The sequence below is a fragment of the Chenopodium album genome, chromosome 12 (genome assembly GCF_948465745.1).
Source record: "Chenopodium album chromosome 12, dcCheAlbu1.1, whole genome shotgun sequence".
Classification (NCBI taxonomy): Eukaryota; Viridiplantae; Streptophyta; class Magnoliopsida; order Caryophyllales; family Amaranthaceae; genus Chenopodium; species Chenopodium album.
The window spans coordinates 41,744,270-41,816,358 of record NC_137845.1 but is presented as its reverse complement, the minus strand read 5'-3'; the positions used below and the strand labels follow the sequence as shown (position 1 = coordinate 41,816,358).

Sequence of the window (72,089 nt, the reverse complement as noted above, 5' to 3'; positions counted from 1 at the left end):
GATATAGCCGGTTTATCTCTTGACGCTGTCAATCAAGAAGATAGCGAAGATGTTTGGGGGGACTTTGAGGTCAAGGTTCTCACCAGGAATGGAAGGTTACAGCAACCTAGTCCACCTCCACCGCAAGCACAACCGATAGTAATCCCATCGACCCTGTAAGCAACGATGTGATTGAGCAACTACAAAAGACTAAGGTGGAAATGAATGTTTGGAAGCTTTTGGCTACCTCCTACGAGCATCGAAAGGCTGTAATGAATGCCCTTGTCAAGATAGGAGTTGATAGTGACATGACTCCTCCAAGGCTAGTCGGCTTTCTCACTACTGAATTGCCGAGCACCAATAATCTGATTTCTTTCTCCGTTAAGGATTTGCCCCCGGAAGGGGATCAACATAACAAGGCCTTACACCTTACTGTGGTGTGTAGGCAGATAAATGTTCCCATGAGCCTAGATGATAATGGCTCAGCAATCAATGTATACCCACTGTGCACTGCAAAGAAGTTGGGCATAAAAAATGAAGAATTGATCCCCTCTACTCAAGGGATTCGTGCTTATGATAATACTCGCCGTCAAGCCGTGGGTACTATCATGTTAAACATAACTACTGGAGCCATTGAACGTCGCACCAAGTTTCAAGTGGTGGACATTAAGGCTTCTTTTAATCTGTTGTTAGGTCGTCTTTGGCTTCATGAGCTAAAGGCGATCCCGTCATCGCTGCACCAAAAATTCAAAGCCATAGTTGGAGGGATTCCAATCACCATTGATGCCTCTCCCATGCGTATTCAAGTTATCGACACTCCCATTGTCCATGTCGAACATGATGAGGAAGATGAGGATCTATGGGGGTTTTTGCTAGACGATGTTCTTATGATTGAAGAACAGGAGAAGTGTCACCTCGATTTTGATCCCTATTCAAATACCAACATCAATGCAATCATGAAGAAGCAAGGGCATTTTCCTGGAATGACCCTTGGACTTATGAAAAAGATGGATGAACTTTGGGGTCACCCTGGTGCACCCAAGGAAGACACCTTTGGCTTGGGATTCAAACCAACAAAGGAAGATATGAAACAAGCTCTCTCGAAGATGAAAGCTCGTAATAATGCTCGAACCATGAAGACGGAAATGGCCATGGATCCTTATCCCTTCACTCTCAATGGCCAATACATCAAAGAGGAGGAAGACTTCCTATGTTATGGATTCCCCGAGCCTTTCTTCCACAATGCGAAGCGTGAGCCAGGTTTCGAGGTGTTCCTGGATTGTGATTTCATCGACGAAGGCGATGAGTTCTCAACAACTGAGAAACTAGTTAGTCCGAACTCTGATGATATGAATATTAATCTTCTTTTCGGGCTGGAAAAGAATGAACCCAAGCCTATTGACAATGACGATTCTGAGCTCATTCAAGCTGTTATGTCGAGCAAAGATTTTGACCCCTCTGAGTTAATTGTCCCAGCCGACAGTGTTCTAAAGGGATAGCGCAAGACGGTGAAGATCACTACGCCGAGCGGAGAAAAGCTGGAAGTGACCACTGGCGAAGGTCGTATGTTTGATGAATCTGAATCGTTTGGGTCCGAGTCCGAGTCTGAGTCTGTTCATAAGTCTTTAGGATATGAGGCCGACCTCCTTTCTTCTTCTGTAGTTACTCCTAGTGTTGAGCCTCTTGTCGAGTCTCCTTCCTCTATCCCAAGTAATTCCGGCAAGGTCGCAGCTGACCTTGCCCTCTTTGATGTAATGACCAATGAATTCAATAAAATGAGTACCTTTGCTTACGATGCGTGTCATTCCCCTAACCCCAATCAGTATTGCTTTGCTAATGATAAAAATGACAAAGAAATAATAAAAGCAATGGAATAACATGAAAATAAAACTGCAATTATTGAAGATACAGAAACAGTTAATATTTCCAATGATACGACTCTTAATGAAGTTAAAATTAGATTAACACTAAGTCAAGACGAACGCAAAGAGCTAATTAACTTGCTTAGTGAATTTGTTGATGTATTTACTTAGTCATACCAAGATATGCCAGGGATTGACAGGGATATAGCTCAGCATACAATACCACTCATTCCAGGTAAGAAGCCTATCAAACAAAAGCTACGCCTTATGAAACCGGATGTGGCTCTTAAAATCAAGGAAGAGATTAGAAAACAATTGGCTGCAGGTTTCATCAAAGTGTCTAAGTATCCAGAGTGGATAGCTAATGTGGTTCCAGTTCCAACGATAGATGGAAGGGTCAGAATGTGTGTTGATTACAGGGATCTCAACAAGGAAAGCCCAAAGGATGGGTTCCCTCTACCTCACATTGACATTCGGGTCGACAACACAGCAAACCATGCACTCCTATCATTCATGGATGGCTACCCTGGATATAATCAAGTACTGATGGCCGAGGAATACATGGAGAAAACCACATTCATCACACAATGGGGTACATATTGCTATACGGTAATGCCATTCGGGTTGAAAAACACGGGTGCCACCTACAAAGAGCAGCCACAGCATTATTACATGATATGATGCACAAAGAGGTGGAGGTCTATGTTGATGATATGATCGTCAAGTCAAAAGATCGACCAGGCCACATCATTGCACTTCGCAAATTCTTTGAAAGACTCCGCAAGTATAACATGAGATTGAATCAAGCAAAGTGTACATTCAGAGTTACATAAGGTAAACTACTTTTCTATGTGATCAGTTCTCGAGGGATTGAGATAGATCCCATAAAAGTCAAGGCAATCATGGCCATGCCACCATCCAAGACTGAGTAGGAGATTCGAGGCTTTATCGGAAGGTTGCAATATATAAGTAGGTTCATATCCAAACTCACTGCAATATGTGAACCTATATTCAAGAAGCTAAAGAAGAACGTTCCAGTTACATGGGATGACGACTGCCAAAAAGCTTTCGACAAAATAAAAGAATACCTGGCAAACCCACCTGTGCTAGCACCATCAATACCTGACTTTCCTCTTCGACCCTACCTTACGGTCACAAGAGAAATGATGGGAGCAATGCTAGCATAAGAGATCGAAAGCAAAGAAAATGCAATCTATTATTTGAGTAAGAAGCTTCAAGGTTATGAGACCAGGTACACACCACTTGAAAAGTTATGTCTCGCACTCGTGTGGGCCGCATAGAAATTGAGACATTATATGCTCACTCATACAATTCATGTTGTGTCAAAGATGGATCCTCTCAAGTACCTGTTTGAAAAGGCAACACTCAATGGCAGATTATCAAGATGGATAGTCAATAATGCTCAATTTGACTTGAAATTCGTACCACAAAAGGCCATCAAAGGTTCTGCAATTTCTGACTTCTTAGCAGATTTTCCACTGTAAGAAGCTGAGAAAGAAGAAGAAGAGTACGATTTCCCTGATGAGGATCTACTAATGACTGAGGATGACAGTTGGACGCTCTATTTCGATGGATCTTCGAACCAAAAGGGTTGTGGTGTAAAAGTCTTGCTCGTATCGCCCGACGAAGAACACATCCCAATTTCCATGAAGCTCGACTTTGATGTCACCAACAACGCTGCAGAATATGAAGCATGCATCCTGGGATTAGAAAGTGAAGCTAATAATCTACGGTGATTCATCACTAATCATCAATCAAATCTCCAAGAGATGGAAAGTGAAAAGTGAAGGTCTCGCTACATATCAAGCTCATCTGGAAACTTTCACGGAGCAACTAGATGAAGTGGAATACACATATTTGCCTAGAGAAGAGAATCAGTTTGCCGACGCACTAGCTAAATTGGCATCAACGGTGCAAATTCCAAGAGATACAATTCGAATGCCATTGACCATAGAACGAAGATATGAGTCGACTTATGTTTATGCACTTGATGATGAACTAGGATCGCAAGAAGAAGATGAAGAGCCATGGTATACAGATATCCTTAACTATGTAACGAAGGGAGAATACCCTCCTAACACTGACAAAAGGGCAGGCCATGCTTTGAGGCTCCTAGCCTCACAGTATGTGCTCATTAGGGGAGAACTCCACAAAAGGACCGCACTAGGGAGAAATCTCTTATGCATAGCTAAGAAAGAAGCATATAGAACCATGGAAAACCTTCACGCCGGAATATGTGGAATGCATATGAACATCAAAATGTTAGTCCAAAAGATTCAACGACAAGGATATTATTGGACTACAATGGAGAGAGACTGTCACGAATATGTAAAGAAATGTATGAAAAGTCTACGCAAATCTGCAACACGTTCCACTTCGCTTCTCTACACATATACTTCTCTGTGGCCTTTCTCTACTTGGGGAATCGACATCATTGGGAAGATAACACCACCAGGACAAGGGGGACACAAGTTCATCCTTGTAGCAATCGGCTACTTCACCAAATGGGTCGAGGTTGCTTCATATGCTAAACTCACAGCAAAACATGTAGCTCAATTCATCGAGAAAAATATCATATGCTGCTATGGTGTACCGCACGAAATGATCAGTGATAATGGGATGCATTTCCAAGCCGAGTGCGCAAAATTGTTACAAAAATATCATATCAAACATCACAGATCGTCACCCGATAGACCACAAACAAATGGTGCGGTTGAATTGGCCAATAAGAATGTGAAAACTATCATCGAAAAGATGACGGAAAATTACAAAGATTGGCCGAGCAAGCTACATTTCGCTCTTCGGGGCTATCGAACTTCTGTTCGTACATCAACAGGGGCTACCCCTTTATATTTGGTCTATGGAGTTGAAGCTGTACAACCAATAGAGCTCGAAATCCCTTTTTTACGAATCGCGTTGGAAAGTCAACTAGATGAAGTCGACTGGATTAGAGCGAGATATGATGAACTAGTTTTACTTAACGAAAAACGCTTGGCAGCTTTGCATCATGTCCAAATCTACTAACAGTGTATGGCACGACATTTCAACAAAAAAGTCAAGACTAGGAATATCAAAGAAGGTGACTTAGTACTTTAGACACTTCGCAAAAATGTGTTAGATCCAAGAGGAAAATTTAAACCAAATTAGTTAGGTCCATACATTGTCAAGCCCATTTTGTCTGGCGGAGCGGCACCATTAGTAGACATGGATGGCAATGGTTTCCACAATTTAACCAATTTGGATCAACTCAAGAAATTTTATGCCTAGTTGCAAGGGTTCAAGACCCGATAGAGCTACATTGGGCCTGATTCCTTTTAAGGATATGTAGGCAACCCCTTAAGGGGTTCCGGCCACTTTAAAAATAAGAATCCTTTCTTCATCAACATACCTACAGCCACCGTGTCACGTAAAGAAAACACCGCGACACGGAAGAAAATGATTTTAAACAGCAGAACTTTAGCTAACATATGCAGCAGCAAAGGCACCGTGCCACGGCATTGTACGCCGCGACACGGCAACAGCCACCGCACAACGGCACATATTACCGCGACACAGTGGCATTTTGGCATAAAAATACCACGCAGCAACACCGTGTCACGGCAAAATGTACCACGACGTGGAAAAAATTGCCGTGACGCGACAATATTCACTGTGACACACTACAACAAAAGGGTTAATTAGTAGCACCAAATTAATTACACTAATGATAAAATGCTATTATTGTTATCAAATGATAGCACATTATTTTTAAGTGCTGTTAGAAAGATGCTATTAAAATCACCTTAGTTTTCATCATAGTTTTATATAGCGTTTATTCCTAAACGCTGTTAATTAAGTGCTATCAATTAAAGTGGTTATATATAATAAATAAATAATAATAAAAAAAGTATTCCTATTTCTTAGCCTAATTTCCCACCAAACTACTAGTATTAGAATACTAGCCTACTACTCACAATTACCCACGACTTCACTGCTCCCTCCACTTCACAAATTTTTTTATTTTTTTTTTGTTTTGCCGCTAGAAACTACAGCCCTCAATCCCAATTTCCCCAAATTGAGTTCCCTTCAATCCAAATCCAAATCCCAGTTTCCCTAAATTAATTAAAGAGTTCCCTTCAATCCAATAAATTGTTGAGCAATTCCTCTTCTCTGGTAAATTGTGGGCAGTTGAGCAATTCTTCTATTTCTGCAAATTGAGCACTTCATTGTCCTCTCTACTGGTGTTTGCGGGCTTCGTTGATTGAAATTATCAATTGTGAGTATTTTTTTTCTTATGTAATTGCATTTTTTAAGTTTGAATTTGCTGTTCTTCATGGGTCAATATTCAATGTTTTTGGGTTATGCTGTTTATAGGACTTTTAGTTATGAAAATTGCAATTTTGATAAGGGTTTTTTGAGGTTTAATCTGAATTTGCTAATTTGCATGTTAATAAATTGTGTTTTGTTCCATTTTATTCTAGTTGTTTGATATTTCATTAGGCTTATATGACCCCCATTGCCTATTTAATTGAGGTAGAAGGCTAACATGTGTTTTAGTGTTATATTTTGTTCTTAAAATGGAGAGGATCCGAATCACACAAGGTTCCGTCCGTTTGAGCAGAGTAGATTTGCTGCAGTAACTGAAAAAATTAGGTAGGATTAAAAATTCAAACTTTCACATAATCATAAGTGAATACAACAGAATCTTAGTTTAGATGTTTTAAAAAAAAATCTTAGTTTAGATGTTTAGGGTGCGTGTCTCTGTTGTATATTATGATACATAGTCATTCAATTGATAAGTTTAGTCATTTGGGTCGTTCAACAATCATTAACTGTGGATCATACATATCTATGTAAGTAGAAAGTATGCATGTAGGTAGATATGGTTAATAATCAAATTAATTGCAATAAATGGAGAAAAATACAACAGCCAACATGCATAATTATTGAGTCAAAAATCATGAGTCTGTTAACTTATACAATTTTTTTCATGAATTTATCTGGTCATGTCTATACCACGGATTCACTAAAAGAGTACTAAGTGTTGGATTGGACCAAAGTATCTATGATCATTTGCAATAACTAATTTAATTGGGCACCAAAAATACTTGCACAACTACTAAAACAATAACAAGATACATCATAAACATGAAGTTTCTACTTTGTACACTTTCTAATTTTCTAGCTTGCTCTGAAAAACTGAGTAAAATAAGGGGAAGAGAAACCCGGACCCAAAGATGTTGTAATCAATCATCAAGATATCAAATTCACTATTTGCTTAGTAGAGGAGTATTTTTGTTAAATAGTTTCCTAATAAACACTAAAGATAGGCATGGTCCACAATTACTTGTGAAATTAACAAACGATTTAGTCAATGTAAGCAAAGAAGAACATTTGGATACTCTCTAGCATAGTTAGTCTTAAAGTACACGTCTAAGTGTCAGGAACAATCACTTATTAATGATTTAACTCATGGAAATACCAACCTTTAATGAACATCTATGGTTCTTGTATCATAGTATCTTTAATGACCTGATAAAAATCACTTGTATTATAGTCACTTTGCTACAACTGATGGAAATTATCTTCAATCTAGAAGAAATGATGCGTATTTTAGAGGAAAACATTGAAGATAGTTCTGAAATGTTTGACACATTATGTAGTGGTGCAAAGACCCCTTTGTACCCTGGTTGTTCTACATTTAGCAAATTATCTGCTGTGCTGAAATTATACCATCTCAAAGCTCGTAGTGGATGGACTGATACAATTTTTTCGAGCTTACTTGAATTAGTGAAAGAGATGCTTACTGTTGATAATGTGCTTCCGGGTCGTATTTACGAGGCAAAGAAGATGTTGTGCTCTATGGGCATGGGGTATGAAAAAATTCATGCCTGCCCTAATGATTGCATTTTATATCGAAAAGGATATGCCTCTTTAAAAAGCTGCCCTGAATGTGAGGCTCCACGATACAAGGAAAATAATGTGCCAGCTAAGGTTATGTATTATTTTCCAATAGTGCCAAGATTTAAACGCTTATTTAGTATTGTTGAAGAATCAAAGAATTTGACATGGCATGAAGACGGGAGAAAAAAAGACGGTTTACTTAGACACCCGGCCGACTCTCCACAATGGATCAAAATTAACCGCGACTTCCCTGAATTTGGGGCGGAGCATAGAAATTTGCGTCTCGCCCTTGCTGCTGATGGAATGAATCCTTTTAGTAATCAAAGTTCTCGTCATAGTACATGGCCAGTCATTTTGATGATATATAATCTTCCTCCAGAACTGATAATGAAAAGGAAGTATATGATGTTGACCATGCTAATTTCGGGCCCAAAACAACCTGGGAACGACATAGATGTATATTTGGAACCCTTAATTGAAGATTTGAAGATGATGTGGGAGCATGGTGTAGAGGTGTATAATGCTTATCGCAATGAAGAATTTAATTTGAAAGCATTGCTTTTTGGTACAATAAATGATTTTCCAGCGTATGGAAATTTGGCAGGTAATGCTACAAAAGGCTATGAAGCATGCCCTGTATGCCAGAATAACACATTCTCCTTCTACTTAAATCATTCACGCAAAGTTGTCTACCCTGGAAATTGCGAATTTCTGCCAGTTAACCATCAATATAGAAGGTGGAGAAAAGCTTTTGAATGGACTTCTGAAGAAGGGACTCCTCCAGTGCCGCCAACAGGAGAACAAATACTTGAGAAAATGGAGAAGTTGAATGTCAAGTTTGGGATGTTGAATGCAAAAGATGTTCCGAGCACTGGTTACAAAAAGAGGTCAAGATTCTTTGACCTTCCTTATTGGAAGACCTTACATATTAGACACTTCCTAGATGTGATGCATATTGAAAAAAATGTGTGTGACAGTCTTATAAGTACTTTACTTAATGTGAAGGATAAGAGTAAAGATGGTGAGGCTGCTAGGCTAGACTTAGTTGACATGAAAATCAGACCCGAATTAGCACCAGCACCAGTTAAGGGCACGAATCGTACATATCTCCCACCTGCCTGCCACACTCTATCAAGGAAGGAGAAAGTTTCTTTTTGTGAGTTTCTTTCTGGAGTTAAGGTTCCTGAAGGTTATTCTTCAAACATTAAAAGGCTTGTGTCAATGAAAGACTTGAAGCTAATTGGATTGAAGTCACATGATTGTCATATTCTAATGGAGCATCTTCTTCCAGTGGCTATTCGCTCTATTTTGCCAAAAGCTTTTCGAAATGCTATCACAAGACTTTGTATATTTTTCAGTGAGATTTTTAGCAAAGAGATTGACCCCTTTAAATTGAGTGACTTGCAAAAGGACCTTGTTGTTACATTGTGTAAGTTGGAGATGTATTTTCCGCCATCATTTTTTGACATTATGATTCATTTAATTGTTCACTTGGTTAGAGAAGTTCGATTATGTGGACCTACATATCTGAGATATATGTATGCAATTGAGAGGTTCATGAAAATATTAAAGGGGTATGTTATGAGTGGGAGTCACCCAGAAGGTTGCATTGTCGAGCGTGCCTTAATTGAAGAAGCTCTTGAGTTTTGTAGTCAGTACCTTTCCAAAGTCGATGCAATAGGAATCCCAAAGACAAGGCATACAAAAGGGTATGAAGGAAGAGGAATAGTGGGGAAAAAAGTGGTCTCTCTATCATACAATGAAAGGCATCGAGCACACTTGTATGTACTTCACAATAGTGAAGATGTTGATCCGTATGTAGAGGAACACTTGGCGTTTTTAAGGGATTTAAATCCACGTAAGAGTGAAATATGGATAGCTGAAGAACATAATCGCTCTTTCGTTGAGTGGTTTCGACTTCGAATTGCTGATGAATTAGCTAAGTCACCTTAGCATGTTTTTGACAGACTAAAATGGCTATCTCGGGGTCCTTGTTTTGAGGTTTTATCATATTCTGGTTACCAAATCAACGGGTATACTTTTTACACAAAGGACAGGGACAAAGAAACCACTGTGCAGAACAGTGGGGTGTCGGTGTTGGCCCAAGCTATGCATATCTCTAGTGGAAAAGATAAAAACCCAATATATGCGGATATGACTTATTATGGAGTCATCCACGACATATGGGAATTGGATTATAGGACATTTCAAGTTCCGATTTTCAGTTGTAATTGGGTTGATCACAATAATGGTGTGCATTTTGAGAACCCAGGGTTCACTATTATTGATCTTACAAAAGTGGGTTATAAGGAGGAGCCATTCATATTTGCTTCACAAGCAAAGAAAGTTTTTTATGTGACTGACCCGGCAAATAAAAGGAGACATGTTGTTTTGTCATCAAATAAAAGATATAGATGACATGGAAGACCCTTCATTCTCATTACAATCTCATTCATTTAGCAACAATGTAGTGGAGAATGAGGCATACACAAGAGTTGATCATGGAGAGGGTATATGGGTCGAAAATACATCAAAATCAAGTACTAAAAAGGGAAAAAAGAGGAAAAGGCATTAATTTGGTAATCATACAACCATCTGTTTCTCCCTCTTAGCCCCCAATCTTTTACTGTTATATTACAAATATTTACATATGCTTAATATGATTTTAATATGAATAATCTGCCCATGTGATTCTTTTTTTAGTGGCTTCTTTACATGTATCTGTTATTTTATCTTTGTATGAGCAGGAATTACATTAATTAACATGTTTAAACTTACTAATATATATCTCATGTCCCAGGTTAATGGCTTCTTTACATATCAATCATGAGCATGGTGATGATGAAAATAATGATGCAAATGGTCATCCTACTTATAAAGGTAAAAAGGACACAGGTCGAGGTGCAACTAGAATGGCATCATTGGTTCGAGCTAGAAATAGGGGTGTGAGATTCAATGTTCAGTGGAATGCCAATGGTCAACCTATTGGGGATTATAGTGATAAACTGATGAGTTATTGGGGAGCTAGTATCCACAAAAATGTTCCAATCATTTACCCACACTGGCACAAAGTTCCTCAAAATCTGAAAGATGCACTTTTTAAGGATCTGGAGGTAAAATTGTTTAATTAATGAGTGTATATATATGTTTACATGGAGTTGTACATTGATTACTATTTACATTTTGTTACTTGTTCACTGTAGATAACTTTTAAGGTTACTGAAAGAGATAAAGATTGGTTTTTACGCAAAGGAGGGCGATGTTGTAGCAACTTTAAATCATATCTTTCAAGAAATTGGTTGTTTGATCAACAAGGAAATTTGCGAGAGAAGACACCTTCAAAATATGATTTTATTGATGTCTCTCATTGGAAAACGTTCGTTAAAAGTCGTCTTTGTAAAAAGTTTCAGGTTTCTTTTCTCTTTTCTATAATACATGATTTATAAAGCAATTAGTCCAAACTTCAATAAACAAACTGAAATGTTAGTGATATTTTGCCATTATTTAATGCTTGAATAGGAGAAAAGTGCAGTTAATCGAGAGCGTGCATCGAAGAATGAGTATCCCCAAAAAAAAGGACGAAGAGGTTGTGCTAGATATGAACAAGATATGGTTAGTATTGAGGTATTATAGTGACATTATATAATTACTTCCAGCAAACTAAAATAAATTTTACTTTTGGTCTTAAATCCAGATTAAAAAGCTGAAGAACGATGAAGGTAAAATTGTTTCATCTTTAGGTCGTGGTGAACTATGGAAACTTATGAGAACCAACCAAGATAATATAGTTATACCTTCAGCTAAAGCCAAAGAAGTGGCTGCTCGAATTGTATGAACTTCTAATCATTTTTAATTGTTTTGGAATGTGGAATGATTCAATCTCAAGATCTATTGTATGTTTTAAATATGTTACAGGATGATCTAATGCATCAATCATCTAATGGTGAGTTTGTTGATCATGGCCGTGATAACGTACTTAGTAGGTCTTTGCAGAAAAAAGAAGGAACTGGACGAGTTAGGGCAGTTGGTACTGGAGTGACACCTAAAAGATACTTTGGAGCATGTGACTCAAAGAAAGAAAAGATAACAGAAATGGAATCACGTATCAAATTCTTAGAACAAGAGCTACAAGAATTGAAAAAATCGAGGTTGGAGGAGAAAATGAAACATCTTGATGAGGAGATTGTTGAAAATTATAGCACCGATCAAGTAGCTTTGGAACATAATAAAACCATTCAAATTCCTGAGGTAAAAATTTCTTTATTTTTCTCATTAAATTTTGATTAGATTGTTAAAGACACGTGTGAAGATGCCTTATATGTAGTATAATTAAATATGTTAAAGTGATGCTGGTTGTGAAACTTTGAAGTTAAAATACATTGATATTGGTGTTTCCTTTGGAATATAAGCTTTACATTAATTTATATTGTTCTCACACTGTAACTCTTTTTTTCCCTATCATATTCTCTGGGTATTCAATACTACAACTCTGGGAATGTCATGTTGCTAGAGGTATATTGAACCTGATGGAGGTTCTATCTTCCCACTGGAACTCTTTCTAGCACTCTTATTATGATGAGTCTTATAAATTATATCATACATATCTAGTTGTCTAACAACAGGATTTAGCAAAATTACTAATTGAAGTGGTTAGATAACTATAAAGACAATTATTTGAACAAAATAGGGGCAAGGTATAATGTTTCAAACTCCATCCCAAAGTTCCGTTGAAAATTTTATATTGCTATATTGTCAGGTCTTAGTTGAGGCGAATTATGCTAAATCAGTATTTACTATTTATTATATAGGGAATAATTGCATGCCAGTTAGCTTTATCAGATCCGAGTTATAGAGTGGTAGCTACTGGAAAGGTGCACAATGTTAACAACGGTTCTGTGGTACATAATAAATCATTACCATCGGGTTACATGCGAGTTGCAATAGATTATACAACTGAGGAGCATACACCTTTGCCCGTCCCTCTCGATGATGGTGAAGCATTCGTCCTTAAAGATGCCATAAACACAATTGTATTGTGGCCCACACATCTCATTATTACAGATGTTCCGGTATAAATCCAGTTTTTTTAATATTATTTCTTGATGATTGCCACTTTCCGTTTTTTTGTTATAAAATAAAAAAAAATTTCGATTACTAGTGTTCACAGGGTCATAAAACTTCTTCAGATCCCAAAGCTAAGAAGACCAAAGCTTCTCCATTGAATACCATAATAAGAAATGATGAACCTTCTCATGCATCATCTGAATATCAACCACAAAAGTTGGATGATAATATTGAAACAATCCCATTCCCGGACACCCTTCCGGCTGATCTTCAAATAATGCACAAGTACACTTTGAAGATGGCTCAGAAAGAACAAATTCACATCCTTATTGACATGGGAATTCCTGGTCAAAATAATGAGATCTTCATAGGCCGTGAAGAGATTTTTCAATTTCTTGCCCAAGCAAAAATTGGTGTCTGTCATATCGTAATTTACATGTCGTGAGTGTTTATTAGCTATTTGTTTATACTGTTTTTTTTTTTGTTTTTTTTAAGGAAATATGTTTATGTTGGTTACATGATATATTTAGTTTTAAAGATCTATTTAGTCATATATCTTTCATGATGAATTCGTAGGTTATTGCATCGTCGTTGCCAAATGCTTGGTAAAGTGGGTTTATTTGGCTTTTTATGTCCAAGTGGGATATCTCTCGTAGCACAATTTAAGAAGGGAGAGATAAAGAAAGTTGAAGAGGATCAAAGAGCTCGTTCTGAATACATCAAGAATACATTATTAAAAGTTGAGGCAACTAAAGGAAGGGTCTTCCTAGCACCGTATAATGTTGGGTATGTATATTATTTTTTTATATTATATTTGTCCATGGTAAATAATTTAAGCTACTAAGAGTTGGTTTTTACCCCTTACTACATAGGATTCATTGGGTGTTGTGTGTTATTGATCCGTATAATGACATCGTATATTTTCTGGATCCTCTACACAATGAAAATAACAAAGGCACAGGAAATGGAATTGGAGATGATTTGCGTTCAATTGTCGACAGGTTAGAGACTTTTTTCAATTTCTTTTAATGAATATTGGTGCAAAATTCCTCTAAAAAGTGCCAGATTTTCATATTTTTAGGTTGAATGTATAATTCTAAGCTCACTGTCATTTTCTTGTTTTAATTTCTTATATGCTGCTTCTTAAGATTTGGCATGTGAGTTTACTCCTAGATTTCTAATGGTTTTCTAACGAACAATTTGGTAAGAAGATGCCTTGTTGAGTTGTGCAATTATATACCATAGGAGTGCAGACAATACAATATTACCTTAAGTTGTGCAACTGATGTAGTGTCAACTCTGGCAGAAATGGTACGGAGTTGGAGAATTATGTAGGAAATGTATAAATAAGGACATAAGTGTAGTGTAGCATCTTTTATTTCATCTACAATGGTCATCTCATCATCGATCTATTACTTGAAATCAAGTGTAAAATGCAAAGGTTAATTAATGCAATTTTTAAGGTGACATAATCAAGTGTGAAATGCAATGGTTAATTATTGCAATTTTGTTGTTATGCAGAGCACTCTTTGGTTTTCGAAGTGAAAAAGGATTGTTAAAGAAGATTAAAATGAGCACCAAGTGGGTGCAGATACAAGTATGTTGTATGACTGTAATTTTTGTTATATTTTACAATTTTTGAAATTATTTATGATTATTTTTTTGTCATGATTATGCAGTGCCCACGACAAAATAATGGCGTTGATTGTGGATATTACGTTATAAGATTTATGAAAGAGATCATTGAGCATAAGCAAACCCAAATTTTTGAAGATGTATGACCTTTTCTTTGTTTTAAACTTAATATGCCTACATTTGATGCTTATTATGTTAATCAAAATTCTTATTTTATTTATTCTTTTTTGTCCGGTCTTATTTTATATTTTGCAGTACTTTCATGATTGCAATGTCTCAAGGTATGATCAAGACCAAATTGATGAAATCCGAACTCAATGGGCACGTCATGTTCTTCTCATGTGAATATGTGGTTGATTCACCATGTATTTTAATTTGTAATAGGCCACAAATTTTTAATTTAAGAATTTTGTAGTGACTTAATTAGGGTATGTATATATTTGAATTGACATATATTGTACTGTAATTTTTTTCCTTTCTTGGAGAGTGTTACCAAAAATGACTATTAATATTATTTGTATTTTATGAGACCTTAAGACATTTATTTCATTTGGAAAACTAAATTTAGTTCTGTTCTAGATCTTGGTTAGTTTGTACTGATTTGTTTAGCTACATATTTATTAATAATTATAATTAATGCATTATATAGATTTTGAATTTAAAATATTTAACAGCGCTTTCTAATATATGCTATTGATTAATTCAAAATAAATAAATTATGAACGTCATCAACCTTCCCACCATTTTAATTGATTTTACAGCGTTTTATATTCACTGCTGCTAAATTGAACACTATTAATGGCGCTTAACTTAAGCGCTATAATTGTTTTAGCAGCGCATATATTCAATAGCGCTTTACAAACGCTGTGTTTTATAGAAAAAAAGCGCTGTTAATTAATCCTTTTGTTGTAGTGACACGGCAGTATTTCCAGGATTCTTATTAATTGTTTTGTTTGATTCTTCCATTGCATCCAACTTCTTGACTCGGATTAAAAAAAAAAAAATCATTGTAAGTTTTAATTAAGGCGAAAATAAATATGCTATTATAAATGTCACTACAACTATTGGCATCATACGCCTTATTTAAAAATTAAAACTTAAATTATAAAAGCAAAGAAATATTGGCCTAATCCTTCTTCACTTTAGAAGCTTCCTTCTTCTTTTCAACTAGGTCGGCCTTCACCATTAGTGTATCTTTTGTAGCTCGAACCGTCACACCTCTAATTGAACTTTCACCTCTTTCATAGTTCTTAGGTTGTTTTTCCCTATAAACCATCTTTTCTTTACCCTTTCCTTTCACATAACTCTTCTTCTTAGGCATTATAGGAGTCTTAAATTCAATCCCTTGTGTTCTCGGACCTAAACGATCTTTAGGAGGCGCCTTCTTACATCCAAGTCGACCCTTCACATCAAACTTACGTGATCCAACTCGCTCCCTCCTACTTCGAGGATTCAACCACGCCTTCTATGCACTAAACAAGGGGGAAGGAGCTTGGTCACTCACAGAAACAGTCCACATAAGCCTTCCAATCCAATAGGTCTCATACTTGTGAACATTACTTTCATGCAATAATACTTCACGATGACTATCATTATAGCGTGGAACTACTTGTTCAAGTCCATATTGTCGCATTAATCAGGAAGGGCAATAAAAGGTCAACTTTGAAATACTATGAATACGAAAATACGGCGTATAATTCGTCCCAACCATCCTAGTGAGCCTCCACCAAGGCACCACCCATCAAATGGAAAATTCTCTCTTTACAAAGAACACTTTCCAATCCTCATATGACATGTTTGCAGAGTAATTTTTCTTCCTACGAACTAGATCATTGGGACCATATTTTTCTGTATTGTTGGGGGCTTCAAAGAGTTCCAAACGCTCCATCAACCAAATCTGCAAAATAAATAAAAAAATAAAAAAAAGCAGAGGAGCACATGACACGACAGAGAGCACCGTGTCGTGGCAAACAGTAACATGACACGGTGCCTGCCACGTGTCACAGTGGTTATGCAAAACGTGTTTTTACCTGCAACAGTGCTAGAGAGCCCATCCTGATGGCTTTCCCGTCAGATTTTGCTTCATCGAGACCACGCAGGGTTTCTCTAAGGTAAGTAGGCAAAGGGGATCTTCCATATTCAACATGTTCAAGCACAGATGCTAAACTACCATGTCCTACTCTACCGTTTGCAAATAAAAGCTTGCTAAAAATGCAAAAAATATAACCCCTTTTACGGTATACATGTTATGACTCAGAGATAGGACGATTAAAATATAAATTTGCAAGCTTTTCTAGATCTACTTCATTACCACACACAATTCTATTTAAATCTGGATCTGTCAGATTTAGATGACGTTCAAAATTTTGGTAATAATATTCACGTGGAGTAGGCATTGCAACGAGATTCCTAGCAAGGAATCCAAAGATAGCACCAAATTCCTCCGACAGAGGACATATTTCATCATAATGAAACTTGAAACAATGGGTTTCTGGACTCCTATAATCTAAGGCTGCTCTCAAAAAGTCATGTTCAATCACTACATGCCTTAATGCTAATAAACCTCTGACATGAAACAATTCCAGTTCTCTTTTGTCTCCATTAGTCAAAGAATATGACCAATCACGCAATGTATTATCAAAATTCTAAGACATTATTATTAAAATATGAAATTCTAGCTATTTTATGTTTCATAATTATGCATATATCACGAATTAACTGGTTGTAATTTATAGCCAAAAGAGTTCAGAAACACGAAAAATCTATCCAGTTACACGCGTAAAAAGCATCACTACACTGTTTGTGCGCCGCGACACGGTAGGACATACCGTGACACGGCAATATTTATCGTGGCGCGGCAGTAAATACCGTGACGCGGCATAGTTCCACGTGTCACGATGGTCACGCACTTTTAATTTTTATCCTTGACCTATTTTTCCCGGATTTTTGTTCTATTTTCCTTCCCTGTTTATCCTTCAATCTCGTGTTTTGAGAGTTTTATTCCTAATAAAATTCTCCCTTTATTTTATCTTTATTTTTATTTTTATTTTTTACTTTTATTTTATTTTTATTTTGGGGAAGTTGTAAAACTTGTCCCATTCTTATTTTTATTTTTATTTTCTTTTTATTTTTGGGGAAGTCATAAAACTTATCACATTTTTACTTTTATTTTGGTAAAGTTGTAAAACTTGTCCCATTTTTATTTTTATTTTCTTTTTTTTTTGGGAAGTTGTAAAACTTGTCCCATTTTTATTTTTATTTTCTTTTGGGGAAGGTCGGTACCCTCCACTTACCAAAAATAACGGCCTTTTCGCGTTATTAATAAATACACAATCACACACAGTCAGTCTCGAGCACACACTAACATGCACACTAATTGAGTAAATAATGTCAAATACATGAAGTATGAATAAAATGTACAAGAATGAGTCATGATACGAGTAGTGTCAATGTACATAATAAAATACTCAGTCAAAACTCTTCAGATCCAGAAGAACTAGGATTAGTGTCATCGCAAGACCGCGAGTAAGGGAATGGCGGACCAAAAATACCCTCCATCATCCGAGTATGAGGAGTAGTGTCCCTACTAGTACCCATAGCTCCAGCAGAAGACATACTCAAAGTAGGTCATGTCCAGCTGGTAAACTGCGTAGGCTGACTCCAAGATGTAGGAAGCGTCAGTGGAGGTATCGTCCCAGACAATGGAACTGAAAATAAGCCTGGTCCGCAGGAGTAATGACCGGCCTAGACTCAGGCTGTGAAGGCCAGAATGGCTGGGAAGACAAAGGATGTTGCCACTGAGTCTCCTGAAAAGGCTAAGAAGACTGAGACTGTTGCCACTGAGTCTGAAAGCCCTGAAATGGCTGAGAAGTCTGAGGCGGCTGCCACTGTGTCTAAGAATGCCGACGAACCTCAGGGGATCGTCTGCGGCAACTAGGCTCCCCCTCGTCCGAGCCTCTATGCCTCGAGCATGAGCGAGACCTCCGTTGCCTCCGTCACTCCTGAAAGACACAAAATGAAAGGATATCAGTGATGTAACAAAAAGTAAACATGGCAAAACAGGTGAATATACCTCGTGAACGTCACTGAACCACTCTGACAACTCGGACCGCGTCGTAGCTTGATGACACAATGCTTTAGAGCTTCAATCAACTTCATAAAGCTTATCATATCCGAGTGAGTGACCTGAAAGCAAAAAGTCAGTAACAAGCAATATTAAGAAGAATGAAAGATGTGTCAGAAAGCTTACCGGCTCGAACTCATCGGGCAGGGACTCATACGCCTGTCTAAAACCCTCGGGTGCATCAGCAATATGATCCTCAACCATGCCAATCGGCCCCGGGTAACGGACGGACTGAGATGGGATCTCGACCTTCCCTCTACGACGAACAGTCGACTAAAACATAATCGAATAATCAGGTTATTCGACGGTTTAAATAGGGACTAGAAAAATAAAAATTCTCAAAGAGATTCAAACCTCGGGAAGACGGGGCGAAGGAGCTAAGTAAGGAAGCAAGTCTTGAGAATAGTCGTCGCCCATGCGCACGAACTCCTGCCAAGGAAACTGATAGCGCTCTTTCCTATTCAACAACTCCTCCAACAAGCGTAAGTGCAACATCGACTCAGGTGGAGGCAATGGCACCACAAAACGATCAACGCTGTGCTGACGAACAACACGCTCTCCAAGGTACCAAACAAAATGTCATGTACCAAAGAAGACAGTACGACACGCCGAAAGCTCTAAAGCCTTGGGAAGGTTGGTCATGCCAGCCTAGGGCCGATATTGGATCTCGACAGGGACTTGAAAACCATAAGAGAATGTAGTGAATGCCGAAAAATAACACCAAAGTGAAAAAAACACACTGTGAAATCAACTCTTACGCCAACTATAGAGGTACCCCGACGCAGGAGCCCTCGTAGACTCGATACTAACTCCACTCCTGACTCGCCTCGGTCAGGCTAGCTGGCTCCGACAGGAAAATCATGGATCGCTCCGCGACGCCGTCGAGGGGCTAATCCCGGAAAGTGGGTTATAAGGAGGAGCCATTCATATTTGCTTCACAAGCAAAGAAAGTTTTTTATGTGACTGACCCGGCAAATAAAAGGAGACATGTTCTTTTGTCATCAAATAAAAGAAATGTGTTAGGAGACCAAGATATAGATGACATGGAAGACCCTTCATTCTCATTACAATCTCATTCATTTAGCGACAATGTAGTGGAGAATGAGGCATACACAAGAGTTGATCATGGAGAGGGTATATGGGTCGAAAATACATCAAACTCAAGTACTAAAAAGGGAAAAAAGAGGAAAAGGCATTAATTTTGTAATCATACAACCATCTGTTTTTCCCTCTTAGCCCCCAATTTTTTACTGTTATATTACAAATATTTACATATGCTTAATATGATTTTAATATGAATAATCTGCCCATGTGATTCTTTTTTTAGTGGCTTCTTTACATGTATTTGTTATTTTATCTTTGTATGAGCAGGAATTACATTAATTAACATGTTTAAACTTACTAATATATATCTCATGTCCCAGGTTAATGGCTTCTGTACATATCAATCATGAGCATGGTGATGATGAAAATAATGATGCAAATGGTCATCCTACTTATAAAGGTAAAAAGGACACAGGTCGAGGTGCAACTAGAATGGCATCATTGGTTCGAGCTAGAAATAGGGGTGTGAGATTCAATGTTCAGTGGAATGCCAATGGTCAACCTACTGGGGAATATAGTGATAAACTGATGAGTTATTGGGGAGCTAGTATCCACAAAAATGTTCCAATCATTTACCCACACTGGCACAAAGTTCCTCAAAATCTAAAAGATGCACTTTTTGAGGATCTGGAGGTAAAATTGTTTAATTAATGAGTATATATATATGTTTACATGGAGTTGTACATTGATTACTATTTACATTTTGTTACTTGTTCACTGTAGATAACTTTTAAGGTTACTGAAAGGGATAAAGATTGGTTTTTACGCAAAGGAGGGCGATGTTGTAGCAACTTTAAATCATATCTTTCAAGAAATTGGTTGTTTGATCAACAAGGAAATTTGCGAGAGAAGCCACCTTCAAAATATGATTTTATTGATGTCTCTCATTGGAAAACGTTCGTTAAAAGTCGTCTTTGTAAAAAGTTTCAGGTTTCTTTTCTCTTTTCTATAATACATATTTATAAAGCAATTAGTCCAAACTTCAATAAACAAACTGAAATGTTAGTGATATTTTGCCACTATTTAATGCTTGAATAGGAGAAAAGTGCAGTTAATCGAGAGCGTGCATCGAAGAATGAGTATCCCCAAAAAAAAGGACGAAGAGGTTGTGCTAGATATGAACAAGATATGGTTAGTATTGAGGTATTATAGTGACATTATATAATTACTTCCAGCAAACTAAACTAAATTTTACTTTTGGTCTTAAATCCAGATTAAAAAGCTGAAGAACGATGAAGGTAAAATTGTTTCATCTTTAGGTCGTGGTGAACTATGGAAACTTATGAGAACCAACCAAGATAATATAGTTATACCTTCAGTTAAAGCCAAAGAAGTGGCTGCTCGAATTGTATGAACTTCTAATCATTTTTAATTGTTTTGGAATGTGGAATGATTCAATCTCAAGATCTATTGTATGTTTTAAATATGTTACAGGATGATCTAATGCATCAATCATCTAATGGTGAGTTTGTTGATCATGGCCGTGATAACGTACTTAGTAGGGCTTTGCAGAAGAAAGAAGGAACTGGACGAGTTAGGGCAGTTGGTACTGGAGTGACACCTAAAAGATACTTTGGAGCATGTGACTCAAAGAAAGAAAAGATAACAGAAATGGAATCACGTATCAAATTCTTAGAACAAGAGCTACAAGAATTGAAAAAATCGAGGTTGGAGGAGAAAATGAAACATCTTGATGAGGAGATTGTTGAAAATTATAGCACCGATCAAGTAGCTTTGGAACATAATAAAACCATTCAAATTCCTGAGGTAAAAATTTCTTTATTTTTCTCATTAAATTTTGATTAGATTGTTAAAGACACGTGTGAAGATGCCTTATATGTAGTATAATTAAATATGTTAAAGTGATGCTGGTTGTGAAACTTTGAAGTTAAAATACATTGATATTGGTGTTTCCTTTGGAATATAAGCTTTACATTAATTTATATTGTTCTCACACTGTAACTCTTTTTTTCCCTATCATATTCTCTGGGTATTCAATACTACAACTCTGGGAATGTCATGTTGCTAGAGGTATATTGAACCTGATGGAGGTTCTATCTTCCCACTGGAACTCTTTCTAGCACTCTTATTATGATGAGTCTTATAAATTATATCATACATATCTAGTTGTCTAACAACAGGATTTAGCAAAATTACTAATTGAAGTGGTTAGATAACTATAAAGACAATTATTTGAACAAAATAGGGGCAAGGTATAATGTTTCAAACTCCATCCCAAAGTTCCGTTGAAAATTTTATATTGCTATATTGTCAGGTCTTAGTTGAGGCGAATTATGCTAAATCAGTATTTACTATTTATTATATAGGGAATAATTGCATGCCAGTTAGCTTTATCAGATCCGAGTTATAGAGTGGTAGCTACTGGAAAGGTGCACAATGTTAACAACGGTTCTGTGGTACATAATAAATCATTACCATCGGGTTACATGCGAGTTGCAATAAATTATACAACTGAGGAGCATACACCTTTGCCCGTCCCTCTCGATGATGGTGAAGCATTCGTCCTTAAAGATGCCATAAACACAATTGTATTGTGGCCCACACATCTCATTATTACAGATGTTCCGGTATAAATCCAGTTTTTTTAATATTATTTCTTGATGATTGCCACTTTCCGTTTTTTTGTTATAAAATAAAAAAAAATTTCGATTACTAGTGTTCACAGGGTCATAAAACTTCTTCAGATCCCAAAGCTAAGAAGACCAAAGCTTCTCCATTGAATACCATAATAAGAAATGATGAACCTTCTCATGCATCATCTGAATATCAACCACAAAAGTTGGATGATAATATTGAAACAATCCCATTCCCGGACACCCTTCCGGCTGATCTTCAAATAATGCACAAGTACACTTTGAAGATGGCTCAGAAAGAACAAATTCACATCCTTATTGACATGGGAATTCCTGGTCAAAATAATGAGATCTTCATAGGCCGTGAAGAGATTTTTCAATTTCTTGCCCAAGCAAAAATTGGTGTCTGTCATATCGTAATTTACATGTCGTGAGTGTTTATTAGCTATTTGTTTATACTGTTTTTTTTTTTGTTTTTTTTAAGGAAATATGTTTATGTTGGTTACATGATATATTTAGTTTTAAAGATCTATTTAGTCATATATCTTTCATGATGAATTCGTAGGTTATTGCATCGTCGTTGCCAAATGCTTGGTAAAGTGGGTTTATTTGGCTTTTTATGTCCAAGTGGGATATCTCTCGTAGCACAATTTAAGAAGGGAGAGATAAAGAAAGTTGAAGAGGATCAAAGAGCTCGTTCTGAATACATCAAGAATACATTATTAAAAGTTGAGGCAACTAAAGGAAGGGTCTTCCTAGCACCGTATAATGTTGGGTATGTATATTATTTTTTTATATTATATTTGTCCATGGTAAATAATTTAAGCTACTAAGAGTTGGTTTTTACCCCTTACTACATAGGATTCATTGGGTGTTGTGTGTTATTGATCCGTATAATGACATCGTATATTTTCTGGATCCTCTACACAATGAAAATAACAAAGGCACAGGAAATGGAATTGGAGATGATTTGCGTTCAATTGTCGACAGGTTAGAGACTTTTTTCAATTTCTTTTAATGAATATTGGTGCAAAATTCCTCTAAAAAGTGCCAGATTTTCATATTTTTAGGTTGAATGTATAATTCTAAGCTCACTGTCATTTTCTTGTTTTAATTTCTTATATGCTGCTTCTTAAGATTTGGCATGTGAGTTTACTCCTAGATTTCTAATGGTTTTCTAACGAACAATTTGGTAAGAAGATGCCTTGTTGAGTTGTGCAATTATATACCATAGGAGTGCAGACAATACAATATTACCTTAAGTTGTGCAACTGATGTAGTGTCAACTCTGGCAGAAATGGTACGGAGTTGGAGAATTATGTAGGAAATGTATAAATAAGGACATAAGTGTAGTGTAGCATCTTTTATTTCATCTACAATGGTCATCTCATCATCGATCTATTACTTGAAATCAAGTGTAAAATGCAAAGGTTAATTAATGCAATTTTTAAGGTGACATAATCAAGTGTGAAATGCAATGGTTAATTATTGCAATTTTGTTGTTATGCAGAGCACTCTTTGGTTTTCGAAGTGAAAAAGGATTGTTAAAGAAGATTAAAATGAGCACCAAGTGGGTGCAGATACAAGTATGTTGTATGACTGTAATTTTTGTTATATTTTACAATTTTTGAAATTATTTATGATTATTTTTTTGTCATGATTATGCAGTGCCCACGACAAAATAATGGCGTTGATTGTGGATATTACGTTATAAGATTTATGAAAGAGATCATTGAGCATAAGCAAACCCAAATTTTTGAAGATGTATGACCTTTTCTTTGTTTTAAACTTAATATGCCTACATTTGATGCTTATTATGTTAATCAAAATTCTTATTTTATTTATTCTTTTTTGTCCGGTCTTATTTTATATTTTGCAGTACTTTCATGATTGCAATGTCTCAAGGTATGATCAAGACCAAATTGATGAAATCCGAACTCAATGGGCACGTCATGTTCTTCTCATGTGAATATGTGGTTGATTCACCATGTATTTTAATTTGTAATAGGCCACAAATTTTTAATTTAAGAATTTTGTAGTGACTTAATTAGGGTATGTATATATTTGAATTGACATATATTGTACTGTAATTTTTTTCCTTTCTTGGAGAGTGTTACCAAAAATGACTATTAATATTATTTGTATTTTATGAGACCTTAAGACATTTATTTCATTTGGAAAACTAAATTTAGTTCTGTTCTAGATCTTGGTTAGTTTGTACTGATTTGTTTAGCTACATATTTATTAATAATTATAATTAATGCATTATATAGATTTTGAATTTAAAATATTTAACAGCGCTTTCTAATATATGCTATTGATTAATTCAAAATAAATAAATTATGAACGTCATCAACCTTCCCACCATTTTAATTGATTTTACAGCGTTTTATATTCATTGCTGCTAAATTGAACACTATTAATGGCGCTTAACTTAAGCGCTATAATTGTTTTAGCAGCGCATATATTCAATAGCGCTTTACAAACGCTGTGTTTTATAGAAAAAAAGCGCTGTTAATTAATCCTTTTGTTGTAGTTACACGGCAGTATTTCCAGGATTCTTATTAATTGTTTTGTTTGATTCTTCCATTGCATCCAACTTCTTGACTCGGATTAAAAAAAAAAAAAATCATTGTAAGTTTTAATTAAGGCGAAAATAAATATGCTATTACAAATGTCACTACAACTATTGGCATCATACGCCTTATTTAAAAATTAAAACTTAAATTATAAAAGCAAAGAAATATTGGCCTAATCCTTCTTCACTTTAGAAGCTTCCTTCTTCTTTTCAACTAGGTCGGCCTTCACCATTAGTGTATCTTTTGTAGCTCGAACCGTCACACCTCTAATTGAACTTTCACCTCTTTCATAGTTCTTAGGTTGTTTTTCCCTATAAACCATCTTTTCTTTACCCTTTCCTTTCACATAACTCTTCTTCTTAGGCATTATAGGAGTCTTAAATTCAATCCCTTGTGTTCTCGGACCTAAACGATCTTTAGGAGGCGCCTTCTTACATCCAAGTCGACCCTTCACATCAAACTTACGTGATCCAACTCGCTCCCTCCTACTTCGAGGATTCAACCACGCCTTCTATGCACTAAACAAGGGGGAAGGAGCTTGGTCACTCACAGAAACAGTCCACATAAGCCTTCCAATCCAATAGGTCTCATACTTGTGAACATTACTTTCATGCAATAATACTTCACGATGACTATCATTATAGCGTGGAACTACTTGTTCAAGTCCATATTGTCGCATTAATCAGGAAGGGCAATAAAAGGTCAACTTTGAAATACTAGGAATACGACAATACGGCGTATAATTCGTCCCAACCATCCTAGTGAGCCTCCACCAAGGCACCACCCATCGAATGGAAAATTCTCTCTTTACAAAGAACACTTTCCAATCCTCATATGACATGTTTGCAGAGTAATTTTTCTTCCTACGAACTAGATCATTGGGACCATATTTTTCTGTATTGTTGGGGGCTTCAAAGAGTTCCAAACGCTCCATCAACCAAATCTGCAAAATAAATAAAATAAAAAAAAAGCAGAGGAGCACATGACAAGGCAGAGAGCACCGTGTCGTGGCAAACAGTAACATGACACGGTGCCTGCCACGTGTCACGGTGGTTATGCAAAACGTGTTTTTACCTGCAACAGTGCTAGAGAGCCCATCCTGATGGCTTTCCCGTCAGATTTTGCTTCATCAAGACCACGCAGGGTTTCTCTAAGGTAAGTAGGCAAAGGGGATCTTCCATATTCAACATGTTCAAGCACAGATGCTAAACTACCATGTCCTACTCTACCGTTTGCAAATAAAAGCTTGCTAAAAATGCAAAAAATATAACCCCTTTTAGGGTATACATGTTATGACTCAGAGATAGGACGATTAAAATATAAATTTGCAAGCTTTTCTAGATCTACTTCATTACCACACACAATTCTATTTAAATCTGGATCTGTCAGATTTAGATGACGTTCAAAATTTTGGTAATAATATTCACGTGGAGTAGGCATTGCAACGAGATTCCTAGCAAGGAATCCAAAGATAGCACCAAATTCCTCCGACAGAGGACATATTTCATCATAATGAAACTTGAAACAATGGGTTTCTGGACTCCTATAATCTAAGGCTGCTCTCAAAAAGTCATGTTCAATCACTACATGCCTTAATGCTAATAAACCTCTGACATGAAACAATTCCAGTTCTCTTTTGTCTCCATTAGTCAAAGAATATAACCAATCACGCAATGTATTATCAAAATTCTGAGACATTATTATTAAAATATGAAATTCTAGCTATTTTATGTTTCGTAATTATGCATATATCACGAATTAACTGGTTGTAATTTATAGCCAAAAGAGTTCAGAAACACGAAAAATCTATCCAGTTACACGCGTAAAAAGCATCACTACACTGTTTGTGCGCCGCGACACGGTAGGACATACCGTGACACGGCAATATTTATCGTGGCGCGGCAGTAAATACCGTGACGCGGCATAGTTCCACGTGTCACGATGGTCACGCATTTTTAATTTTTATCCTTGACCTATTTTTCCCGGATTTTTGTTCTATTTTCCTTCCCTGTTTATCCTTCAATCTCGTTTTTTGAGAGTTTTATTCCTAATAAAATTCTCCCTTTATTTTATCTTTATTTTTATTTTTATTTTTTACTTTTATTTTATTTTTATTTTGGGGAAGTTGTAAAACTTGTCCCATTCTTATTTTTATTTTTATTTTCTTTTTATTTTTGGGGAAGTCATAAAACTTATCACATTTTTATTTTTATTTTGGAAAAGTTGTAAAACTTGTCCCATTTTTATTTTTATTTTCTTTTTTTTTTTGGGAAGTTGTAAAACTTGTCCTATTTTTATTTTTATTTTCTTTTGGGGAAGGTCGGTACCCTCCACTTACCAATAATAACGGCCTTTTCGCGTTATTAATAAATACACAATCACACACAGTCAGTCTCGAGCACACACTAACATGCACACTAATTGAGTAAATAATGTCAAATACATGAAGTATGAATAAAATGTACAAGAATGAGTCATGATACGAGTAGTGTCAATGTACATAATAAAATACTCAGTCAAAACTCTTCAGATCCAGAAGAACTAGGATCAGTGTCATCGCAAGACCGCGAGTAAGGGAATGGCGGACCAAAAATACCCTCCATCATCCGAGTATGAGGAGTAATGTCCCTACTAGTACCCATAGCTCCAGCAGAAGACATACTCAAAGTAGGTCATGTCCAGCTGGTAAACTGCGTAGGCTGACTCCAAGATGTAGGAAGCGTCAGTGGAGGTATCGTCCCAGACAATGGAACTGAAAATAAGCCTGGTCCGTAGGAGTAATGACCGGCCTAGACTCAGGCTGTGAAGGCCAGAATGGCTGGGAAGACAAAGGATGTTGCCACTGAGTCTCCTGAAAAGGCTAAGAAGACAGAGACTGTTGCCACTGAGTCTGAAAGCCCTGAAATGGCTGAGAAGTCTGAGGCGGCTGCCACTGTGTCTGAGAATGCCGACGAACCTCAAGGGATCGTCTGCGGCAACTAGGCTCCCCCTCGTCCGAGCCTCTATGCCTCTAGCATGAGCGAGACCTCCGTTGCCTCCGTCACTCCTGAAAGACACAAAATGAAAGGATATCAGTGATGTAACAAAAAGTAAACATGGCAAAACAGGTGAATATACCTCGTGAACGTCACTGAACCACTCTGACAACTCGGACCGTGTCGTAGCTTGATGACACAATACTTTAGAGCTTCAATCAACTTCATAAAGCTTATCATATCCGAGTGAGTGACCTGAAAGCAAAAAGTCAGTAACAAGCAATATTAAGAAGAATGAAAGATGTGTCAGAAAGCTTACCGGCTCGAACTCATCGGGCAGGGACTCATACGCCTGTCTAAAACCCTCGTGTGCATCAGCAATATGATCCTCAACCATGCCAATCGGCCCCGGGTAACGGACGGACTGAGATGGGATCTCGACCTTCCCTCTACGACGAACAGTCGACTAAAACATAATCGAATAATCAGGTTATTCGACGGTTTAAATAGGGACTAGCAAAATAAAAATTCTCAAAGAGATTCAAACCTCGGGAAGACGGGGCGAAGGAGCTAAGTAAGGAAGCAAGTCTTGAGAATAGTCGTCGCCCATGCGCACGAACTCCTGCCAAGGAAACTAATAGCGCTCTTTCCTATTCAACAGCTCCTCCAACAAGCGTAAGTGCAACATCGACTCAGGTGGAGGCAATGGCACCACAAAACGATCAACGCTGTGCTGACGAACAACACGCTCTCCAAGGTACCAAACAAAATGTCATGTACCAAAGAAGACAGTACGACACGCCGAAAGCTCTAAAGCCTTGGGAAGGTTGGTCATGCCAGCCTAGGGCCGATATTGGATCTCGACAGGGACTTGAAAACCATAAGAGAATGTAGTGAATGCCGAAAAATAACACCAAAGTGAAAAAAACACACTGTGAAATCAACTCTTACGCCAACTATAGAGGTACCCCGACGCAGGAGCCCTCGTAGACTCGATACTAACTCCACTCCTGACTCGCCTCGGTCAGGCTAGCTGGCTGTGACAGGAAAATCATGGATCGCTCCGCGACGCCGTCGAGGGGCTAATCCCGGAAAGTACTCATAGAACCACAGCTGCAACAAGAATAATCCCTAAGCACATGAGCCAAACCGGTAAAAGCAAAATAATCTCTTAAATCATCAACCCTACGACTCTCCACATCCAAAGGAGTGGGAGGCTGTTGACATAAAGAGGAAAAGATCGTCACCACTACGACTCTCCACATACCATAGACAGCAATAGGGGCTTGATCGTTCAGCTGTCTACAGCCATGACGCAGTGACGAGAGTAAATCAGCATACCCCCACACTAGCCCAACTGAAGGATCCTATCTCACCAATCCTGGTCAGAGACGGCAGGTAACAAACAAACGCACGAGAACTCCTATCATGAGAAAGAGTCCTAAAAATAAGGATCAAGATAAATATCTGTACTCGCTGCTCAGGTGTCATCTCAGCTATATCAAAACCATGGGCAAGAATAGAAGCCAACTCTGATCGCCCACTCTTAGGACCACCCCAAGGCACCGGTCGAGTCCTAATATGATGAACGACAAGACCTAACAACTTTGCTACCTCATTCGCCCCCGAAGTGAGGTCAGGAATCTACCGGACAGGCCGCCTAGTGAAGCACAAGCCGATGATCTTGCTGAAATCAAGAGGAGTCACCGTCATCTCCCCCCAAGCGAAGTGGAAAGTGTTGGTAGTATCCTAGAAATACTCCAACAGCGCTCGGACGACTATCGAACCACAGCCTCGGGGGCTGCGAAATCCCACAACTGCTGAATCTCCCAAACCAGCAGACTCCCACAAGGAGTTGGTGGTAGGATCCCCTATGATGATCATGTATAGCCGGGAATCAATTCTCCAGCTCCTGAACTATGATGGCGAAGCACACCATCGACTATTCCAATAAGCGGACGGTGAGAAATATGGTTCTCACAACAGAAAACCAACTCGTCTGGTGTCCACGAAGGTGGAGTCCACCTACCCCTACTCGTAGAGGGGCGAGGCTCGGTCTCCAAGGCATCGTCTATATCCTCGGGAACCGTGGGTGTGTCCTCTCAGAAAGCGTGACGCCGACCACGAGTAGAAATATCTCGATCTCGTTGTCTAGGCATGCTATTATGTTCAAACAAAAAATCTAAATACTTAGCATCATTTCCTAAGTTATTTAGTTATTTATTCAAAAACAGCTTAACAGCTACCTCAAGTTGCATTTTCTATTATACGCTAAATTTTTACCTCAAGGCTAGAAATTAGCAAAATAATAGAATTATTTCTGGTACTTAGTTTCTCTATGACAAACTAATACTACAGTTCTCCTAATCACATGATACTATGTTCTCCATGACAATATAGTACATACTCAAAAACAGAGCATGTTCAAAATTGCACAAAAATAATAAATCGGCACATCATAGCATGGTTTACAAGATCTACAACAATTCTATCATCATTTCAAGTGCAAAGAAACAACAAGAACACCATTTCACGCACAAAGTAGTACCAAAAGTGGTGATTTGCTCATTTCTTCACCAAATCATGCAAACTTGGTCTCAAATTGCTCATAAACCAACATACGTTCATTTCCAAGCTAATTCATGGCAAGAATTTTGACATAAAACCTCACAATCAAACATCCCCAATTTGATTTTTCAAAATTTTTTACATGAAATTACTCATTTGAAGCAAAATTCAAGACAAAAGGCAAGAAAACTCACATAGATCCTTGTAGGAATTCGAAAATGGGAAAGTTTGCAAGAAATTTGAGTGAAAATGGTGAAGAAATAAGTTAATTAAGCTCGAAAAACCGCAGAGGCAGTAACAAGGAAGTCGAACAGTAGCAGCGAAACTGAAATGGAAAAGGAGTTGCGATTTCCAAATTTAAAGTAGCTCAAATGCACCGTGACACGGTAATTCACGCCATGACACGGTGACACGTGTCGTGTCACGGTGCAGTCCCCACGCGACGTGGTAATGCAGCAGGTCAACAGGCGCAATATTCGAGCACGTTGAATGTTTCAACAGAAAAAGCAATACCGCACCACGCAAAATCATGCCGCGTGACGGAAAGCACTGCCGTGTCATGGTGTTCTGCCACGTGACACGGTAAATACGCGTGACTTGTACCCCTCGTAATCTGTCAGCAGCAGCTTTGACCAATTCAGCAGCACGAATTAAATAAAAAAGCAAATGTCGTCTTACGGCAAATTATGCCGTGTCACGGCATACTACCACGTGGCACGGTGTGCGTGCATGTCCTGCCCTTTTCCAACGAATATGCCAGGCATCTTAGACAAGTTTGAACGTTTTCCACAGCATTTGGACAGTTATTTTTTCACCGAAAATACACGGGAAATTCTAACTGATATTTAAATGGTACCAAAATTACCATTTTGCCCCTAGCAAGCATCAAAATTACATTTTCGATATTTTAAGCACCTAATATGGTCGGATAGTCGAATTGAAGGTCTAATCATCTACCGCCCACGTTCGGGGACATCGAACAACCATCATTTCACGGCGCAAGGTTCTCGATACACAGAGACTTGCAATCTCATAATTAGACAAGTTTTTCCTCAAGCATGGAAATTTGTCGGTCGTTACCACCTGTCAAGGCAAAAAAGTCAACGATTATATCATCTATTGACTTTCCTCAAGCATGGAAAGTACCTCAACCGATGGATTTCTTCAAGCATAGAAAAACGCCAAAATCATCTGTCGACTTTCCTCAAGCATGGAAAGTATTATTCGGTGAATTTCTTCAAGCATAGAAAACCGCCAAATTCATATGTCGACTTTCCTCAAGCATGGAAAGTATCATTCGGTAGATTTCTTCAAGCATAGAAAGCTACCAAACTCATATGTCAACTTTCCTCAAGCATGGAAGGTATCTCAACAATCATCATCCGGTGGATTTCTTTTAGCATAGAAAGCTACCAAACATATTTGCAACCGATACAGTGGTGTCAGAAAGCATTCTATCCCTTTACTCAATACGGTTTATACCATTAATAAATTGATTAAATAGACTCGGTGTGAAGACTTAGGCAGAAAACTGGACCATCGCAAGAACGATGGGACTGTCGCGATACGCCAGCCTGTCGCGGCGCGCCATTTCTGTCGTGTCGCGCCGGACACTAGCGTCAAACTTCGGCGTTAGTGCTGAAACCTCAGTCTGGGTCTATTTCTAGTGTTCTACTTTAGAGGGAAAATCCTATAGACGTACTAAGTCAGGTTCGATCAATTTATTTAGACTTTAAAAACTCATATTAATCGGTTAATTAGTTAAGCAAAGTCCTTTAGTCATTAATTAGTTTATTTAAACTCAAACACAAGTTAAGAAAACGGTTAGTGTAAATATGCACAAACAAGAGATGCACAAGTAGTCAAATAAGCACAATATGATGCAATGAGTTTGCAACCTAACCATGGTTCTAGTTCTCTAAAGTTCAAGGATAAGGGTTAGTCAAAGAAGGTCCATGGTTATGAGTCCAGATGCACCGCGCGGAAGCCTTACCTTTGGAAGGGTTGGCGTGTGTGGATGGGACCCCGCAAGTTAAACTTGCTTCCATAATTTGGTGAATTCACAAACTCGGATGTACCCTTCGTGGCCATGAGCGTTCGATTGGGTAGATGGAGTGTGAATTCCCAGAGGGTTATGGCCATATGTAGAACACATATTTGTAGACACCTAAAAATATCTCCCCGAAATCAAACCCGATGATGAACAATCTTTCACCGCCATTCTTGGTCGAGTTGAGTATTTAATCCCGGGAGTGCTTAAAATTCATATCTGATCAAACTCAGTTCATAAAATAGTCAACGGATTAGTCCTAATGTTTAGTCAAAGCATAGTTCAATTTATATTTTGGCCCAAACCTTTTTATTCATTTCATATTATTTATTATTTTGGCCCAATTAATAAATAATAAACCTAAATAGCCCGAAATTATGAAACAGCACTTATAAATGATGAGCGTAATTAGGGTTAAAATGAATTTGGACGTAAAAATGGAAATAAATTCCACCGTGTCACGGTAACAAGTGCCGCGCCACGGGAAATCTTGCCGCGTCACGGCATATTATACCATGTCACGGTGCTCATGCCGTGACACGGGAAATTCCCATGTTTTCCCCGTGTGTCAAACTTCACGCGTTTCATCTTTTAGGTCTGTATCTGTCCCGCGTCATTTTCCTTATAAATACCCCCTCATTTTGGGGTTTTTATTTTTTTGGGGTTCCGTGTGTTCCCTCTGCTCATTTTCCTTATAAATACCGCCTCATTTCTGCAGTTCGGGGCATCAACTAATTCTCTTCTCTCTTCTATGCTCAAGCCTAAACACTAGCTTACCTTGTTCTCTCAAAATACTTCCCTTAAGCACTCCAAGGAGTCCGTACTTTACCCGATGTTCTGTCCTTAAACCAAGGCGTGAAAGGTAGAACTGTTTGAGGGTTTGGCCCCAAATCAACTCTATTTGATTTAATTTTAATTATTGTTTTATTTATTTCCTTGAAGTTACTAACTCGTTTATTGTTTTATAGTTGCAAGCAAGCAAAATCAAAGTAAGTAAGCATGCCACTAAACATTAAAAATCAAAGCTTTATCCCTAACATGATAGAAGAAACAGGAAGCAACCTAAGCATGATACTAGAAAGCAATAAAAGCATCCTAACATGATACTAGGAATAATATAAACATGCTTTCTAAAGAAATAGAGCAATTAAAACAACTTACTTTGTTGCCTCGTATCTCTTTCTAATAACAAAATACACACGTTAGTAACTTCAAGGAAAATATTAAATCAAACAATTAATAATTGAAATAGGGATTTGGGACCAAACCCTCACAAATTATCAAACAATTAATACACGCGTTTAGGACGACGGCAACTTCAATCTTGGCTAGGTGTGTCTAAAACTCGTGAATGTGGTATTGTGTTTGAAAAGGGAAGGCTTAGAAAGAGGGAGAAAGAATAAGCTTCTAGCTTGAGAGAGAAAAGAATAGAATTAGATGATTGTTGATGAATAAAAACGGGGAAATACGACCCTATTTATATGAAAATATCCCGAAAACGATCAGAAAAAGACCGAATCCTACTAGGAGTAAAACTGCCTCTGCAGTAGAACGACAGAGTTCAGCGCGACGCGACAACCCTGTCGCTGTGCGACAGGCTTGTCGTTGCACGCTGACTTTGTCGTTTCGCGCCGATTCACGCGTTTTCTAAAAACCCTGTACGGAATCCTTAATCTAATTAAATTCAATTAATATCGTCCGTACTAATCTTTAAAAATCAGATTTTAATCTCTTTAAACACTTGTTTTAATCCAAATAGAATTCTTTATCTTTCATAAAAGATATAATTATTAATCCTAATCCTATTAGAACTCAAAATAACCTCCTAGATTATTCTAGAGGATTAAAATCATTCCTAAAAACTTTAAGAATATTAATTAATGGGCCCTCCACTAGATCATTGGGCCACAAAACCATTTCAGGCCCAATTTAGTATTTTGGCCATAACTTCCTCATTATTCATCGGAATTGGGCTTATAATATATCGTTGGAAATCTCTTTTCAAGCCCAATCCAACTACACTATTATTGGACCCTTATCATGGACCAAACTTAATTAGACTGGAAATTTTCAATAAATAAAGTACATTTTCGAAAACAGAAAGAAGAGTTGCATCACAAGACTTTCCACACTTTCACTTCGTTCAATAATTAAATAACGTGAAAGGTACTCATCACCAGGTTTGGTTTTGGGGAGACACAATTAGGTATCTACATTAATCAAACAAGTTAATTGAAGAAATTTAACAAATTAAATGAGTAATTTCAAAGTACATAAGTAAATTTAATGAATATGATTGATAAATGTAAAGTTAATTTAATTTGTTTCAAGAAATTTAAACAAATTAAATAACGTGAAAGTAATTGGCCATAACTTCCTCATGATATGGGTCCAATAATTGTGTGGTTGGATAAGGCTCGAAAAGAGCTTTCCAACGATATATTATAAGCCCGATTTCGGTGAATAATGAGGAAGTTATGGCCCAAATATTAAATTGGATATTAAACGAGTTTTATGGGTGACCCAATGATCAAATGAAGGGTCCATTTAATTATCATTCCTAAAGTCATTAGGAATTACTTTAATTTTCTAGAATAATCTAGAAGGTTATTTTAAATTCTCACGCCATGTTCTTTCAATACCGAGCAAGACATCTGCCTTCTTGCTTTGACTTATTCTAGTACTGTTTGGCCAATTTTACTTCCTGATTGAGTTTTTCCCTCTTTTTTGAAACCCATACGTGTTATACAAATGGCCATAACCCTCTGGGAATTCACGCTCCATCTACCCAATCGAACGCTCATTGCAATGAAGGGTACATTCGAGTTTGTGAATTCACCAAACCATGGAAGCAAGTTTAACTTGCGAGGTCCCATCCATACGTGCCAACCCTTCCAAAGGTAACGCTTCCGCGCGATGCATCCGGACTCATAACCATGGACCCTTTTTGACTACCATAATCCTTGAACTTTAGAGAACTAGAGCCATGGTTAGGTTGCAAACTCATTGCATCGTATTATAACTATTTGACTACTTGTGCATTATTTGCTTGTGCATACTTACATGTGATTAAACTAACTGTTTGTTTTGAATTGTGATTATGAATATGCTTAAATAAACTAACCAATGACTAAAGGACTTTTCTTAATTAATTGATTAATTAATTTGAGCTAATAATTATGTCTAAAATCGAGTCATAGTTCCTTTGAGTCAACTCGGGTTTTTATTCCCGTATACAGCACAAGTATCAACTTGTTTTTGTCATAGCCAAAGTTCTAGGAAGAGTTATGTGTCGTGCCACCTATGGATCTGTAGCCTTGAGTTTTATCTTTCATGTGGTGTTGGTTTCGTCCCAATCGAAGTCATAGATCAAATGTTATGACTGAAATACTACAGTCTATCCAGTTTAGTGCATATACATGAGGTCTTAAATTAGTCTTTGTTCGAATCTAGTCACATGGTCATAACACGAGTCTTGAACATATCACTTACACTCACAAATATTCACACACTTTGTACATTCTTTTTTAACACCATAACCGTGCCTTAGGTTCATGCATGAGTCGTCCTTTCCGTCATTCGAGTTAGGGGTCCGTCCTATTCCGGAAATTTTTATAGCTTTCCACGTTCTTTCACATCACTTTCCGTACATTACATACCTCACACCTTTCTTTTACTTTCATCTTAAATGCTTTCTCCATAAATATCGTTCCCCTCATACTCCATGATCTTTCCCCATCTATGCATGTTGAATCGAGTTTGAGTCAAATAGTTAACAATAAATATCCATGACTTCCCTTTCCACAAACACTTGGTCAAGGCGAGAAGGGCGTTTAATCAAGGACAACATCTTCATTCAAACACTAATCTTCGATAAACCAATTTGTCAAAGAAGGAAAGCTAAGAAAATGGCTACCCAACAGGAAGTTGATGAGTTGAGACAAAATATGACTAACTTGACCGAGATATTCAAAACTCTCGCTCTTCAAGTCAATGATCCTAGTAAGCAACGACGGCTTGAGCGCATAGAAGAAAGCCTTAGAAAAATTTCCAATGATTATAAGTATCAAGGAATTAGCTCACAAGGGGTCTCAATGGACAAGGAACTTCTTCTACAGAAGTTCAAGCCAATTGATAACCCTTACTTCCATTTGAGAGCTTTCGAGACCATAATGAACATTAAGGTAGTTGATAAAAAGGAATTTCCTTTGCTATTCTCACTATCCCTTGAAACCGTTTGTCAACAATGGTTTTTCTCCTTAGATAAAGAGAAAGTTGCCTCTTGGGAAACCATTACAAACGCTTTCATTGACAGGTACAAATGCAACATTCTAGCTGAAACAGACCATAGACAACTTGAGATGTTGAAACAAAAGGAAAACGAATGATTTACCTCTTTCTTCAACAAGTGGAGGGAAACCTCCGCTAAGATGGTAGAGGTTCCTACTGAAAAGGAGTCCGTAAGGATGTTCATCAAGAACCTCCAAGAGAAGTATTCAAAGAATTTGAAATACCAACACAGCCTAAATACTTTCAAGGCCGTCTATAACATAGGCATTGACATTGAAGATGATCTTGCAAAACAAAAAGCTACTAACAATAGTAACAACATTGGCTGGAAAGGAAAGAAAAACGACAATCCTTCTTCTTCCAAAAACACCTAATCTAGTAACAATGTTAGTACCTTTGACCTTAACTGTGTGTTAGCCATGGATAATCAAGGACCTAAAAAGAAACCCAAAAGAGAATTCACACCCATTGGAAATGACATATGATGTTGCTTTCGATCATCTCTATGATCGAGGATTAATCAAACCTATTGGCCCTACTGAAGATCCAACGCCAGAAAAGCGATCTTCGAGATGGAATCCCACAACTCTTATTGCAAGTACCATCGAGGAAATGGTCATACCACGAATGAATGTTATAGATTTCAAAATCTCATTCAAGATCTCATAGATGCAAACAAGATTCCGTTGCCTCCGGCTGGCAAGAAGATCGGGTGATGATAAAGCAAAAGACACAAGACGAGCATCAACGATAAGATTTCGTGACTTTTTTTCTTCTTTTTGATTTCCCCTTCCCCAATAAGTCTAGCATAGGCACATTTTGTCTTCCTTAGATTTATTCCATAGGTTTTTTTCTTTTCCTTTAATAAAATGAGCATTTCTTTTCTTGCATATGATCACTGCATTGCATCATAAAAAAATAAAAAAGATACAAAAAAAAATTCGGACTAAGCACATGGTATACTAATGATTCGAGGCACCCCTTGTAGCCATATCATATCACTTTCACCTTTCATAAATACAATCCTTTCTTGGTAAAACACTTTGAGCCTCATCTAACGATATACCTTTCTTTTTTCAACCCATATCTACCTAACCTTGGGACGGGATGGTGTGCAACTTATGCAATTTACAAATAAAAGCTTAAGTGATTTCAAAAAAAAATAGCAAAAAGCAATATAGTGTGCAAAAGGGCAAGTGTTCCAATGTCTTTGATATGAACATACCTTTGATAAGAACAAGTCTCAGATTGCGTCTCTTATCGAGTGCTCGGTACCGTTCCTGAGAAACATGAATGCCAAGTGAGTGATAGACCGCATGATCGGAATTGCCCACACTTATCAAAATAAAAAAAAATAAAAAATAAAAATAAAAAAAGCAAAAAAAGAGAGACCAAAAATATATATATATAAAAAAAAAAAATTAAAAAAAAAAAAGAGTTCAAAAGTGAGGAAACCTCAAGCATATAAATACAAAGATTCAAAAGCAAGGTTGCACACCTTGGGGGCTTATCTAGGGTCTAGAGCCTTTATCCCCTTCTTCTTCGACCTTTATCCTAACCACGTTACAACCCTTAAAAGATCTCTTTGAGGTATACACACACTTGTGCGAGGTTCGGCTAGAGCTACGTTCAGCCTGATTCCTAACGGATACATAGGCAACCTCACATTGAGGTGTGATCGTAATAAAAATGCATTCATAAATTCACATTCATATTTACATTCACACATGATCATATCAAGGGATATCCAATGCTCATCCCTATCCATTTAGAGCTAGATTTGGGGGCTTGATCCCTACTTCATTAGCTTACCCAGTCTAAGAGTCACCATCATTTGACTCTTTTCTCAAATGCTTTTCCACACCGTTAGCCTTTACAGCCTAACTTTAGTGTCACTTTCACACACATCATAGATACATGGCCAAATAAACCTTCCCATAGGAACCCTTTGTCATGAAATCTTAATACAACGTTAAAGTATGTCTTGTCATATTAAAATCACTCATCACTTGTAATCATCATTGCATCACAAAGTATGAAGTACTTAGCCTCCGTGCCTAAGATTATCCAAATACTTTCATCATCGAGTCATCAACTGGGATAGCCTAGGATGCTATAATCCTTGCACCATGAGATACAACATCGACGTATACATTGACTAAGCTCATTCAACATGCACCATCAAACACTCAAACACTTCACTTCTTCCTTTCACGTCTTTATTTTTCGGGAGAAAGTCGGTACCCTCCACGAAAACGACGGAAAATTTTTGTTTTTCTGCATTTTCGAGTCGCACGAGCACAATCACAATACAATGCGCACACGAGTCATGTACACTTTGAGTCATGTCGTGTTATCACATCGAGTTAAGTCTACGAACACGAGTCATGTTGTAACACCCCGTCTAAATCGGAAGGCGAGACGTTAGCGGAAATAACGTCGAGACGGAAATGTCACTCTAAAGATTACTAAAAACTAAAGGGGATAAAAAAAAATAACAGAAATAAATATAATAAATTGATTAAAGAAAACTTTGAGCGAGGCAGAACAACCTCAAACCAACTATCCCAAAGAGAGAAGTTTAAAAGATAACAAAAGAAAGTCTATGAAACTTCCAAGAACAAACTAACACTCTACTCTCAGCCCCGACTCAATAGGAACTACTCTTCACCTGCAAATAACATTTAGGTTCCACAATCAGTGGGGAGTTACTAGCAGATCTCCCATTACTTGTAGAAACATAAAGCTGAGTAAAGAAAAGATTAGACACAAGCACAAAACATAACAACAAGAAGGAACGTTCGTTAACTCAATCAAGAATAACATAATGAACTTAAAGTATAAATAAAACATTGAGACATGACTATGATACAAGACAAACACATATATTGATCAACGTACAAATATTACCACAAGAAAATAGAATTAAAATAATAGCACCCAAAAATAGACCCGATAAACTCATATAAACTTAATTAACATCTTAAAAGATTCTTTTAAGAGATTAAGAAAAATTCTTGACTTGACTTAAGAAGACCTTCTCAAAATAGTAAAAATTTTAAAATAGGAAATGTTAACTTTTTGAAAACTGATCCATAGTGAGGCAAGAATATAAAATATGAAATATAAAATATTAAATCTCGAATTCCGCAGCCCAAGTGTTGGCATATTCCAACCATTGAATTCCGCAACCCAATGGTTGTCTTACACTCACGAATCATATAAAACAGTAAAAATAGTTCTTCAAAAGCATCCAAACACATTTAGGGGTCATCAACCCCTATTAAAAATACTACAGGTCCTTACTTCTAAGACCAAAATTCAACGAAAATCCTTCAAAAGAGTTTAACTTCAAAAATCTTCAAAATATACAAAATAATTTATATATCATAATAAGGTGTCATTCTTATTGTCTGGATTTGAGTACGAAGCTAATTATAATAAAATATCACAATACACTCCATACACAACCCTTGACGAAGCGGTACTAAAAACAGTGTTATTCTACTTTAAAGCACAACGACGTCGAAAACTTATTTAATACTTTCAAACCATTACAAAACATTCACAACTTTAACCAACTTTGCTACTTGTTCATAATCCTATCACTATAATAGTTTACCAGAGACAAAGGAAATTACCCAACTTTATGCAACAAAAGATAAGATAAAATAAAATAAATAAAATAAAATTATCCATGATTATGTTATTGGCTAAACATGAAACTAATCAATAACATAAATAAAACTAGGAATAGGATCATGATAATACACATAAATTTGTGGCAGCATCAATAACATGTGTGGGAACCAATCAATTATATTTAACTAAGTGAAAGTAAAGTAAGGTTAACATTGAACTAATTAAAAGAAGCAACATATAAGCTTTGGGAACTAAAAGGCCACAACAAGGCCACAACAAGGCCACAACAGACACTTATATCTCACGCATGAATGACCCAAAAATTGCAGCAGCTACATACTTGAACCAAAAGCACACAATAGCCTTGCCCAACAAAAAGTAAACGAGACTAAAACAACTCCATTCAAGCCCTTTTTCATATGATTGAACATGATCATAACATTAACATGTAGACATGATAAAGAACAGAAAAACAGACTAAAATAACATGCTTAAGCAACATTAGACATGAGTTAATAACAACCATACTTGCTGTCCTTTTCTTGCAGCAACTTTCAAGCTCAAACAACTTACTTTGATCATGGTTTTATAACCCCCAACTTAACAAGGACCTAAGTACATGTTTCTATCCATAATTAGACAAGAAATGCATGATTGTTTCATGATTTAGGACAGCCCCAAAGACACGCACCAAATCAGTTTGTACACTGAATTTTACGGCCCGCAACACACTCAATTCCATGGCCAAATTCGATCCATATGCTTGTTCAATTATCACGACTTTTACAACCTTAAAAACCATAACGTTTTAATAACATCTAGCATGATTATCTAGCATAAACATCAGAAATAAACATGACTAAAACTTCCCCTAATCACCATGCACGATCAGCACACAAATCCGCAAGTACTAAATGCAGTACAAAATAACCTAAATGCAGAAATTAATTAATAATACGAAAATAATCAAAAGAATGAAATAGCCTTTTCCAAAATAAAAAAACTTATTCGCCATTTCACCAGGCTTTCAGTTTTTACATTTTTTATTTTTCAATTCATTTCACTCGCCAATTTTTTCCATTTCATTCACCATTTCACTCACCATTTTTTTTTTTTTTTTTTTTTTTTTTTTTTTTTTTGCAATTCATTTCATTTCACCATTTCCCTCAAAATTCTTCAATCTGAGCCTTAGAGACAAAGAAGTCGCTCACCGCTCATAAACCATTGGGTCTAAGGTTTTTTTTGTTTAATTTTTTTTGTTGAATTGTTGTAATTTTTCATTATAAGTACCCCCGTCTATGTTTTTCGGGGGGTACTATTTACCCCCGGAAATCTTATTCGGTGGGTACTAAAGACCCCCAGAAATCATATCCGGGGGGTATTGGAGACCCCCGGAAATCATAGCCGGGGGGTACTAGAGACCCCCGAAAATCTTAGCCAGGGGGTACTAGAGACCCCCGGAAATCATATATGGGGGGTGCTGGAGACCTTCAAAAATCTTAGCCGTACAAGATGGAAATTTTATTTTGTTTGATTATTTATCTATTACAACACATAATTTTCACACCTCAAAAAAATCGTCGTAGTGCACTTTATTATTGTCTTTGAATTTGTATAGTATTCAATATCAAATAGGATACAAGACTGAATACGTTAGAATTTGGTTGTAAATTAAACAGTAGGGAATAGGGATGATTATATAGTTAAGAGTATACAAGATTAATCTTAATCATTTAAAAAAAAAAGTGAAAAGGATTAAGTTAAAACAAGGACAAAATTGGAATATAATCTTTTTTCAAAAAATAACTTATTCTGCATTTAGTACCCCCCATTAGAAAATGCAAGCACACAAAATTATATCAATTCGTAATACAATTAACTCTAATTTGCATCTAGCCTTACTCTAACCTAGCCATGATTTCTACAGCTTGGAATAGTGATAGTTACCTTAAATGGAGATCAAGAAAATCAGATCAGAAGATAGGAAAAGATCGTAATTTGAATCCGCCTGAACCGCTCCAAAGTCACGCCTCTTGCTAGCCTTGATTGATGATGTTATAGGGTATTTAAGTGCTTGAGTAAAAGGGTAAAATACAGCAGCCAGGACCCACGAATATCCCTTGATGATTACAAGAAAATTAGAGGGAATTTGAGAGGAGAAAAGTGTTGTGATGGTGCAGCAAACTCACGCACAAGAAGCGTTATTTTTGTATGTGAATGGTAGGGAATATCAAGTGGTTTTGGACAGCATTTATTTGGTGATTGAATGGGATTGATTGTGGGTGTAAATGGGGGGTTACTAGGGTGGAAAACTGAACAGCAACAAAGCCCGTGAGAAATAGGAGAAGATGGGCTCAAGCAACAACACATGTGATTACAAGCAAAGCTCTAGATTAAGGATGCTAATTAGACTAGTTTAGGAGGGATTAACTAAGAACTATAATGGGCTTAAGAAGAGCAAATAAACAAGGTTATGCAAGACTAATTAGACGGTTAATTACTAACCCAAGTTCTATCCCGAGCTAATCCTAGTAGGCCCAAAAATCAAGAAGAAGAACGAAACCAGAGCAAATGAAATACACATAAAACTACAACACAATTAATAATAATATTTGATATTATCAATAACGGTAACAAAAATAATCATAAAAAGAGAAATAATAGTCAATTATAATAATTTAATCACGACGCAAAATAATATGTAAAGTTTATATTTGAATTGAAATCCTAGAAAAGATGAAATATGAAGCAGTTAATAATATATATAATAACCTAAGTAATAATAATATTAATATTATTAACAACAATATCAAAATATTAAAAATAACTAATTAGAAATTCGAAATTTAAACAGAAATCAAAGTATCAATAAAAAGTGCGCGTAAAACCTTAGCTCAAAATTACGGGGTGTTACACATGTACACTTTGAGTCATGTCGGGTCATCACATCGAGTCAATTTGAGTACGTCGAGTTACACATCGAGTCAAGCAAAAATGTTAAGTCTTACACAATGAGTCAAGTAACACCAAACCTTGAGTCAACCTTAAGCAAATCAACTGTCAAGGTCCTTTGGCAAAACTTGATCTCTTTTACAGGGCTTAAGAACATCCTCTTCAAACGACAATTTTTCCAAGATTGGATTGTCATCTCAAACTGGCAATGTTTCCAAGCATGGATTGTCGTGCTCCTTCTCTGATTGGCAAATTTTTCCACAGGTCGGATTGTCATCAAGTCCTTGGCAATATTTTTGACATTGGATTGTCATGCACCAAGTTCCCTATGGAAAAATTTTCCAAAGGATTGTCCTAGGTCTCTATTCAACTTAATATTTCGGCAAAGGTTCCTCAAACGTAGATTATCATTCATTTCAATAGTGGCAAATTTCCCCGAAGTGGATTGTTGATCGACTCTTTTTTGCAAATGTTCGAAGTCGCGGATTGTCAATTGTGGCAATATTCCTCTAAAAGGATTGCAGCATAGCATTGGCAAAATTCCAAGATGGATTGCTTTCAAGAGTTATGTTCCAAGGCGTGGATTGTCGATTGTAGCAAAGTTCTTATGACAGATTGTTACGAAACATTGGCAACTTTTCCCAAATTGGATTTTGGCAAATTTTCCGAGATATGGATTATCATTTCATCATGACAACATGAGTTGTTACGCGGCATTGACAACTTTCCCTAAACCGGATTGTCGCTCATCATTCAAGAGTTGTGTTGGCAACTGTTCCTAAAGAAAAAGTGGATTGTCACCACCTCCGAAGCACGCATTCAACAAAACGAAGCATCAGCAAACTAAGGATCACATTGTCTCGAGGTCTTCGACGACTTTCACTAGGATGTGAAAGTTGTCAATCAAATGATCGAGTCACAGCACAGACAAGATTCGAAAGATGGCTACAAGCAGCGATTTCGGCGATGTTCCCTAGCTTATGGAGATCGTCACAACAAAATACAGCAACAAACAAATCGGTTACTCTAGATATGTGTACTCGACGGAGCAAGATACGCGTTTCTAACTCTCTTCTCTGTTTAACTAACGCTAGTTTGCGGGTATCGGTGTTACAAGAATGATTTAGGATCGCAGAACGTTCTGAATCATTCTCCGTCCCAATCGCTACTTTGACTTTTGTTTTCGAAACTTACGTTTCTCCGAACTCAGTCAAAGTATGGGGCTTCTGTAGACACCAAATTGTGTCTCCCCAAAAACTAAGCCCAGTGATAAGTACTTTTCACGTCATTGATATCGAGTGAGGTGAAATGTGAAGAGTCTCGTGATTCCTCTGTTTTTAATAAAAAATACTTCTCTTCGTTTTCGAATAAATCTTTCTTTTTTGTGCCTTATTCCAATTCAATTTAGTTTGGTCTATGATATGGGTCCACTAATTGTATAGTTGGATGGGGCTCAAAAAGAGTTTTCCAACGATATATTTTAAGCCCGATTCCGATGAATAACGAGGAAGTTATGGCCCAAATATTAAATTGGATATTAAATGACTTTTATGGGTGACCCAATGATCAAATGGAGGGTCCATTTAATTATCATTCCTAAAGTCATTAGGAATTACTTTAATTTTCTAGAATAATCAAGAAGGTTATTTTAAATTCTAAAGAGATTAGGATTAATAACTATATTTTAGAAAAGATAAAGAATTTTAGTTAGAATAAAACAAGTGTTTTAAAGGATTTAATCTGATTTTGAAAGATAAAGTACGGACTCTAATTATCGAATTATATTCGATAATGGATTCCGTACGGTCAAAAATTATCTAATAGCATCATTGCGCCGCGATGGATGAAGTCTTACTTCGATTCGAATTCGATCTTCTCTGATCGTTTTCGGATGTTTTTCTCCATAAATAGGGTCGTATTTCTTCGTTTTTCAACATTCAACAATCATCTATTCTATTCTTTCTCTCTCTCAAAGCTAGAAGCTTATTCTTTCTCCCTTTTTCTAAGCCTAGCCTTTTCAAAACACCATTCGTCCATCACGAGACTTAGACACACCTATCCAAGCTCGAAATTGTCTTTGCCCTAGACGTGAAAGGTTGATAATTTCTGAGGGTTTGGTACCAAATCTTATTTCAATTCTTTGATTAGATTTAATGTTTAATATATTTCCTTGAAGTTAGTAACGTGTGTATTGGTTTGATAGAAAGAGATACGAGGCAACAAAGTGAGTAATTTTATTGCTATATATCTTTAGGAACCATGCTTAGATTATTTTAATTTCTAGTATCATGTTAGGATGTCTTTATGATTCCTAGTATCATGTTTAGGGTATTAACTAATATTTCTAGTATCATGTATGCTTTTATTGCTTTCTAGTATCATGTTTAGGTTGCTTCCTATTTCTTATATCATGTATGTTCTTAATATCATGTTAGGGCTAAAGCTTTGATCTTTATTGTTTAGCGGCATTCTAGGATTTGTTATTAATCATGTTAGTTTCATGCCTAGGATTTTGCTGTTAATATTGTGCTTTGATGAGATTGAGATTGCTATGATGATGATGATTTGTTGTATCGATATTATTATGTTGCTTGATATTATTATGTTATTGCTTGATCATGCTCTCTCTTGCAGTTTTAAAGGGAATTTTTACTTGAAATCAAGCTAAATAAGATAATTAATAATTTTATTGAGGCTAATATGATTTTAATTCAAGTGATCGCCAATAATAGATTTATTTGTGCATTAATAATCAACTAACATAGATTAAACAGGTTTAGGATTAATATATTGATTGTATGTTAGTCAAAAAACGCACATGAATATGAAAAGAATAAAGTAGAGGCCTATTTAGGGCAGGTTCAATCTCTTTAGGTTGGATTTGTACCTTCATCCCCGAATATCCCGTCACAGTTCAGGACCACTATGAAGGTAGCGATCTCACGGATCGTGAAGGGGTGTAACCTTCACCCTGTGAACGGTTTACAAGTTTTTAAAACTTGTTGGCGACTCTTTTGCTTTAGCTTCCTTCCCATTGAACGCCATCATACTTAATTGCATGATTATAGTGGGGTTCAAGTGTGGGATGCTTGAAATTATTCTCTACAGTGAGATAAATAACAATTGCTTAGTAATTTATATAGAATTTATAATTTAAAATTATATGTAATTTTTATCTCAGAAAATTCACACTATAGAATGATCCCTTAAAATGGATATTCACATGAATAAACAACGCAAGTCTTTTGCCAAACCATGTTTGTTTATTTCTTTTATTGTTCAGTACCATTTTGTTAATTTTGTTTATTTAAATTAGATCTTCATGATTAATTATTTACTAAATATTGTTAATTACCTAAACCATTTTTTTATTGTTATTGGAAAAACAAGATATGGGAAAATTGCGAAATTTTGGGTATTTCAACTTTGAGCCAATGGATCATTTTCAATCTTAATTCATACCTGTATATATTTTCTTTTTTTTTTTTTTTGTTCTTTTTGAAGAAAATTCATTCCCGTATATAATAGACATACGCATTGATTATATATACTACAAAATAGATATACAGTTTAATTAAAGATTATAAAAAAATTGTTTTACCTTAAAAAAAATTATTTTTACAAAACTGAAATTAATTTTAATAAACTGAAATTATTGTTACTGAATATTTTTTTTTAGGTGAAGTGAACAGGACCTTAGTATTAAAACATACATTTATTTTTGGTTGTCTTCCTAAATTTCAGGTATGATTTTTTTTTTTTAATTGCTTAATTTGTTCTCAAGTCAATCAATCATTTGTCCATTGTTAAATTTTTTTTTTTTTTTTGGTAATTTTGTTAAAGTCTAATAATCATTGATTTTCCAGCATGCATGGAAGAATAACTACCCAGAAAGTCTTTTTCGCTTGGTTTATTGTCTAAATATCCTATATAAACTGAATGAAAGGTATTTAGGCGTTCCACAATTTAGACACAAATTTATTCCTACCCTTTTCAACTGTAACCTTTAAAACCCCATACTCATACATTAAAATTTGGTAAACTAATTAATATTGTCAAACAAAAACGTTCGTCCAAAAAAAAAAAAAAAAAAAAAAAAAAAAAAAAAAAATTGGTAAACAAAAAAATATTTTCAATTACAACTTAGGCGTAATTCAATTCACCTTATTTTTGTTGAGCTGAAATTAATTTTACTAAACTGAAATTATTTTTGCTGAATTTTGATTATTTTTACTGAACTGAAATTAATTTTACTGATTCTATGTTACATATCACTTTAAATTTACTGATTTTTACTGAACTGGAATTATTTTTATAGAATTAAACTTATTTTAACTGAACTGAAATTGGAAGACTATTCAATGGCTACATAAAAAATGTAGCCATTATAACTACTTTCAATCTCAACTGTTAAAATATTAATAATTAATCTTGTCAATCCATATATTTGATTTCTGAATTATATAATTTTAAATTTTTTTTTTTAAAAAAAAAAAAAAGTTTGTCGCTGTCGTTGGTGCAGTTCCAAGCATTCAACCTTCAACCTAAATCTCATTTAAATAGGTATATGGAGGAGAAATTATCATGGATTGGATCAGAATAAAGTATAACGTAACCAATTATAATCAATGGAAAGTAAGTAACTAACCTTGGAAAAAGGAATACAAATTTATACATTGGATAGTTTTATACGAACTACATAGATAATATACAGTTCATAATTATTTAATTATTGCTCTCCATAACTCTTCCTTTCATCCTTACACTAGCTAATTGATGGATTTCATGTTAATTAAGTGGATTATTTTGTTATTCACACTTTGAAGAAAATTTTAATTTTATTTTGTTACCATACAAAAACAAGTTTGTTAAAAATTGCTACCTCTTAACACTTTCAGTTAATAGTTCCGTTAGTGAGATCCAGCCGCTCTCATCACTATCACCTTCCGGCCACCACTCCTTCCTTAGCCACTCTAACTGTCTCCCCGTCGGCCACCAAAGGATAAAAATTAAATAAATTTTTTTTTTACAAAAAAACAAACAAAAAAAAAAAAAAAAAAAAAAAAAAAAAAAAAAAAAACCAGCCACCCTTAGAAAAGCCCAGCCCTCCCGTTAGTCGCCCTCCCCCTGCCGACTCCGGAACTCCCTTTCCCCCACCAACGCAGCCCAGCCCCTACTTTTTTCGGCCATCCCCTACCTTTTTCGGCCATCCCTAACCCTAAACCACCACACTAAAACCACCCTAAACGGGCTTTAGGGTTTATGGTGGTTTCGGTGTGGTGGTTGGGGTCGGGGCAACAAAAAGAGGAAAAGAGGGGGGGAATGAGCTGCATAGGTGGGGGAAAGGGATTGGGATGGGGTCGTCGGCGCCGAGCGCCGGCAGGGGGGAGGGTGGCTACAGGAGGGGCTGTTTTTTTTTTTTAATTTTTTTTTAATAAACTTAACAGAACCCTAATGGATTCCGTTAAGTGGTATCAATTTTTAACAAACTTTTTTTTGTATGATAGTAAGATAAAATTATGGTATTAAAATAAATTAAAATTTTCCTCGGTAGCAAAAGTGAAATGCATTGCTTTGCTAGTAGCAAAAGTGAAAATTTTCTAAATATAATTGAGTCCAACAAAGTAGGATAGTAGATGATAAAACATGAATAAAAGGTTGCCAAAAAAAATAAAAAAAATAAAAAAAAAATAAGGTAGTAGAACTTAGCTAGGAAAACGGGTGATAACGAAAAGTGAGTAGAACTTAGGTAAACGGAGGTAGTAAAACATTATGAATTAATACATTTCCTCCATTCTATATTAAGTGATACATTTCTTTTAACATTTTTGTCATTACACAAGTTTTTTTTTTCTTTTTTCTTTTTTTTTTTTTTTTGACGAGCATTACACAAGTTCAGTTGTAAATAATTTATTTATAAAAAATAAAAGTTGATGCATATTAAGAGGAATTTTACAAGATTTCACAGGATTATGATTCACCTTATTTGTAATCTTAAAAGTTTGGTGATGTTTAATCTATCTTATTTTTACTCATTTTATCATTTCGGAAAAAATATGTTCAGTTCGATAAGATAAAAAAAGTTCTAATCATACTTTATCATCTTATATGCGTTTATTAATCACTATATATTATTTTACAAAATTCATTTAAAGTAAATAATTTTAATTTTGTAATAAAAAATATTATGAACATTATATTAATAAATACACATTATAACAAATTTAACAAGGCCCCAATATTATGAACATTATATTAATAATATACACATATTTCCTTATTGTAGGGAATATTTCAAGCATCCCACACTTGAGCCCCACTTTGATCATACAATTAAGCATGGTGGCGTCCAAAGGGAAGGAAGCTAGAGCAAAAGAGTCGCCAACAAGTTTTAGGAACTTGTTGGCCATTCAAGATCACAGAGATCGCTAACTCCATAGTGGTCCTGAACCATGACTGGATATTCGGGGATGAAGGTACAAATCCAACCTAAAAGAGATTGAACCTGCCCTAAATAGGCCTCTACTTTGTTCTTCTCACATTCATGTGCGCTTTTCAATTAACATACAATCAATATATTAATTTGAAACCTGCTTAATCTATGTTGGTTGAATATTAATGCACAAATAAATCTATTATTGGTGATCACTTGAATTAAAATCATGTTCGCCTAATTCAAATTATTAATTATCTTATTAAACATGATTTCAAGTACAAATTTCCTTTAAACCTGCAAGAGAGGGCGTGATCAAGCAATAACAACAATATATCAAGCAACATAATAACTATTAACAACAAATCATCATCATATTCTCAATCTCAAAGCATAATAATATCAGCACGCAAGATCCTAGGCATGATACTAACATGATTAATAACAAATCTTAGCATGTCACTAAACAATAAAAATCAAAGTTTTATCCCTAACAAGATGCTAGAAAGCAATAAACGCATCCTAACATGATACAAGGAATTAATAAAACAATCTAATTATGATTTCTAAAGAAATAAAGCAATGAAATTACTCACTTTGAAGCCTCGTACCTTTTTAAATCAAAATAATACACACGTTAGTAACTTCAACGAAAATATTACATCAAACAATAAAAGTAATAATTGAAATTAGGTTTGGGACCAAACCCTCAGAACTATCAACCTTTCACGTCGAGGTCTAAGGCAACTTAGAGCTTGGTTAGGTGTATTCGAGACTCATGAATGTGGAATGGTGTATTTTGAAAAGGCTAGGCTTAGAAATCAAGAGAGAAAAAGAGAATAAGCTTTATCTTAGAGAGAGAAAGAAAGAATAGATGATTGATGGTGATTGTTGATGATTGAAAATGGAGGAAAAAGACCCTATTTATAGAGAAAAATCGACCATAAACGATAGTAAAGAGTTAGAATCAGACTCGGAGTAAAACTGGCTCCATCGCGACGCGACAAGTGTATCGCGATGTGATAGCTTCATCGCATGGCGATAAGCCCATCGCGACGCGATGGTTGCTGCATTATAAAGCTTTTGTACGGAGTCCTTCTCCTAATCAAATTAGGTTACTTGGAGTTCGTACTTATCTTTAATTAAACCGAATTTAATCTTTTAAAAACACTTGTTTTATTCCAAATAAAATTTTTTATCTTTTCAAAATCAGTGATAATTATAATTTATAATCCTAATCCCATTAGAACTTAAAATAATCTTCTAGAAGATTCTAGAAGATTAGGATAAATCTTAATAACTTTAGGAATATAATTAAAATGAATGGACCCTCTACATGATCATTGGGTCGCCCATAAAACTCATTTAGGACCCAGTTTAGTATTTTGGCCATAACTTTCTCGTTATAACTCGGAATTGGGATTATAATATATCGTCGGAAAGGTATTTTCAAGCCCCCATCCAACTACACAATTATTGGACCCATATCGTGGACCAAACTAAACTGGATTGGACGTTTTTTCATAAATAGGATACGAAATGAATGATTTTTGAAAACAGAAATGAATTATTTTATTGGAAAACAGAAGAATTCACGAGACTCTTCAACATTTTACCTCGTTCGATAATAAATGACGTGAAAGATAGTCATCATTGGGTTTGATTTTTGGGGAGACACAATCAGGTGTCTATAGAAGCCCCCACTTTGACTGAGTTTGGAGAAACGTAAGTTTCGAAAACAAAAGTCAAATTAGCGATAAGGATTGAGAATGATTCAGAACGTTCTGCGATCCTAAATCATTCTTGCAACGCCGATACCTGCAAACTAGCGTTAGTTAAACAGATAAGAGAGTTAGAAATGTGTATCTTGCACCGTCGAGCACACGTCTCTGGAGTAACCGATTTTTGTTGCATTTTGTTGTGACGACCTCCACAATGCCTCGTGAACGCCATTTGAAGGTAACAATGCCTCGCTATCTTCAATTGTTGCGACAATCTTCCACAGTACCTCGGGAACACCGTCGAAGGTGACTGTACCTCGCCATCTTCAGTTCTTGTGGCTATACCTCGCCACGGCATTACCTCACCGCTGTAGGCAATCTCCTCTGTACCTCGGGACATCACCGAAGACCGCTGCATGTCGCTATCTCCAATTTTGTGGCAGTACCTCGCCGCGGCAGTACCTCACCGCTGTAGACAATCTCCTCTGTTCCTCGGGACATTGTCGAAGACTGCAGCATGTCGCTATCTCCAATTTCTAGGTTTTACCTTGACTCGACCAATTTATTGGAAACCTTCACACCCTAGTAAAAGCCGTCGAAGATTCAATACCTCGTGATCCTCATTTTGCTGATGCTTCGTCATGTTGAATGCGTACTTTCCCAATACTTCGGTGTAATTTGTTTTTCCAGTACCTCGGCGCATTTTAGACGTAATGAGCCGATACTTTGGCTCTTGTGCTTACTCGTGAACCAATACCTCGGTGCTTGGGCTTTGTAATGAGTCGATACTTAGGCGCTTTAAGTCAATGAGATGATCGTCATCAAGCCAATCACTAATCGCGATTGTAATCGAGCCGACTACTAATGATGTCAATTGCTTTAGGGGCTAAATGGCGTACCAAGGAGCCCAAACACTAAATGTGGTCCGCATAATCCAGTTATGGGACCCATAGATTCCATCGCTGGTAGTGGCAAATGCATCGTGCAACTTCAATCCTCATCGCATCGCGATGGTCATATCGCATGGCGATGTAAGCATCGCATAGAGATATGTTTGTATTTTGCGGATTCTTCTTCTCATTTCGAGTAATCTTCTCAAATATTCTTGTCTTCACTCCTAAAAGTGGTAGACTTTTTCATCTTTGGAAAATCCATCTCAAGATTTCCTTAATCTTCCAATTGATTTCCGTAGAAATCTTCCATCCTAGGAATTCTTTGTGATCATAATCATCACTGCTCAGTCAACCAATATGATCGTCATCAGGCTGATCATCAATCAAATGTGATCGTAATCGGGTTGACTACTAATCGAATTAGCTATCACTCATCATGATGCTCGAAAGGCTCAAAAGCGTAATCATCTTCTTTGGAAGGATTCGATTTACTCATCACGAGGTTTGAGTAAATAATTGTCGTCTGGAAAATCTATCTGTAGGAATTCAAGTCGTATCATATCCGGTTTCATCGTGCGGCAATAATGTTGTTGCGCCATGTTGTTTCCGTCGTGCTGTATTGGAATTAAGATTAGAGTTTTAAAACCCTTTCTGCTCGTTCATTCGGTTTCTACGCCTTTGCTCATTTGTGCTCAACCTTAAGTTTTTTTTGTAAAGATTGCTCATCCATTAGGGACTTACTGTACCTGCATCTATATTTTGGACTATAGAACTTTGCTCATGTTTATAACTATCTTGAGGTTGACCCAAGGTTTGGTGTTACTCAACTCAATGTGTTACCAACTCGACTCAACGTGTTTTGACACGTGTGACTTGACATGACTCAAGGTGCAAACTCCACTCGATGTGATATGACATGACATGACCTAACGTACATGACTCGTGTGTGCATTGTGTTGTGATTGTGCTCGTGTGACTCGAAAATGCAGAAAAAAACAAAAATTTTCCTTCATTTTTGTGGAGGGTACCGACTTTCTCCTGAAAAAGAAAGATGTAAAAATGAATGAGTGAAAAATGAAGCTTTTGAACTTCCCCAAAAAGAAAGAAATATGAAAAAGGATAATTCGAGTAATGATGCATGTTGAATGAGTTTTAATAAATTTTATGGATTGATGTTGTATCTCATGGTGCAAGGATTATAGCGTCCTAGACTATCTCAGTTGATGACTCAATGATGAAAGTATTTGGGTAACTTAGGCGTGGAGGCTAAGTACTTCATACTATGTTATGCAATGATGATATGAGTATGAATTACTTTAATATGACAAGACATGCTTCAAAGTTGTGTCAAGATTTCATGACAAAAGGTTCCTAGGGGAAGGATTATTTGGCTATGTATTTGTGATGTGTGTGAAAGTAACACTACGGTTAAGCAGCAGAGGCTAAAGTTGTGGAAAATATTTTGAGAAGAGTCAAATGATGGTGACTCTTAGGCTGGGTAGGCTAATGAAGTAGGGTTCAAGCCCCCAAGTCTAGCTCTAAATGGATAGGGATGAGCATTGGAGATCCCTTGATATGATCATATATGAATGTATTATTATTACAGCCGCACCCCAATGTGAGGTTGCCTACGTATCCATTAGGATTTAGGCCGAATGTAGCTCTAGCCAAACCTCGCACAAGTATGTGTATATACCTCAAAGAGGTATTTCAAGGGTTGTAATGTGGTTAGGCTAAAGGTTGAAGAAGAAAGGATAAAAGCTCAAGACCCAAAATAAGCTCCCAAGGTGTGCAACCTTGCATTTGAATCTTTGTATTTGTATGCTTGAGGTTTCTCACTTTTGAACTCTTTTGTTTATTGTATTTATTTTTTACTCTCTTTTGTTGCTTTGGCATTTTTTTATTCGAATAAGTGTGGGCAATCCCGATCATGCAGTCTATCACTCACTTGGCATTTATGTTTCTCAGGCACGGTACCGAGCACTCGATAAGAGACGCAATCCAAGACGTGTTCTTATCAAAGCCATGTTTATATCAAGGATATTGGAACACTTGCCCTTTTGCACACTTTTATTGCTATTTTCTTTTTGAACTTTTGAAATCTAGGTAAAAATCACTCAATCTTTTATATTTAGAAATTGTATAAGTTGCACACCATCCCATCCCAAGGTTGAGTGGATGTGGGTTGAAAAAAGAAAGGTCAATCGTTACACGAATCTCAAAGTGGTTTATCAAGAAAGGTATTATATATTTGAAAAGGTGAAGGTAATGTGATGTGGCTACAAGAGGTGCCTCAAATCATTGGTATACCTTGTGCTTAATTTGACAATTTTTTCTTTTTTTTAATGCAATGCAATGATCATATGTAAGGAAAGAAATGCTCATTTTATTAAAATAAAAAGGATAAAATCAAACTTTGATAAATCTAATGAAAATGAAGGGTGCCTATGCTGGAATTATTGAGGGAAAGAGGAAACAAATATAAGAAAAGAAATCATGAAATCTTTGTCATTGAAGCGCGACTCATGCTTATCACCGCCCGGTCTCCTTGCCAGTTGGAGGGAATGGAATCTTGTTTGTATCGATGAGATATTGAATGAGGTTTTGAAACTTGTGACATTCATTTGCAGTATGACCATTTCCTCGATGGTACTTGCAATAGGAGTTGGGATTCCACTCGGGTGTTCTCTTTTCGAGAGGAGGATCTTGCATAGGTCCAATAGGAGTGATGAGTCTTTTAGCATAGAGTCGATCAAAGATGATATTGTAGCTTATTCCGATCGGGGTGAACTTTCTTTCCGGTTCTTTGGTCTTTAAAATATCTTTGTCGAGAGCCCAAATTTCGTCGCTGTAACTGTCGTTTTGATGGGAAGAAGCGGAAGAAGGATCATCGCTCTTCCAGCTCTTGCCATTGTCGCCATTGTCATTAATTTTGGCCTTCTTGTTGCTCGAAGGAACATGAAGGCAATTTGAATTAATGAGGTCTTGAATACGATCTTTAAGGGCAAAGCACTTTTCAGTGGTGTGACCATGGCCTCTATGATATCTGCAATAGGAGTTTGGATCCCAATTGGGAGACCGTTTCTCAGGTACCGGATCTAGGATTGGACCAACAGGGTGAATGAAACCTTGGCCTTGGAGGTAGTCGAAAGCTTCATTATAAGTCATTCCTATTGGTGTGTATGCATCAATGGTCCGTTTTACCCGCAGCTTAGGAGCATTGAGTTTTTCCTCACATCCTTGATGGGAAGAAGAAGGAGGGTACTCGTTCTTTTCACTCTTTCGATCCTGGCAATGAGAGTTTTTTTCAATAACCATCATCCGATTCGCTGGTCCTTCTACCGCACTCATAAGCATGACAACAACATTTCGTAGTTTATGAACATCCTCTTTCAAACTTGACTAGTTTTCCCCGGTATCACCTAAGAAAACTTCTTCTTTACTGGCCATTATTACAAACCTTCTTCATTTTCGAATCGGTTATCAAGAGTGATACTTGAACAAAAGTGTTGTCCTTGATTAGACACCCTTCTCTCCTTGACCAAGTGCTGTGGAAAGGGAAGTCATGGATACTTATTGTTAATTATTTGACTCAAACTCGATTCAACATGCATAGATGGGGAAAATCATGGAGTATGAGAGGAATGATATGTATGGAGAAAGCATGTAAGATGAAATTAGAATAAAGGTGTAAGGTATGTAATGTACGGAAAGTGGTGTGAAAGAATGTGGAAAGCTATAGAAATTTCTGGAATAGGACGGACCCCCAAATCAAATGACGGAAAGGACGACTCATACAAGAACCTAAGGCACGATCATGGTGTAAAAAAAGCATGTACAAAGTGTGTGAATACTTGTGAGTGTAAGTGATATGTTCAAGACTCGTGTCATGACCGTGTGACTAGACCCGAACGAAGACTAAGTTAAGACCTCATGTATATACACTAAGCTGGATAGGATGTGGTATTTTGATCATAACTTTTGATTAGTGACTTCGAATTGAACGAAAACAACGTCAAATGAAAGATAAAATCCGGGGCTACAGATCCATAGGTGGCACGACACGTAACTCCTCCTAAAACTCCGGCTATGACCAAAACAAGTTGACATTTGTGCAGGATACGGTAATAAAAAAAACCAGGTTGACTCAAAGGAACTATGACTCGATTTTAGACATATTTATAAGTTCAAATTAATTAATCAATTAATTAAGCAAATTCCTTTAGTCATTGATTAGTTTATTTAGACTTATTATTAAACACAAGTCAAACAAACGGTTAGCTTAATCACACATAGGCTATGCACAAGTAGTCAAATAGTCACAATATGATGCAATGAGTTTGCAACCTAACCATGGCTCTAGTTCTCTAAAGTTCAAGGATTATGGTAGTCAAAAAGGGTCTATGGTTATGAGTCCGGATGCATCGCGTGAAAATCTTACCTTTGGAAAGGTTAGCGCGTATGGATTGGACCCCGCAAGTTAAACTTGTTTTCATGGTTTGATGAATTCACAAACTCGGATGTACCCTTCATTGCACGAAGCGTTCAATTGGGTAGATGGAGCGTGAATTCCCAAGGGCTAAAGCCACATGTAGAACACATATGGTTTTCGAAAAAGAAGGAAAAGACTGAATCAGGAAGTAAAATTGATCAAACAGTACTCGAATCGGCAAAACAAGATAGCAGACTTCTGACTCAATATTGGAAGAACTCAGCGCGAGAAAATAGGATCCATCGCGCAGCGATGACTCTATCACACCGCGATGAAACCATCGCATAGTGACAGACACTGTTGTCTCAGCGACAGTTCCTACATGCCTCGGTAACTTTCTGTATTCTCGGGATTCTCGATTTTTTGTAGCGTTTTTTCGATTCTAGTTATGAAAGATATTTCCCAAATTTCCTAGGTGTAAAATCCTATGTTTTTGACGCATTACGGATGGTCTTTCCAATGCGGATCTTTTCATGCTTATGCAATTAATGTTAATCAAAATTACGCACATGAATATTTAGAACGTTTCAAGTCTCATCCACTCATTCTAAATTCCAAAATAAATTTTAGGAATTAAAATAGAAATCCTCCCTAGTGGAGTCGCCAAAAACTGTAGGAAATATTTCAAGCATCCCACACTTGAGCCCCACTTTGATCATACACTTAAGCATGGTGGCGTCCAAAGGGAAGGAAGCTAGAGCAAAAGAGTCGCCAACAAGTTTTAGGAACTTGTAAACCATTCACGATCACAGAGATCGCTAACTCCATAGTGGTCCTGAACAATGACTGGATATTTGGGGATGAAGGTACAAATCCAACCTAAAAGAGATTGAACCTGCCCTAAATAGGCCTCTACTTTGTTCTTCTCACATTCATGTGCGCTTTCCAATTAACATACAATCAATATAGTAATCCTAAACGTGTTTAATCTATGTTGGTTGAATATTAATGCACAAATAAATATATTGTTGGTGATCACTTGAATTAAAATCATATTCGCCTAATTCAAATTATTAATTACCTTATTAGACGTGATTTCAAGTACAAATTCCCTTTAAACCTACAAGAGAGGGTGTGATCAATTAATAACAACAATATATCAAGCAACATAATAACTATTAACAACAAAACATCATCATATTCTCAATCTCAAAGAATAATAATATTAGCAAGATTCTAGGCATGATACTAACATGATTAATAACAAATCCTAGCATGTCACTAAACAATAAAAATCAAAGCTTTATCCTTAACAAGATGCTAGAAAGCAATAAAGGCATCCTATAAAACAATCTAAATATAATTTCTAACGAAATAAAGCAATGAAATTACTCACTTTGAAGCCTCGTACCTTTTAAAATAAAAATAATACACATGTTAGTAACTTCAAGGAAAATATTAAATCAAATAATAAAAGTAATGATTAAAATTAGGTTTGGGACCAAACCCTAAGAACTATCAACCTTTCACGTCAAGGCCTAAGGCAACTTTGAGATTGGTTAGGTGTATTTGAGACTCGTGAATGAGGAATGGTGTATTTTGAAAAGGCTAGGCTTATAAATCAAGAGAGAAAAAAGAGAATAAGCTTTAGCTTAGAGAGAGAAAGAAAGAATAGATGATTGATGGTGATTGTTTGATTGTTGATGATTGAAAACGGAGGAAAAAGACCATATTTATAGAGAAAAATCGTCCGTAAACGATAAAAAAGAGTCAGAATCATACTCGGAGTAAAACTAGCTCCATCACGACACGACAGGACTATCGTGATGCGATAGCTTCGTCACCTGGCGATAAGCCCATCGCGGCGCGATGGACCTTGAAAACGAAGGTAAAAGACCCTAACCCTATTTACAGAGAATCATTGTTCGTAAACGATAGAAAAGAGTCAGAATCAGAATCGGAGTAAAACTGGCTCTATCGCAACACGACAGGACTATTGCGATGCGATAGCTTCATCGCATGGCGATAAGTCCATCGCGGCGCGATGGTTGCTGCATGATAAAGCTTCCGTACGGAGTCCTTCTCCTAATCAAATTAGGTTACTTGCAGTCCGTACTTATCTTTAATTAAACCGAATTTAATCTTTTAAAAACACTTGTTTTATTCCAAATAGAATTCTTTATCTTTTCAAAATCAATGATAATTATAATTAATAATCATAATCCCATTAGAACTTAAAATAACCTTCTAGAAGATTAGGATAAATCCTAATAACTTTAGGAATATAATTAAATTTAATGGACCCTTCACATGATCATGGGTCGCCCATAAAACTCATTTAGGACCCAGTTTAGTATTTTAGCCATAACTTCCTCGCTATAACTCGGAACTGGGCTTATAATGTATCGTTGGAAAGGTCTTTTCAAGCCCCCATCCAACTACACAATTATTGGACCCATGTGGACCAAACTAAAAAGGATTGGTCATTTTTTCATAAATAGGATACGAAATGAATGATTTTTAAAAACAAAAATGAATTATTTTATTAGAAAACAGAAGAATTCACGAGACTCTTCAACATTTCACCTCGTTTGGTAATCAATGACGTGAAAGATACTCATAACTGGATTTGGTTTTAGGGGAGACACAATCAGTTGTCTACACTTATGGATTAGCTAGCGTACATAAACAGTTAAAGTGAACAAAATCTAAGGCCTAATCAAAGTAGAGTTTGTGAATATTTTTACATAATTTAGGCCTCGTTCATTTTACCTTATGTTTACTGAACTGAAATTATTTTTACTGAACTAATTTAAAATTAATTTTTACTAAATTGAAACTATTTTTGCTGAACTGAAATTAGTTTTACTGATTTTCTATTATATTTTATCTTTAAAGTTAATGAATTTTACTGAAATTGAACTTATTTTTACTGAATTGTAATTAATTTTACTGAATATTATTTTTTAAGGCGAAGTAAACGGAGCCTTAAATGGAGAAAGTGACTAGTTTTGGAATACTTTGAAAAAACAAATTGAGAGGTATCTAACAAGATTCCACTAAGTATGATTATTTTAGCTGTTTAAACTGGAAGATGTAAAGCGTATTTTGAGTATTCATCCAAGACAGGAGGAACAAGATGTGATCATGTGGGGGGAGACAGAGAACGGACAGTATACTGTCAAGTCGGGGTCTTTCTAGTTGATGGATTCCCCTCAAGAAGCAGATAGGTCCCTATTCTAGAAGGAATTTTGGAAACTGAAATTAACCCCAACTTGGCTTATGCTTGGTTGGAAGGTGTTGCAAAATGCTTGTAGCAGCAAGGAAGGGCTAATTAAGAGAGGTTTGAGTGTCAACACCCTATGTGTTTTCTATAAGGGCTCTTTGGAAACAACCTCTCATCTTTTCCGGGACTGTCAAGTGGTTAGACAGGTATGGCTTTGTGGCCCTTTAGGCCTCAGGGTGAGAAATGAGGATCCGCACTTTGTGGTATGGTGAGAAATATTCTAAATTATGCTTTTAATATGAAGAAAGACAATCCCACACTTGCTGGAATGGTCCTAGCTACGCTTTGGGGTATTTGGAAGCATAAAAATGATGTCATTTTTAGGGGAATAAACAGCTCTCCTGATCGGCTAATGTAGATGTGCAGTGAAGCATATGCCAAAGTGTGAAAGGACCAAAGCAAATATACCTCGGATAGACAGGGCAAGAAGAATTATATTACTGGCAAAGGGGCACGCATGACTCCCAACAAGTTGCAATAGTGATGGTGGATGGGGCTTGGAAAAGGATAGAGAGGAGGTTAGACTCAGCGGCAATAGGTTGGGTAATCATGAAAGATGGGGTCCTGGTACAGGAAGGTGGCAAAAGGGTCATCGGGAGCTCAGCCCTACACTGTGAGTTGCTGGCCATCAGGGAAGGAATAGCGGAAGCTAGTGCGAGGTATAATCAACTGGATATCAGAACAGACAGCAAGCTTAGCGTCAGAGCTATTGGAGATCCGACTCAGGCACCGAAAGAATTGAGGAATTTGATTGCTGATATCCTTCTCCTGAGTTCTCATTGCACTTATTTCTGTTGCTGTTATGTCCCTAGGATTGTTACCTCTAGAGCCCATGACCTGGCGATGAAAGCCATGAAAGGGGTGTAGGGGTTTTATGTGTTTATTTTGTTTCACGGCTGTCAAAAAAAAATAAATAAATTTAAAAAAAAACTATGATTATTTTTCTTATCACCACATATAGGAAGGTGGATATAACAAATTGCGTGCCACTCACGTGACCAAGTCAATACCGGAATACAAGGTTAAAGGTTGGAATTCGGCATAAGGTGTGTTCGTTCTCTCAAAAAAAAATTACTTTAAGATTTTTTTTTTTTTTACATGTAAAATAAATTATAAGGTGGTTTTAGGGAAAAAAAAGTGTTTATATAAGAAAGAATTTTTTTCAAAATCTAATATATATATATAAAGGGGAGTTTTTTCCCGAGTTTTTAAAGAGCCACATAGGATTTAATTTTTTCAGCGCACCATGTAGGATAATAAATTTTAGTGGTAGCCAATTAAATACGAGATTATTAATTTCTTTTATAATTAAATAATTTAAATGACACGTAAGCAAAATTGGCAAATGAGATTTCCCAGTTTAAATTAATTAAATATAAAATATTATCTTTTGATATCATGAATTTTATCTTAATATATAACAAATTTTAGCACATATATATATATAATATTTTAAAAAATTCAAACAAACCGTGCATCGCACCGTATAAATCTTATCTAATATATATAAATAAAGTAAGTATTTCTGGAGAGCATTCGGCGCGCCACATAAGAAAAGTTTGACCAATTAAAAATTAGATTTGTATTTTATTTTAGAATTAAAAAATTCACTCACCACCTAAGCAAAAGAGACGATTGAGATTTAAATATTTGGACACGTAGCTAAAAACAATGAATATGATTTGTTAATATTAAAATTATTTGAAAAACTAAAACTTATCTTTTTTTTTTAAAGAACTAAAAATTATCTTTAGATATCATAATTTATAATATTTAAAAAAACTAAAAATTATACAAAATGATATATTGTAGGGAATATTTCAAGCATTACCCCAAACTTGAACCCTACTGTGATCATACACTTAAGCATGGTGGCGTCCAAAGGGAAGGAAGCTAGAGCAAAAGAGTCGCCAACAAGTTTTAGGAACTTGTAAACCGTTTACAGGGTGAAGGTTACACCCCTTAACGATCCATGAGATCGTCAACTCCAATAGGTCTGGAACCATGACTGGTGTTCGGGGATGAAGGTACAAATCCAACCTAAAAGAGATTGAACCTGCCCTAACAATAGGCCTCTACTTTATTCTACTCGTATTCATGTGCACTTTCTGACTAACATGCAATCAATAGGTTAACCCTAAACCTGTTTATCTATGTTGGCTGAATATAAATGCACAAATAAATCTATTATCGGCGGTCACTTGAATTATAATCATATTAACCCTAATCAAGATTATTAATTATCTTATTAAGCGTGATTACAAGTATAAATTTCCTTTAAACATGCATAAAAGGCGTGATCAAGCAACAACAATAATAATATATATCAAGCAACATAATAATAATAATCATCATAATAATAATCATTATAACAATCATAATAATCATAATTATCGTAATCATGTTAAAGCATAATAGCAAGATCCTGGCATGATACTAACAAGATTAATAACAAACCCTAGCATGTCACTAAACAATAAAAATCAAAGCTTTAGCCCTAACATGATACTAACATGATATTAGGAAAGAAAATAGGAAGAATTCTTTTAATCATTCTTGATATTAGAAATTACCCTAAACATGATACTAGGAAGCAATAAAACATCCTAACATGATACTAGGAATCAAAATAATAATCTAAACATGATTTCTATATCATAATATCAATAAAGTAATTAAATTACTTACTTCGATGTCTCGTATCTTTTTCTAATAACAATATACACACGTTAGTAACTTTAAGGAAAAGTATAAATCAAAACAATTAAATTAAATAATTGAAATAGAGATTTGGGACCAAACCCTCAGAAATATCAAACCTTTCACGTCTAGGGCGAAGGCAACTTCAAACTTGGCTAGGTGTGTCTAGAACTAATGTATGAGGAATTGTGTTTGTGAAAAGTTTGTTAGAAAGAGAGAGGGAGTATCAAGAAATTCTTGATGAGAGCTGGTAATTAAAAACGGAGGTTTAAGGAGGCTATTTATAACGAAAATCAGCCGTAATATGATAAAAAAAGAATCGGAGTTTCAAGAATAATAAAACACGACGCTATCGCCACACAAGCCTCTGTCGCCGAGTGACAGGCCTGTCACCAAGCGACAGCATGTGGTGCGGCGCTGCAGGCAGTTTTTTTTCACACGTTTTCATATTTTTGATAAAATTAAGCGTACGAGGGGTAAAACTATTTAAAACACTTCTTTTATTCTAAATAAAACTCATAAAACTCAATTATCAATGCTAATCACATTAGGATTCAAAAGAACCTTCAATCCTAATTGCATTAAGAATGATAAATCATAATAGGCCCTCCTCTAGACCATTGGGCCGTATATAAAGATCAAACCGGGCCCAGTTTAGTAATTTGGCAATAACTTCCTCATTATTCATCGGAATTGGGCTTATAATATATCATTGGAAAGCTCTTTTCGAGCCCAATCCAACTACACTATTATTGGACCCTTGCCATGTACCAAACTAAACTGGATTGGCTATTTTCATAAAATAGGTTTTCGAAAACAGAGAGAAAGAAGAGAAATAAAAACTAACCGCAATACTAGACTTTCCACACTTTCACTTCATTCAATTATGATTCGACGTGAAAAGTATTTATCGCCGGGTTTGGTTTTGGGGAGACACAAATGGGTATCTACATATATTAAAAAAAAATGCATTATTGCATGATATTATTTCAACCAATCACAAAATTATATTTATATTTTATTTTAGAATTGATAAATTCATTCATCAGTTAAACAAAATTAACAATTGAAATTTAATAATTTTAATTCACATTGATGCAAAAGTTCAATAAATGTTATGAAAAATTTATTTTACTTTTAATCAATTCAAGAGTCATCAACGAATGAAATCACATTTTTTTATTACTGTAAAAAAAAATTATACATTTCCTACAAAAATTTAATCACAATATTCAAAATAAAATAATATTAAACTTACAAATTAAAAATCACGTTCAAAAAAATTATCAAATTGAAAATTAAGAAAATCAAGTTCATTCAAAAATTTTAAAAGATGTTCTATTTTGGATTACATCGAAAAAAGATAATAACATATAGGTAATAATAAAATATAAACATTAAAAATAATATAATAAAATACATTAATATTTCAAAATAAAATTCACGTTCATTTAAACTTAAAAACATGTTTACGATAAAAAATAATGATGAAATATAAAAATTATTGCAATAACATACATATATTAAAAATAAAAAAATAAAAATAAAAATAAAAATGGAAGAAAAAAAAATACATTCAATTAAAACAAAAAAAAAATTCAATTCAAAAAAATAAAAAGTTAAAACAAATAAAAAAAAAAGTTCAATTTTGGATTAGAAAAAAAAATTAGAATTAAAAAAAAAATTATCCCTTCTCGTCATCTTGCACAAACAAAAGAATCGTTCATCATTTATCTATTCTACTAAAAAGATTATGTGTAACATTACAAAGTTTATCATATTCATGATAAAAGTTTGTCACCACATTAAATATAACATTTTTTTCAAACCTATATAAATCTATCTAACGTCAATTCCACACAATTATATGAAAGTATTATCTCAAGTATGAACGGTGGTCATAATTAAGGAGTTAAAATGTTCATTTTGCAAGAGGCAGACTACAGTATAAGACTCAACAACGGACACAATCAGCGATTCATGAGATAAATAGATTTTTTTTATATTTTTATTTTTTATAAACAGATATGTGCTTTCATCGTGAACACGCTATGACTATTTAATGTTATACTACCTCCGTTAACAGTTATTTGCAATAAAGGGGGTTTGTGCAGACTCCTAGGCAAAAGTTTTTAATCATCATTATTGAAAAATAAGGGTATGTGGTTAAGTATTAATCCTACCTAAAAGAAAAATTAAACAAAACCCAGGCCATAACCACCGAAACCCAGAACCACCACCAAAACCACCGGAACCACCAAACCCACTGAAACCCATGACCCAAAACCACCACCAAAACCATAAACACCTTACCATGAACCTAACCAAAATCACCACGAACCAAAACCCAACGAACCACCACGAACCAAACCCAACCAAAACCACCAAGAACCTCCGAAATCCTTCAACCACCACCAACAACCATTGAAAGTTTGAAACCATTCGACGAACCACCAAGAACGACGAACCAAAAACCAATTACCCACCCACGAACCACCTGCAAATCCACCCACAAGCCACCAAATTTAACCACAAATCAAGCAAACCACCCACAAATAACCAGATCTGAAACCCACAAATAAGGATGGATTGGAATTTGAAAAGAGATTAGAGATGAAGAAGATGAATTGAAAGATGAAGGAGGAGAGAGAAAGATAATGGGGAGATGATGAATTGAGATTAATCTGATTATTAGGGTGGGAAGGGTTGGATAATTAACTTAGATTAAGATTATAATGTTTTGTAATTAAGTGTAGTATTATGTTCTAATAATTTTTAAGTGAGGGTATTTTGGTCATTTTGACAGAAAAAAGTTACTAAAACAGGAAAGAAATAAGTTTGTTGCAAATAATAGTTAGCACTCTTTTTTGGTAAATGTTGTAAATAACTGTTAACGGAGGTAGTATTTAATTATTAATAGAATTTTTTTTATTAACAGATATGTCTTTCACCGTGTACACGCTATGAATATTTCATGTTATATTAAATTATTAATAGAGACCCATGGTTATTTCGTTGGTGTTACAAGGGTTTTCGGTCAGATTTTGTAAAAAAAAAATAAAAATCTTAATTTTTATAATTTATGTAAAAGAAATTAAAATAGAAAAAAAATATTATAGAAAACCATAGATCAAAATAATTTTATAAAAAAAAAAAACCGTGCATCACATGGTGTTTCCTATATATTAGTATACATACGTTTATTTTCTATGCAACGAGTCCCACACCCGCACTAAACTACCAAAACATACAATAATTTTGACTCTCACTATATATGTCTCTATCCTTCTTCACCACCACTGCCACGAATACCTCCCCTAACAAGCTCCCACTCCATCATGGATGCCGCTGCTCCGGCTTCGTGTTTAAGGCGGCTTCCATTTCGTCTTATAAACAACCACTTGTTTCTCCATCATCACCACCAGATGACGTTCTTAAGCTCGTTTCAGCGGATTCGCTGAAATACGAGAGTGGGTTCCTAGGCGCAGTTCCTCATAGACGGTCGACATCGGACTCTTTGGCATCGTCGTCCATAGAGAATTTGGCGAGCATATTGACGTCTTGGGTGTACGACGTCGTGGTGGAGTCGCCATTGCAATTGGCCGAGCAACTTTCTCAGAAGCTAGGCACTTACGTTTGGTTCAAAAGAGAGGATGTACAATCGGTTAGTGGGACAAACTTTTTTCACTAATTTCTTACATTTTTTTTTTAATTAATTTCAGTTTTATCATATCATTCATGCTTTGTTCTACAAGATTGATTTCTACGTGAATGGTCAAGAATGATGAGAAAGTTGTGAAATTTGTGCTATTAATTACTTCCTCCGTTACTAAATAATTACATGATCATTTACCTTTTTGTACGGTTTTTAATCTGATATATTGATCATGATTATCTTTTATTTTGCGTATAATTAAAAATTGTACTTTGTAAAATGATACTCCAATATGTTGAAAATACATATTAAGAAGCTTCTAATTGACAAAATCTCAATTACTAAGCTATATCCTTTTTTTATACTTCCTCTATTTCATTTTAATTGACACGTTTCTTTAGTCACGTTTGTCAATGCACAAATTCAACTGTTAATATCTTTAATTATCAATATGAAAAAAATTATAAAAAGTTGAAATTTTGAAAATATATATCGTGATGAATCTAATAAGATCCCACATAACTATATTTTTTATTATGTAAAAATCACAAAATACGGTCAAAGAAAAGTGTGTGAATAGTGCTAAAGTCAAAACGTGTCAACTAATAAAAAAAACGGAGGTAGTATAACAGTTCATGAGAATTAAGCATGTTAGTGCATTAGAACCAAAAAATGTACGTACGTGGACCATCTGAACTTAAAATAATCTCCCACGCGTCATAAAAAATAAAAAATAATACTTCTTCCATTCTTTTTTTATTGCACCATAGGAGTTGGGTACAAGATTTTTGGTTGTGGAAAAAAGAATGAGAGAGAAATGTAAAAATACAAGACTATCCATGTGATGGTATACATAAACTAAAAAATCAAGTGTTAAAAGTCAGGGTATATTTGGTACTTGTAGTGTGAACACAAATATTTCTTTTCCGAAAACAGAAATGGTGCAATATTTGTGATATTTTCTTAAAAGACAAGTGACGCAATATTAAAAAAAATAGAGGAAGTAATAAATTTCCCATATATGTTTATTGTCTAGCCAAGCTTAAGACATGGAGACAAGCTAAAAAAATTGATAAATTTACCTTGACTAGCTAGTAAAACTCATAAGAATGGTATGTTAATACATCTTTATAATAAGTGAGTCAAACTTTTGGAAATAAAAAGGTCTTAAAAAGTATTATTAGCAAGTTAGTATGACATCAGCTGATTGTTATCAAGTCAATCTCAATTGTACTTAGAGTTCGAGGGAAGTCCAAGCAAGCTTGCCTCGCACCATTAGTCCTCCTTCCTGCACGCCAATTTATTCCGATCCCTTTCAAATTTTAATTAACACCTACTTTAGGGCAAGTTTATGGCCAGACCAAGACGCCAAGACTTAGTCGAGCCTCAAGTGATCGATGTAGTCTTGATTAAGACTCTTGCATTAATGTGGAGACTGATCGAATGAAGAGAGCCTAGAGTTAGTATTGAAGAGGGTTTGACAAATGATAACCATAATCAATACGAGTACTCTCCATGTGGGAATTAAAACGATTGATGCAATAAAAATTTGTCTAATTATTATACGAGTATATAAAGTTGTCATCATCTCATCATCGACTTGTATCAATATAATTACTCTATCATAATGGCACAAAGTTTTAGGAGATTGAGTTAGATGCATGTGTCAAAAACTTAAAATTATACAGGTGGGATTTGTTAAGGTGATGGATTGTCAGTTTGTCACCAATCATCATCAATTTGATCTTTCAATTTTTATTATGTCGTATATGAATACGTACGTAGTGTTAAAAATTATAATTAAGTTAATATGAATTGATTTATAGTACACAACTTTCTAGGGTTATAAATATTTGAAGAATATAAATTTTTATTTAATAAAATCAATAAATAAATATTTTAAATGAGATAATAAAATGTGAAGTAATCAAGATACAAAGGGAGTAAGATTTCTTTCATTATATATTTTATAGCGCATTATGAGAATGGTAGTGGTGAAATGTGCTAAGTTAGATGTTTTTTTCTTTCTTCTTTTGTGATTGAAATGGTGAGGATTGAAAGTAAGGCCATTTTATTCATTATGTATTGCAATATGAATATGGCAAATGGTCTCTCCTTCTCTAATACAAGTATACAACGCTTGTTTGAAATATTTTTAAAAGTTTTAGTTTTTTACCGGATTATCCTCATTACATTAATGATATCCCTACTTTGCCCCTCATTTTACTATTCATATTGAAAACATATTTATGGAGCATTTTTTTTTTTTTCATGCTTCTAATTCTATTACTTGAAAACAAATCAAAGGTTTAGGTTAATATTTTTTCCCTTGAAAAGAGTTAAAAGATTAATACCCCGCAAAATGGTTACATTCGATCTTATTGATTAATTTTCATGTCCTCAATTTCCTTGATTCCTCTCAAATGAAACCACTAATTATTAATTGAATGGAGTAGTAATAATTTTTTATAAGTAGTAATTAAGGGACTCAAAGCTTAATAAAAGCTAGATTAATTATTTGCTCATAACATTAATCATATTGAATGGAAAAGCAAGAAGTTTTTTTTGTTGTTTAGAGAGCCATAAAGGGCGGGGGTGATAATCGATTCCAAGATATCCTGAAATCGGAAGTAAAGCTCTAATCAATTGTGCTATCCCTCACTCTTGGAAAAGCAAGAATAAAACAATCATAAAGTTAAATGATAAAGATGTGACACTAACACATGATTACTATGTATTTCCTATTATTGAAAATATTTGTATAGATAAAGTATGTTTGTAAAATACATAGGCAATAATTTGTACATCAGATCAACGCATTAAAATAAAGTTCAATGAAATATGGTAGGTTTTTTATTATTTTTTTTTATAAATATACTTCCTCCGTTCTTTTTTACTTGACTCGTTTTGACTTTTATACTATTCATCACCCTTCCTTTGACCATCTCTTGTAAATTACATGTAAGTAAAAACATATTCATGTGAATCTTGTTAGATTCACCTCAATTAGTACTATCATAATATATAATTTTTATAAATTTTCCTTACGGGAAATCAAAATTATTGGTTGTTAAAGTTTTGTATTGGCAAGCGTGATAAAAAAACGGTTCTTATATATCATCAAATCTATATATACTATACTAAAACAGGGTACAGCTCCATGGCTGACACGTGTCCCTGTTTTAGTTTAGTTTATTTTTGGTTAAAAATTGTTACACGTATATTTGTCAAAAATCCTATTTATATATATTATGTATATTTTTACATAATAATATTATATTATAATACTTAATTTTATAGAGTACTACATAATCTTTTCTAAAGATAACACATGTTTCTATATTAGTTTATATAATTTTTAATCTTTTCTAAAGATAACACATGTTCCCATTTTAGTTTATATAATTTTTATTTTTGGTTAAAAATTATTACGGTGTATTTTTTTCAAAAAAAATATTTCATAAATATTATTGCATATTTTTACAAAAGAAAATATTAGTAAAGTACTTATTTTATGGAGTACTATACAATCTTTTTCAACTGTAAATAAACATGTATAAAATCTTTGTCAAATAAATATTATATCTTTAACAAAAAAAAAACATATATTTTGATTTGTATTAGTTTAATATAACTTACAATGATTTGTTAAGAAATTCTAATAACGTTTTTTTTTTTTTACAAATATATAAATCCTATTGATAACTATTTAATATTATATAATAATCTTTATAGCCAATAAAAACTTTTATCCAATATATATTAGTCAACTTTATATTACAATTTAGTTAAAAAAAAAAACAAAAAACAAAGAACTAGGTCAAAGGATGTTAACTAATTGTACTTTTGAGGACAATGATGGTTATAGAGTAGAAATTCTTTTAAGGGATAACCATGGAAGTAGTTCTTCCAACAAAAGGTAGAGATTGAGTATGAGAGAATTTTTTAGCTGCAATATTATTGATGTCAAGAAAATTATTTGAGCAGTTTTTGGTTAATGTCTACACTATGATTGAGGCTAATAAATTTAACTACATTCGAACACATCAAAAACAATTGATGTCTAAATTGTATAAGAATTTTGCTTATGCAGTTTTGATACGAGACATTGATCCCTAATCTACAGGATTACAGATTGTCTTATCTTTGTCATTTACTGAAAGTGCTAGATATATGATGCAAAATTTTTAGGATGTCATGGCTATATACATACATGTGGTATGGATATCCAGATCTATTTATCACATTTACATGCAATCTAAAGTGGCCAGAAATCACTAGATTTGTTCAAAAGATAGGACTTAGACCATAGGATAGGCCATACTTTCTATGTAGGTTTTTTAAAATAATAATATGAGGCATGTAAGTGTATATGTACCACCCTATAAGAAAAACTATAATTTTCATTTTTAATATAGATTTTTACTAATTTTATTTGTGTGTAGCCAACCATTATAGGGTTACTCGGTTAGTGTTACAGGGGTTACCCAATTAGGGGTATAGTTGTTACTTTGTCAGTGTTGTACTTGTTATTTAAGGGTTACTAAATAAGTATAATAAGATTATGTTCACTTCACCTTAAACTCTTAAAGATATAATATTTGGTAAAAATAATTCTAGTTTAGCATAAATAAGTTCAATTTGGATTATTTAATTTCAGTTCAGTAAAAAGCAATTACTTTAAAGAAGAAATATAATAGAGAAACAATAAAAAAAAAATTATCAACAAAAATAATTTCAATTCAGTAAAATTAATTTTAGTTCTGTATAAATAATTTAAGTTCACCAAAAATAATTTTAGTTCAGTAAAAATAATTTCATTTAAGCAAATATAAGGTAAAGTGAACCGGGCTTAGAAGTTACTCTATCAATATAATAGGGGTTAGTTTGTTAGTGTCATATGGGTTAATTACTTCGTTTTTTTACAAGCGGTCACATAGTGTGACAAGCCGCACGGAAAATATGTTGTAGATTTTTTATATGTTGTAGATTTTTTTGCATCTCTTATATGCATCTCTTTAAAAAAAAAAAAAGACAGATAATCAAACAATTGATAAGCCTAAACATCATTCTGAGATTAAAATTTTAGAAAAAAAAAAAAAAATTATACTTCGTACTAAGCTTTTAATTTTAGACAGGTAAATTTTTTGTTGTAGAAGGTGCAATAGGTGTGTGGTGATGATCAAGTGAATTCATCATATAATAAAATTAAGGTAGTAAGTGATGGGATCAAAAATCCTATTTTTAAAAATTTCATGTTAAACGTTAACTGTTTTTAGAGGCCATAGAGGAGAAAAATGATACGAAATTATTTGTGATATACAAAGTACAATATATAATGATCATATTGTTATTATAATGGTAAACTTTTTCAAAAATATATTGAGTTAGAGGACGGAGATAGTCATTTAAAAGGCAAATTTTATATGTGGCAGAGTTACTCAATCAAGGGTTACTTGAGAGGTTCGGTTAGAAGTTACTTGAGGGGTCAGACAGGGGTTAGTTAAATACTCGGTTATGGGTTATTTAAGAGGTTACTCGGTCAAGGGTTACTCGAGGGGTTAGTCGGTCAGGGTTTACTTGAGGGGTTCGGTCAGGGGTTAGTTACTCGGTCATGGGTTACTTAAGGGGTTACTCGGTCATGGGTT

General features: G+C 35.4%; 2 long non-coding RNA genes across 4 annotated transcripts; both read left to right on the top strand.

The window, feature by feature from the left end:
* The first annotated feature begins 13,558 nt into the window (after positions 1 to 13,558).
* On the top strand, positions 13,559 to 14,904 carry LOC145572401 (uncharacterized). Of its 2 annotated transcripts, XR_014096827.1 has the most exons (4): positions 13,559 to 13,595; positions 13,682 to 13,810; positions 14,489 to 14,584; positions 14,700 to 14,904. It is a non-coding gene; the product is annotated as an uncharacterized LOC145572401 (long non-coding RNA). The 2 variants fall into 2 exon arrangements; XR_014096828.1 differs by lacking the exons at positions 13,559 to 13,595; positions 13,682 to 13,810 and adding an exon at positions 14,329 to 14,406.
* Positions 14,905 to 23,003: 8,099 nt separating this feature from the next.
* On the top strand, positions 23,004 to 24,349 carry LOC145572400 (uncharacterized). 2 transcript variants are annotated; one of them, XR_014096825.1, is made up of 4 exons: positions 23,004 to 23,040; positions 23,127 to 23,255; positions 23,934 to 24,029; positions 24,145 to 24,349. It is a non-coding gene; the product is annotated as an uncharacterized LOC145572400 (long non-coding RNA). The 2 variants fall into 2 exon arrangements; XR_014096826.1 differs by lacking the exons at positions 23,004 to 23,040; positions 23,127 to 23,255 and adding an exon at positions 23,788 to 23,851.
* Positions 24,350 to 72,089: the final 47,740 nt, after the last annotated feature.